The sequence below is a fragment of the Delphinus delphis genome, chromosome X, assembly GCF_949987515.2.
Source record: "Delphinus delphis chromosome X, mDelDel1.2, whole genome shotgun sequence".
NCBI lineage: Eukaryota > Metazoa > Chordata > Mammalia > Artiodactyla > Delphinidae > Delphinus > Delphinus delphis.
Window position 1 is genome coordinate 126,030,171 of NC_082704.1, and position 71,343 is coordinate 126,101,513.

Consider the following 71,343-nt stretch of genomic DNA (forward strand, 5'->3'; position numbering starts at 1 on the left):
GGCCCCGTGTGTCCCGAGCTGTCCCCAGCCCCACCCCCCAGTCCCTTTTGGGAAATCCTTTGCATATTCCCTCCTTGACCTCGGCCACCCTCCGCCTTTCTCTGCCTGCAAGACCCCTGTCCCTCCTCTTGCCCCCAGGGGCACCTCCTGTCCCTGCAAAGGGGACGTTCCACAACCCCCCTGAGTCTAGGTGTCCAGCCTGAAGTCGGGTGTGTTCTCACGCCACTGTCATTTTATTAAAACCACCTTGCGTTGTGCTTTTATGTCCACAAGACCGCCCCTGGGTTCGGTTCCTCTTTTTCTTCTCACAGACACTAAGCTGTCACTGGACCCAAAGGAAGCAGCTGACGTCACACCGCGGGGTCTCAGGTGGCACCAGGTCAGATTCCCCATGCTCCCTGGAGCTGTGAGTTGGAGAACTCATTCACGGCACCTGGACGGCCCGCCGAGGGCAGAGTGAGCACATACGGAGACACCCTCGGAAAGAGGCACACCAGATACAGCCGGATGCTGGGGAGGCCCCAGCCCGGGGAGGGCCCCGCACCACCCTCCTCTCTCCACACAAAGCGTGCCTGGGACCTGGCTCTGGAAAGCTCCATTTTTTTCTTTTAAATCCACCCTTGAAAGGATCCTCTAACCATCTCTGAGCCGTGTTGACAATAAAAAAGGGCCCTCCCCGGTTACGGAGCCAATGGCAGGCTCGACAGAACACAGGGCTCCTTTCAGGGTGGCAATTTGCTCTCCACATGCCTCCTGGGCTGGGAGGGGGCCGGGCGTCCAGAGGCAGGAGGGTGGGTACCACGGCCAGGGCTGCCGCCTTGTGCAAAGCAGGAACGTTGACCTGGATCATCTACACCGAGTGTCAGGAGACCACCTGGAAAAGATCACAGGGGGAGGTGGACACGCAGCAGAGCAGGCAGACCACCTTGTTGGTGAGCGGATTTACCAAGACCAAAGACCCTACGGCAGGTGCCTTATACCATCGCCTCCCTGGAGACATCCTCCCTGACAGCAAAATCCCCTTTCAGACCCTTTTCCAAAATGTCTACAATCTGAACACTTCCTTCTCCCTTCTGTGTTCTATACTCGGGTTCACTCATCACCTTTCTTCCCGAAAACTTGAGCAGGCTTATGGCAAACACACGTAACATGGAATCACTAAATAGGAACGGAGGTCAAGATCGAGGTCCAGACGTTCACGCGATGATGTTCATCAATGCATGATTCTGTCTCCTGGTTTCCTGGCAACCACAGCAAAAAGGGAAAGGTGTCCATCCCATGACCAGATAGAGGCAGCCTATCTACTCCTCGAAGAGATACACTTTCTCCTGGACGTACACTCGAAAAGCTTGCGATGGGTTGAATCGTGTCCCCCTCTCCCGGATTATATGTTGAAGTCCTGAGCTCCCATACTTGTAAATGGGAACTTATTTGGAAATAGGGTCTCTGCAGATGTAATTAGTTAAGATGAGGTCCTACTGGAGGAGGGTGTTCCCTGAATCCAATGGCTGGATAGTAAGTGTCCTTAGAATAAGAGGGAAAGTTGGACACAGAGGCACACCAGGAGAAGACCTTGTGAAGACACAGCAGACATGCCCTTCTCCACCCCCTTCTTATGGCGCTGTCTTCCCTTCCCTACTCACCGTCCTGGTGAAGGTCCAGCGGCCAAGTCCAGCGCAGTGAAACTGGACAGAGTCACAAAGGTCCTAGCCAGAGGCAGCGTGTTGGTAAGAGGATGTCACCGCCACAGGGTGCTCCCCTGTGCTGTCCCAAACCTCCAGCTGTCCCTGGAACGCCGGTTTCTCTTCCTTTGCCCATCATGTCCCCCCAGACAAGTCCCTTCACTTCCTGTGTCCCAGGGTCTTCCTCGCTCCAATGCCTATGTATCCACCTACCCATTTGCTTTTAGGATAAATTATAGAATTACACCTGTGCAGGGAATCTATGTATATCTAAATATGCGAGGAGTATCTACAGACACCTACACGTGTGCACAGGACCTAGAGATAGTTACACGTGTGCAGGGCATCTACAAATATCTACACACGTGTGGAGTACCTACAGATGCCTACAAACATGCAAAGCATCTACCAACATCTACACACACGCGAAGCATCCTCACATAGCTACACATGTGCGGGGATCTACAGACCTACACGTGTGCGACATTTTAGGGACCAGGCACTGCAAAGGTCCGATGATGTGTGGGCATCTCTCATGAAGGTGTGTCCTGGCACCACCCACCCTCGGGAGGCTGGCCCAGGTGTGAGACGTCCAGAACCAGGTGTCCATAAGAGAGCTCCGCGTTCATCGCCCTGGGAGATGAGGCATCCGTCCTCCTGTGCGAACTCAACCGGTGGTCACCCTAATGTTCCCCTGTCCCTGGGCGAGTGATGATCCCATTAGCCACCTTGAACTCTAACCTCCGTTCCAAGAAAGACCCCGGGATGGGTCTTTCCAGATGGGTCCTCGTGAAGACACTATTAACACAATTCATTTTGCCAAGAGCTGTCTACTTCAGTAAGTTGTTCCTAATTAGCTATCAAGGGAAGAAAGAAAAAGAAGGCAGCGCTGGGCCCTGTTATTATGTATTGATTTTCAGTGACCCCCCCACCCTTGCAGCTGGTGGTGTGTGGTCAGAGAGAGAGCAGAGGGGCAGACACTGCTAAGCGCGTGAGCTGTGCCTCTGGTCCTGTGGAGGGAAGCTCGCCTGCCGGCTTCCCCGTGCCTGGCCCTCGTGAGAACAGCTGTGTGCCCGGGAACTCGAGGAGGCATCTTCTATGATCACAGTTGTCCCAGGTGCGGGGGCTGTAAGCCCAGAGACCACAACAAGCTCCTCTCGCTCTCATTATGTGTTGGGGAAACACCACATCCTGCCTATGGTGTATAAGACGTTCATCGAGGTCTTGGGGGAGAAAGAAAGAGGTGAGGTGGGGTCTCTGCTCTCCCATCCACAATTACCGATGACCCCCCCACCCCCTGCTTTGTCACTATCCACAGCATCTCCATCCCTCTGCTTCTGGGAACCCCACAGTCCCCTGCACCCCGGCCTTAAGGCAACCACACTGTCTGGGAACATTCATTGAAGCCCCCTCCCCCTTAGGACCTCCTGGCCCCGTATTCCCCACTGGTCGCTGGGTTCCACACCTCACTGAGCCCGGGAGGAGGGGGCGGAGTGCACCAGCTCTAGCCGCTGGGAACATCCTTCCCCAGAGACACCCGGGGTCACACAGGAAGCTCAGCCCCATGACAGGTTCAAGGGGCTCCACGCAAAAAGTTTTGGGGGGCAAACGGCCATCTTTGCTGTATCCCTTTGGAGCCCTCCCATACACAGGTAGGAGAGGACAGTGTTCCTTTTTACCAGGACACTCCTGGCACAGAGTAGATATACAGGTGGAACTTGAAATGCTGGGCATCCAACCAGACACATATCTCAATGGGATCACATGCCCTGACCTGCCCTGCTACCTGCCTGTCAGACCTTTTCTCACCACACATACACCTGCAAGGTCACCTGCCCACACATGTCCAGACCCTGCATCTCCAGACTTTCTTATGACACTCCCCCTGGTGGTTTCCTAATCTCTTTACCCACTTCCTTCTCCATCTGGGGGAGGGCATCATGGTTGATGTTGATGGTTTTTCACGCACAGATATTCAAATATCCCTTAAACGCTTTTTTCTTTATTTGTGGCAAATAAATTATCAATGCCCGGGAGCCTCAAGTGCCACAAACATACCTACAGCATCTCCTTTAGGGGTGATGGAAACGTTTCGGAAGTAGATAGAAGTGGTGCCCGTACAACATCGTGATGGTGCCAATGCCACTGAATCGTCCACTTTATTTTATTAAAAAAAAAAGTTTTTTTTAAAAAAATATTTGGCCATGCTGCGAGGCTGGCAGGACCTTAGTTCCCCGACCAGGGATCGAACCCATGCCCTTGGCAATGAAAGAGCAGAGTCCTAACCACTGGACCGCCAGGGAATTCCTGAATTGTCCACTTTAAAATGGTGAATGTTAGGGTGTGTGGATTTTGCCTCCAGAGCAATTTTATAAATACACACATGCAAACACGTCACAGCCACCCAAAAGACACATTTAGGATTCAGCTAACCAACTCCCAGAGGCCGGCATACCCCAGCTATGTTTCCCTCGCTCTCTCACTCTCTCTCAGTCTATAGCCACCCCTTAAAACTCACCATGGGGTCTCAGCAGCCCTTTCTCGCAGCACCGAGCTGTTCGACCCTTCATCACTTCCTGCTCAGTAGATGTCAGCCGACTGGTGGCAGGGAAGGCGGGGAAGGGGGCATTCGGAAGATGTACCCGTTCCTGGACAGGCTTGGCCCCGCCGGCCACAAAACTCGAGTCCGTCTGTGCTCTTCCATAACAACGCTGTCCTGTTACCTGGAAGCCAGCATTGTTATAAAGCAGAATGAGGCCGCTTTGAAGTTGTTTTTGTTTCTTTTTTTTTGTAATAGAAGGCAAAATTCACATGGTTGCAAGGAACACGGTTAAAAGGGAGGAAGACTGTCAATATATTACCTTCCTTGTTTTTCTTTTCATGGAAAGGCATTTTATTTTAAATATAACAGTGTGTACATGTCCATCCCAGGCTTTGAATTTTTAAACGTGCACCCCGTCCTCTCCGTGGGGTGGCATAAGGCGGGGACGGAGCTCCATTTGTTTCTATTTTCCATCAAAGCATCAAGCACCTCCCGTCGGGGGACTTTCGAGTCCCGTTAAGGAAACCCAGAAACTGGTGCCGGGACCTCTTTGGTTCCCACCTGCAGGCACAGAATGGGGAAAAGAAAGACAGAAGAAGTTTTGTGTCAAGTTTCCAGGCAAGGCTCGTCTTCATCAGGACCTGCTTCTGGAAAGGGGGGAGCTCCTTCTCACTGGCGGTGGGGGACAGCTCCAGGCTGAGCTGATGTTTGCTTTGTCTTTGGAGGGAAAAGTTCAGAGAAAGTCCCTTGATTGTGTGCTTTTGTTTCCCCCCATACCTCATCCCTTATAACCATTATTTAATGAATTTTTATTAGAAAAGCATGGCTCTGCTTATGAATTTTTTTTCCCTCTGAAACCAGGAGTAGGGGGGTGGATGTGTGTTTTCCCTGGCATCAGCCTCTGTGTTTTTTAATATCGGGTATGCACTGAAGTTCACTCCAGGCTCACTCTGGAATCAAAAGGCAACAAAGGGACTCGAGCAGGAAAGGAAATCACGAAGATAATGCGGCAGAGAGGAGCCCCCGTGTGAAGGGGGGGCAGGAAATCAGCACATGCTCCTTGCCTACCACCAGCTCCCACTTTTCTGCCCTTTGTCCTATGTCACCTCTGGCACCTGGGGAAGCTGGGCAGCGGGACCTGAGGACGACCTGAATTTCCTTTCTTCTGAAATGAAATTGCTTCTACTCTGCCTGTTTTTCTTTTTCTTTTTTCTTTTCCTGCAGGAAAGGTCAAAAGACACAGAGATGAGGTTCATCACAGGTGGGAAAGCTCCCAGGGGAGGACCTCGGGGCAAACACAGACTGGGCTTCTGGGCATGCACACCCCCAGGCTCCTCCAAGATGGGTGAAAGGGGATCCCCATTTCTGGCTTCTGCACATTGCACGTTTCCCCCGAACGAAAGTCCCTTATCTGCATGTGCCTTGGCTTCTTGAGGACAAGTCTTCCTTGGGTAGATGAGCCCCTTTTATGCCCACCCCCAGCACAGACCCATCAATCTCATTGTGCCCCATCTTACATAGACCGTTGACTGCACCCAGGTTTCAGCATCACCTCATTCCCTCTGACTGTCTTTGAACCGCTCCCGTGGGGCCCCGGACATCCCCACCTGTAACACCAGGCACTTGCAATGTCTGTGCACACCTGGAGGGCATGTGTTATTTGCCCGCCATCCCTGGGCCAGAGCGGTCGCTCCACAAACATTGATAAATGGACGGATGAAGGATGCAGGAGAGACATTCCTGATGCTTACGTTCCAAGCTTCCAGATGCGATTCTGTTGCATCTCCCTTGGAAAGACGAAGACGCTCAAATCAGCCTCATACTTGGAACTCATGACTCAGACAGACAGCCCAGGGGTTCTTTTTAAGCTGCAGCATCAGTCCTTAAATGCCACCCGATAATGCTTAATGTGAAGGAATCTCACAGTCCTGCTTGTTTGGATATAGAATCACTGCTGCTAAGTGTGCCCTGTGGAGAACAAAACAGCCAGTCCTGGGGTGCAGAAATCCAGGAATCCGCCCTCAGAGCTTCAACTCGTTTGCACCACTTTCATCAGCAAAATGTTTCCCAAAAGTGGCCATTGTGGGTTGATGTAGGTGAAACTCGGAGGACAAGAACAGTGCCATTTTATTCCATCACGAGAAGTAAACGTAACAGCAAAGGATTCTGTCCCTGCAGCGTTTCATAGGAACCCTAAACTAGCAAAGCATAAACTAGCAAAGCATTCTGTCCCTGCAGTGTTTCATAGGAACCCTAAACTAGGGGAGTGCTCAAAAAAAATAAACATTTGGGAGTGTGTATATGCCCGTGCCACTCTCTCACTTCGTCCCAGCTTACCCTTCCCCCTCCCCGTGTCCTCAAGTCCATTCTCTATGTCTGCGTCTTTATTCCCGTCCTGCCCCTAGGTTCTTCATGACCAATTGTTTTTTTTTTTTTGGATTCCATATATATGTGTTAGCATACGGTATTTGTTGTTCTCTTTCTGACTTACACTACCAACTGTAAAACCGATAGCTAGTGGGAAGCAGCCGCATAGCGCAGGGAGATCAGCTCGGTGCTCTGTGACCACCTGGAGGGGTGGGATAGGGAGGGTGGAGGGAGGGAGACGCAAGAGGGAGGGGATATGGGGATATATGTATATGTATAGCTGATTCACTTTGCTATACAGCAGAAACTAACACACCATTGTAAAGCAATTATACTCCAATAAAGATGTTAAAAAAATATGCAAAAGATCAAAAAAAATAAGCACAACTTTTTACTGTTTCATGAATGCCTCATTTTTACCTCTTGTGTGATGACTTTCTCTATTCGAGTCAAATATGAAATACGTAATTCTTGAAACCTGAAAATGTCTCTCTCTCTCTCTCTCTCTCTCTCTCTCTCTCTCTCTCTCTCTCTCTCTCTCTCTATATATATATATATATATATATATATATATTTTTTTTTTTTTTTTCCGATACGCGGGCCTCTCACTGTTGTGGCCTCTCCTGTTGCAGAGCACAGGCTCCGGACGCGCAGGCTCAGCGGCCATGGCTCACGGGCCCAGCCACTTCGCGGCATGTGGGATCTTCCCGGACCAGGGCACGAACCCGTGTCCCCTGCATCGGCAGGCAGACTCTCAACCACTGCGCCACCAGGGAAGCCCTATATATTTTTAATAGTTTTTGTTTGTTTTTAATTTTATTTATTTATTTTTGGCTGTGTTGGGTCTTCGTTTCTGTGTGAGGGCTTTCTCTAGTTGTGGCGAGCGGGGGCCACTCTTCATCGTGGTGCGTGGACCCCTCACTATTGCGGCCTCTCTTGTTGCGGAGCACAGGCTCCAGATGCGCAGGCTCAGTAATTGTGGCTCACGGGCCTAGTTGCTCCGCGGCATGTGGGGTCTTCCCAAACCAGGGCTTGAACCTATGTCCCCTGCATTGGCAGGCAGATTCTCAACCACTGCGCCACCAGGAAAGCCGTGTCTATATATTTTAAACATGGAATAAATGGGTCATGATTTACTCATTCGTCTAGAAGACACACGTCACATATGAACTCTGTAAAATGATATATACCAGACACAGCCATACGTGGTCCAAGTAGTCAGACAGGACAACGGTTTTCGCTGCTGAGATTTGCTCATCCAATCACACCGATTTGGGGTACTTTTACAAAGAACCTCATGTTCTGACACCCTGGGGAACCACCAAAGGGATAACCGACATCCCAGATTTTCTGGGGCTGGTGAGATTCTGGGATGCCAGACTCTGTGAGTTCAAACCGGGAGAATTCTGGGCAAAGCAGGGCCCTGAGAATGGACCCTCGCATACAGTGGGTCCCATCTCCTATGACAGCTCTCTCTGGTTCCAAAAGAAGGGATCATTATCTCAATGTGGAGGGGCCCTGCTGCCCCCAGACTCACATTTTCTTTTTCGTTTGTGTGCCTTTGCCTTTAAAGGCAGCTAAACTTTTCATCGATAGCAGTCCATACAGAATTGGGAGAAGGATGGTGTCCAGACCCCTTGTCCTAGTGTCTCTTAAAAATTCTTCCCAGAAAATGATTGGGTGATCATTTACACATTCTGAATTTAACTGGAGGTAATTCTGTTTTCAAGGTATCTTCTTTCAGCTTCCCTGGTGGCGCAGTGGTTAAGAATCTGCCTGCCAATGCAGGGGACACGGGTTCGAGCCCTGGTCCGGGAAGATCCCACATGCCGCGGAGCAACTAAGCCCGTGCGCCACAACTACTGAGCCTGTGCTCTAGATCCCGCGAGCCACAACTACTGAGGTCACATGCCACAACTACTGAAGCCCGCGTGCCTAGAGCCCATCCTCCGCAACAAGAGAAGCCACCGCAATGAGAAGCCCGCGTACTGCAACGAAGAGTGGCCCCCGCTCGCCGCAACTAGAGAAAGCCCCCACGCAGCAACAAAGACCCAACACAGCCAAAAATAAATAAATTAAATTAAAAAAGAAAAGCAGAATGGAAAAATAGCAAAATTATTTTTTTAAAAAAAGATATCTTCTTTCACTCTTGTCAAGATTTTACCCACACAGATTCCTGTTTGATTAAACGAGGGAAAATCCACCAGGTGTAGAAACACCTATTGCATTGGGCCACAGCCTTGCAAACCAGCCCAGATTAGAGATGAAATTTTTCCCGCATTCAGAGGCAATTGCCACACGTGAAGGGACAAAATATGGAAAAAATATTTCTATAAAGTCACCACCTAATAGTGAGGAGAAGCAGCAAAGTGAGAAAAAAAATTGTGAGTACACGTCTCTTAGAAACCACATCCACACTGTTTTGGGAAAAAAAAGAAAAAGAAAACACTGCACTATTCAGGACAGAGAAAGTGAAAATTATCAGACTTGTAATAACTCAAGGAGTAGGAAAAGCTGCTTTCGCCTTAATTATCGTCCCCAAGGGACAAGTGCAAACATGATCTGGGAACGTTAACCTTCTTCATACCAGAGCTAAAAAAAATTAATTAATTAGATGCAAGATCTTCCCCCGAACAATATTATCAGTCCATAGATTACCTATTCAAGATTTGTGTTATTATTATAGCGCATTCTATGTGTCATATATTAATTACGTATATGTATTAGTTTGCTAGGACTGCTATAACAAACACCCCAGATGCTATATCCCAGATGGAGTATTTGTTAAACATTAGACATTTATTTCTCCCAGCCCTGGAGGCTGGAGTCTGAGATCCAGGTGTGGGCAGGGCTGGTTCCTCCCGAGGCCTCAGTCCTGGACGTGTAGACGGCTGTCTCCTCCCTGTGTCCTCAGAGAGTCGTCCCTCTGTGTGTGACTGTGTCCTGATCTCCTCTTCTTAGAAGGACACTTATCCTATGGAATCAGGGCCCACCCTAGTGACCTCGTTTTACCCTACTCACCTTTTTAAAGACCCCATCTCCAAATACAGCCCCATCCTGAGGTCCTGGGGGTCAGGACTTCAACATATGGATTTGGTCAGGGGAAACAATTCAGCCTGTAACACAATATTACTAGATACTTTCACCATCAAAAATCAAGAGGAGTATTTAACAGAAAAGACTTCAATGTCTTCTCCATTTTCAGGCTTAAAAAAAAAAAAGCAAGGAGAACTTGAAAGCACTTCCTTTTTTAAAATGATGCTAAAAGCACATAACAAGAGATCCACCCTCTTCACAAACTCTCAGCCTCACAACGCAGCACCGTTTGCTGACAGGAACAACCACAGCCCAGTGGTGGTCCCCACCTGCCAGGTGGACGTTGTCAGCAGCTCCCACCCGTCACCTGTGCATCCAGAGGCAGAAGCTTCTAGACCTGCTCTTGGTGAGCAAGGGAGGCCCTGTCCCCACCCGGCCCGGCTGACTAGGGCACATCCTCCCCTTGCACCACCACGTCATTTTCCTCATGGAGTCCATACCTGCTCTCCGTCACAGTGCCTGGGGGCTGAGATCTTTGCAAGTTGAATTACTGGCCCCAAGTTCCCATGGAGAGCTAGAGGCTGGGTGCTGAGTGCTAGGTGCTGGGTACTGAGTGCTGGGTACTGAGTGCTGGGTGCTGAGGGCTGGGTTCTGGGTCCTCTCCAAGGCCCAGCATCACCCATGCTTGAGCCAAGCCCAGACCCCGGTAGTCTAGGTGGCTCAGGTGGAGACCTGGCTGATGGATCCTCGGGTGACCCTTTGTGGAGACCCCTGATCCACCCTGCCTGTGATGGGGGAGTCCGGGCCAGGACACATGCCCAATGTAGCCTGGGTCCCTCTGTGAGTCACCGTGAGGCCAGGATTAGACCCGAGCTCTCCTGCACGTCAGGGGCCAGGGTTTACTATAACGGACCCTGTGCGGGTAAGGGTTAATTTTGCCCCAACAGAAGGCTGACCTTTGCCCTTGGCTCCCAGGTGGTCCCCTCTGAGCCCTTGGGATGTTCTGTTTCATTAGAGTCTTTTTACCGGGGGCCACACCACATCCTCTGTGAGACAATGTGATTTAGGATGGAGGGCTTGGACCTTGAAGTCTCAGCTCGACCTCTGCCGGGTCTGGAGTCTAAAGTCAGCCATGTGGACGGCCAGCCATCCTACCAGACCTGGATCCCAAGTGTCACCCACCCCCAAGGCACAGTCTACCAAAAACGAAAGAAACAAACCACTCTCTGTGCTGAGCGTGGCATTTTCATATAAGGTTGAAAATTTTAATGATTGAAACGTACTTTTTATTGACTATTCGTGGATTAGTCCAGATAAACATAGCCAATAGGCTGTGTAGAGGTGTATATATGCCGGGGTCTGTTACAGGAACTGACTCAGTGCATTCTGGGGGCTTAGACATCATTCTATCTGCCGTCCGCAAGCTGCAAACCCAGAGCTGCTGGTGGATTAAGTCTGAAGTCCCAAGAGCCAGGGTCTCTGATGTCTGAGCACAGGAAAGGGTGGTCCCCCCTAGCTCAAGGAGAGAGAGAGAAAATTCGCCCTTTCTCTGCTTTTTGCTCTATTCATGCCCTCAATGCATGGGCTGGTACCACCCACACTGAGCCCTGATTCAAGTGCTATTTCCTCCTGGAAAAACCCTCGCAGACAGGCCAGCTGCATGTTGGATCAGCTACCTGGGCCTCGCTGAGCGCTCTCAAGTTGACCCATAAAATTACCCATCAGAGTCACTGAACAATAATAAGGAATCGGTGCAGGAAACCATTTGGATGACTCTCCAAAGAACTACGCTGAGGGGGAGGAAAACATTCCCAAAAGGTGGCATAGATACGGTTCCATCCATATAACATTTTTGAAATGACACAATTCTAGGAATGAAGGACAGATTAGTGCTTCCCAGGGGGTAAGGCTGCGTGGGGATGCTGACCGGAGGTGAGCTTGATGGTCAAAGGGGAATCTGAGGGATCCTGGCGGTGACGGAAACATTCAGGATGCTGACTGTGGCGATGGGAACGCAGACCCACACAGGTTATAAGATTGCACAGTGCACAGAACACACACACATACACAAAGTGTCAGCATCCCGGTACTGGTGATACCACACTCTAGTCCTGCAAGATGACACCATTGGTGAGAAACTGCATGCCAGGCACTGGGGGTCTCTTTGTATAATTTCCTACAACTGCAGTGAATCTCGAATTATCTCAAAATAATATTTAATTAATTTTATTTCATTTTTTATTTTTTATTTCATATTGCAGTCTAGCTGATTTACAATGTTGCGTCAGTTTCAGGCATACAGCAAACTGATTCAGTTGTACATATTCATATATCTATGCTTTTTCAGATTCTTTTCCCTTATAGGTTATTACAGAGTACTGAGTTCCCTGTGCTATATGGTAGGTCCTCATTGAATATCTGTTTTATATATAGTAGTGTGTATCTGTTAATCCCAACCTCCTAATAAAACATTTTTTAATTAATCTTAAAAGAGCTGCAAAAAAGTGTTCTTAGCCAAGCATGAAAGAGTGAGAGAAAGGAAAGAAAAAGGAAGAGAAGGAAGCAGGGAAGAAAATAACGAAAGGGTGGACGTAGCGCCTGGTTGGAGTCTGTACAAAGCGGAGGAGAGAGAGGGAAACCAGAGGGAAGAGGCTCTCGGAGATCCTCGTGCACACCTGTCGGATTCTCTCTGCCCTCCTCGTGGACCGAGTGTTCCCTCCACTAGGGGGGCTGCAGACAGAGGCAGCCGGTGGGGAAGCTGGAACAACCCCAGGCTCTGCAGAGGAAAACCCAGAGAGCACCCGCTGCATGAAACTGCAGCCTCGGCACAACTGCCCCAACACTCTGAGCCTCAGCGCCCTACCCTTTCCTCGTAGACTCCCGAGGCTGTTACGAGAGGGGGGCCATCCTCATCCCTCCCCAAAGCCCGTGCTGTGGAAATCCGAGGAGGTCTCTCATGATCATTCCCTGCACAGCCTTTAGTCTACGACTCTGCTTCAGAGCCAGCAGCCTTGCAGAGATGATAACACACAGTAAGTCAGGGCCGGCAGAGTATCAGGCAGACCGGCCTCAATTCCCAGCTGTCACACAGAACACTTCTTCTGTGCATGTTATCATGTTAGTTCTTCCCTCTGAGCCAAGCGGCGAGGTCCACCTTTTCACAATGCACCCTGGAGGCTGGACGCCCAGCAGCGAGGGTTCATTTATTCCCCTAATATGAATACACGAATGCAAATAACCAGGAAGGATGGATTGGTACACAGCCCGTGCGCCCAGTGGGGCACCGTGTCGCTGAGAAATCCGTCTCTGATCCTGCATGTTCACCAGCTCCAACCTCTTCTTAGGTGTAATGTCTAGATCTGCATCTAGATAGAGATTCTGGAGTGGGGCCGGCGTGTCATCGGCACCCAGAAAACATAACTCTTCACTTTTGTAAAATAAAAATGAGCCCCAAAGAGAAATGTTAGCCTGGTCCTATTAAACCCCTTGGAGACAGAAGATTATAGAATCAGAATTCACAACTGTGTGTTCAGTCCGTGCTCAGAAGACCACACACTGGTCATCCCAATTCTTTATAATTTTGGAAGACGGGAACTTGCATTTTTATTCTGTGCCTGGCCACCGGGACACGAATATGACTCATCACTTTTTCTGAGAAGGCTGGGATCAGGAAAGTGCCCTGTCAGAGCCGGCTACTGGGTGTTTAAGAAGAAACAGATGTAAGTAGATGCGCCTCTGAGCACAGACTTTGACAAGAGTCAGGGGACGTGGCTTCCTCCAGGAAGGGCTGCGTTATGTCTGGGAGAAGGGGGTCAGGAGGCAGAACTACCTCCCACCCTCCACCCTTTTCTACCTGGCGAATGCGATGCCTTCTGCGTGCAATCCCTGAGAAAATGTTTGTTGGTCATCCTTGCTGTGTCCCCAACAGCAGATCTCGAAGAAGGGTGCACGGCTTATTTGGGACAGGTCCCCAAACAATTCAACAGGGCAGTGAGATGAGGTGCAGGGTGTGTGAGGGGAGGGGAGTGGTAAGCAAACAGCCTGTTGGAACATTTAAACCCCAATTTCTAGCCATATAGGGAGGGCTGCTGATGGGGGTAGCAGTGTCCCAGGTGACTGTGAGAAATGAACACAGACTGGGGGATGAAAGCTACAGGACTTTATTCCCTCTCAGTCCTGGAGACCAGACGTCTGAGGTCAAGGTGTCATCAGGGTTGGTTTTAGCCAGAAGCTCCAGGGGAGGGTCCCTCCTGCCTCTTCCAGCTTCTGGGGGCTCCAGGCGTCCCTGGGCTTGTGGCCGCGTCCCTCCCGTCTCTGCCTTCCATCTTCACGGAGCTTCTCCTCTGTGTCTGTGTCTTTCCTCTTCTGTGTCTTAGAAGGACCCTGTCATTGGACGTAGGGCCACCCTCATCCAGGAGGACCTCATCTCAGACCCTTCACTTCATCTCATCTGCAAAGACCCTCTTTCCACATAATCTCAGACCCTTCACTTCGTCTCATCTGCAAAGACCCTCTTTCCACATAAGGTCATACGTATCCCCAGGTACTGGGAATTAGGACCTGGACATACCTTTTCGGGGGGTGGGGATCACAATTCCACCAGCAATAGTCAGGAACCTCATCATCTTTGGCAGGTTACTCCTGTAGAATCTGGCTCGATGTTTCCCACATACGACAATGTTTCCCACATACGACAACAGATTGATGCATTTGACACAGGTTCAGGGGAAGATCCAGAAGCATAGGGCTCACTTTGGAAAACGAATGTGTCAGGGATGAAATGAAGACCAGGCTGCAGCTACAGAATGTCGAGGTGCAGGTCGGCTCTGAGCTTGGGCTGATCCTGAAACACCCCATGACATGTCCTTAGGCGGGAAGCCCCCTGAGAGAGCAGAGCATGCCATTAAGAAGCAGCCCACTTGGATGAAGTCTAGATGCAAAAGAATGACCAGCGGTGCTCCCCTGCAGAGAACACGGGCAAAGCCTTTCTCCATTGGTTGCAATGACTTTTATCCAACCTCATCATAAATTCCCAGTTGTCCAGAAAACATCAATCATTTGGAAAAAATAATAATTTTGTTAATAATACATTTCCTGTGGCCACTACAGAGGTGGCCCTGTGAATCGCCGTCATGGTTCTGTGGCCTCAGCCTGGGTGGGATCACGCAACATAACTCAATTTTCCACTTGTGTTAAGTGATCTTTTGAAATTGATTTTTTTTTTTTGCCCAATAGGCGTAAAAGAACGAATGTTTGTGTTGGCTGTCACACGGCTCTGGGTCAGTTTGGCAGTCATATTTCTTCATATAAATTAACGTGCCCTACCTCACGCGTATGTGCTGGGTGGGAAAAGTCCAAAATTTCATAAAGTATTATTATAACTATGTAAAAACTATACTCAAAGCCTGGAAAAAAATATAGGAATGTGGAAACAGATGGTTCACTGAAGGGTAAGATGCAGGGGGGTTGTTTTTCCATCATTGTCGATACAGTCAGAACCCTAAAATATCACAAGTTTGGCTCCAAACCACCTCAGGAAAGCAAATATCGTGATAAAGTGAGTCACACAAATTTTCTGGCTTCCCAGGGCTTCTAAAACTTATGTTCACGGTAGACAGTAGTCTCTTAAGTGTGCAATAGCATTGTGTCTAAAAACAACAGTCACATATTAAAAAGTATCATTTATTTAAAAATAGCGCTCTTGGAAAAACAGTGGCGATAGACTTGCTGGATGCAGGGTTGCCGTAAACCTTCAATGTGTTAAAAAATAAAAAAAAGAATATCTGAGAAATATCATAAAGAGGTGTGCCTGTATTTTTTAACATTCAAGTCTTATGAAATCTGTGTGTGTGTCCAATTGGAACACCACCTCAAATACAGACGAGAGGTCTGAGGTACACTCCCCCCCACACAGAGGTGCTTGTGATGTAGGTTTCAATACTTTTTACTCCAATTTGTGTCTCTGAGAGAAAGAAAAGAAAGACATCCATCCACACAGTGCAGTGTGACTCAGCCAGGACAAGGAGTGAAGCTCTGACGCAGGCTGCCACATGGATGGACCTTGAACACACGATGCTCAGTGAGAGAAGCAGACACAGAAGGACACACAGTGTGTGATTCCGTTGATAGGAAACGTCCAGAACAGGCAAATAGAGACATAAAGGAGATTTGTGGTTGCCTAGGAATAAAGGAATAAAGAGGATGGGGGAGGAGCTTAGGAAGTGAGTCCTTGATGGGTACAGACTTTTCTTTGTAGGACGATGAAAATGTCCTGGAATTTGGTAGTCGTGGTGATGATCGCACAACATCGTGAATGTGTAAAAACAAAAACAAAAAACACTGAATTTCACACTTTAAAAGGGTGAAGGGTGAACTTTAGGGAATGTGACTTATGTTTCAATGAAGAAATAAAAAATAGATTTTGCAAAAAAAGATTTAAAAGATGATGCAGGCCTTTCTGCCACAGAGCATAACTAATTAGGTCATTAGCTCACATTAGTGCTGGAACAACTCAAGGAACCCAGAAGACACCTCTTACGTTTCTCAATCCATATCCAGAAACAGGATACCCTATCAAACAAGAGCAGCACCATGAGGTCTGAGGACAGACGCAGATGAAACGCCCACCCAGACAGACCCAAGCCATGCGTCAGCACCGTGTGTTGGGAAGATTTCAAATCAAGGGCCCCCGTGTCATGGGGTCAGCCCCAAGCTGTTAGCAGCCGTGGGCCCCTCTCAGGATCTCACTGCCTGGACATTGAAAATAAACGTCCAGTACATGCCATTTCCACCTATGGTCATGTGTTTGGAGAATCTATATTTAGGGCTCCAAGACACAAAAAGTGCTGTACCTCCTGAGAGCATTTTAACTGTGTTTTTTGAAAATCCTTCTCCAAATATATATGGATATGTGTGTGTATTATATATATGTATATATTATTAAGTATTAAGCAGAATACGTATATAATTAATATAATATTATATAATAATATAGTTACGTATTAAGCAGAAGTGAGCCCTTGTGTTCTAAGCTGAGATGTCGTAAGTCTCTGTGGGGACCATCTGGTGATTCTGTCTGTCTCTTCTCTTTAATGAGAAGATCAGAATTTTAGCAAGTTTCCCAGACAATTAAGGTCCGAGAGCCCATTCCCCTGCAGCTCAGAACCTTTCCTGCGACTCATATCTCTCAGCCTCATCCCCGCTGCTGTGTGTTTGGTCCAGGAATTCGTGTGTTTAATATCTCAGGAATAAGTGACTGGTCACTTCCCCCTTCAACCTCCCTGAGGCTTCGCCCAGGTCAGAAGGAAGAGGCCCGGAGGTATAACCGCAACCTTCGTGACCCAGGATCAACTACACATGTCCAAGACAGGAACCCCAGGAAATGCGAGGGCTGCGCCAGCCTGCACAGTGGTCCTCAAGGGCACCGGGTTCTGATGCCTGGAACCTGGAAATGGGACCTTATGTGGAAGCAGGGTCTCTGCAGATGTAATGAAGTGAAGGGTCTGAGATGAGGTCCTCCTGGAGGAGGGTGGCCCTACACCCAACGACAGGGTCCTTCTAAGACACAGAAGAGGAGAGACCCAGACACAGAGGAGAAGCCCCGTGAAGACAGAGGCAGAGACGGGAGGGACGCGGCCACAAGCCCAGGGACGCCTGGAGCCCCCAGAAGCTGGAAGAGGCGGGAATGATCCTCCCCTGGAGCCTCCGGAGGGAGCACAACTGTGGGACACCTTGACATCAGACGTCCAGTCTCCAGGATGGGGGAGGATGAATGTCTGTGGTTTTAAGATTCTGGTTTGCGATCCTTGGTCATGGTAAACCTGCACAGCGTCCCAGTGAAAAGCAAGCCTGGTTCTGATGCAAGTCAGTGGTGGAGCCCAGCCTCACCTTCATTTCGGTTGTGTTTTGCCGGCATCTCTGTCAGAAGAGAAGAAGGAATTAGGAGCCTAATTGCTGGGCACAAATGCATCAGTTGGCGTTGTTGGTACAAACTTGGCCAGTACTAGGTCTCAACTCACGGTCAAATTGTATTGTTCCTAGTGGTTTCCTGAGACGTAAGCTTAAACATCCAGTGATTGCTTATGTACCACTTCATCTTGGAGGACGCTTGTCAAGAACCTTGGAGAAGCCTGGGTGTCTACAATGTGTCAGTGTTAGCAATGACTTCTATGTCCTGTTTGCAGCACCACAAAGCTTCCCCGACAGGGTATTGTGAGTTGGAGAAAATTAAGGACATGCCCTGTGGTCCTACATGGGCTGACATGGCGGTGGTTGCCTGACGTCTCACATACGCCACCCTACTTACCTGAGCGAGGGAGGGAAGGAAGGATTTGTTTCCTCCAGACACTGGTTTCTCTCTCTTGTGCTCCTCTATGGAATTCTTCCTTCACCTTCCGTCAAGGTGCAGAAACTACACACTTTCTAGTTCCCTAGGAAATGACCCAAACCATCAAACATTCTCTGAAACGCATTGAGAAGGAAGCACATGTGTGCCCAACCCGTTACAACCTTGGGTACCTTCATAGCTCTAGTCGTGTACGGAAATCTCATCCTTCAGTCGCAACCTTCAGCATTCAGTGCTATGCTCTGATACCTGGTCACCTGGAGCCCCGGGTATGCAGAAACTTTGCAAGTAGCTGGTGTGGTCGGTGCATGCGTGGTTTTCCAAAGTCATCACTGTCTGCCAACTCTATGAGTCAAACAAATCCACCAGAACTTGTGGTCATACTTCACTGAACTTCCTGAATACACAACATAATTCGAATGGGCTACATGTTTCTACTCTGTGTGTGTGTGTGTGTGTGTGTGTGTGTGTGTGCGTGTGTGTGTGTGCGCTTGATATTCTATTTTTTTCCCCAATAATCATTAAAGCCTTACTTGTGTATTATCTCTTTGGAAGGATTTCATATATCAGTATATGGTCTCTTTGGAAGGATTACACATATGAGTACATTGTCTCTTTGGAAGGATTTCACATGTGAGTGTATTGTCTCTTTGGAAGGATTTCACATGTGAGTATATTGTCCCTTTGGAAGGATTTCACATGTGAGTATATTGTCTCTTTGGAAGGATTTCACATATGAGTCAATTACCTCTTTGGAAGGATTTCATACATGAGTATATTGCCTCTTTGGAAGGATTTCACATACAAGTATATTGTTTCTTTGGAAGGATTTCACATGTGAGTATATTGTCCCTTTGGAAGGATTTCACATGTGAGTATATTGTCTCTTTGGAAGGATTTCACATATGAGTCAATTACCTCTTTGGAAGGATTTCATACATGAGTATATTGCCTCTTTGGAAGGATTTCACATACAAGTATATTGTTTCTTTGGAAGGATTTCACATGTGAGTATATTGTCCCTTTGGAAGGATTTCACATGTGAGTGTATTGTCCCTTTGGAAGGATTTCACATGTGAGTATATTGTCTCTTTGGAAGGATTGTACATATGACTACATTATAATTGGGGAGGATTCATTGGGAGAAAGAGCCTGTTTGGGGTATCTTTGTATTGTAGCACTGCAGTGCAGAGCCTCTAGATCATATGTATTGCATAAATAATTGTGAAGATAAAACATACCATACCCTTTAATTGACCAGTTTGGAAAACTTACAGTCCCTCCTGAAGGCATATTGGCTCCTAGGTCACACACGTCCCTCCTGGTCCGGTAGGATGGGGGGCAACCTGCTCACCACACTCTCTATAAAAGCATATTCTGCTCCTTGTGGGGCCTCCTGATCTTAAGAATATGGGACAAAAGTAAGACCATGTGCTGGGTCTGGAGACCCCAGCGTTGCCAGGACTGGTTGGCCTTGACATCAGTCAGAAGCATACTTGTACCGCCAGGGAGAAAACACATTCCCTGTCTGATCGCGTCCGATCAGTGCATCCTTCTACTGCCCTCTGTTTGACTTGCTTCCTTGTGTCTGATCCACAATTCCTCTTCCCGCTCCAGCCCATTCTCAACACATCTTTCTGCGCTGGTGCATTTTTATTAAATATGGCAAACACATTGTGGCTCTTTAAATATCGATAGATTGAGTCAGTGGGCTTTCTCATTTTATAGGCAGAACCTAGGAGGATGGCTTCAATCGGCTTCCTTGGGTCTCTTGGGCACACGGTAACACACATCTCCAAGGACACATGCCAAGAAATAAGACGGCCCCGGAGGGAACTGTACACCACTGATGGCATCTGTATTCCCTCCCCCGTGTCTGCTGAAAGAACTGTGCATCTTATCCCAAAATGCTGAAGTAGCTGAAGCTAGACCATTTTAGAATTTTAAGGTAATTCTCCATGATTTTAGGTAAACAACATAAACAAAGGTACTAAGAAGGAAAGCCTTATCATTTCAACCAAGTGCAACAAAACAAAACAAAACAAAACAAATCTGTAATATTGATGTGCAAACGAGTAAGATTTGGCAACACTCTATGTTTCGCTTTATTCTAAGAATGTCAACGTTTCAACAAAAAGGAATCGAGTCATTTTTTTCAAATCCCATAAAACTGGGAAAGGCCGTGGGATTGGACGCAGATGACCCCCTTCTCTTGTCTGGGCTCCATCTCGCTGGGAAGACAGACACGCTGGCGAAATTGAAAACGACTTTATTTTTTTCCAACAACGGCTCCATGAGCCCTTTGGCGGGCTCCATCCGTGTGTGTGTGGGGGACATGTGTGCCGGCCAGTCCGTGGTTTTCCCGTCTATCCCCATGCTTCCTGTGACTGACTCTGAGAGGCAGACGCCCCAGCAGAAGCCTCAGGAACCTGGATACAGAAAACACACGTCTGCAGGAGGCAAAGTAAACGTGCTTTCATGTTCAATTTAGGGATCTGAGAACCGGTCATGAGAAACGGCTCTCCGAAAACCCCCAGGCCCATGCTTCCCCAAGCTGCATCCGCGGGTGCAAGTTAAAATAATTTAAAAAGAGAAATGAAACTGAGTTTGAGTCCAAGGATCGTCCGCAGCACAATGCATGGGAAAAACAAACAAACGAAACAGAAAGAAATTCTGGGCAGGCGACTGACATTTCAGGTTAAAATACTCTAAGAACGTCTTAAAGGCAGAGTCTACTAGACCTGCTCTTATTGGAAACAGATGAGTTACGTTTGGCAACAAAGTGAGTGTCTGCTTAGACGGGAAAAGATCTCAGACGATGTTAAACAGCATGAGCGGATCTGCTGAGCAAAGCTGGGCGTCCGTGGCTGTGTGAACTGAACAATAACCGTGCCGATCACGTGTTGTGGGGATGACCGGTGTGGGCTGCATTGGCCCCAAAAGGACAGAGCTTTCTGGAGGCCCGGGACTGAGTGCCTGAGGTGGCCACCAGAAACCCCCCCAAGGCTGTACCCTGGGGCTGCCCACTGGTCACTCGGACCTTGAGGACATCCCTGTTTTGAGTGACCCGGGCCCCCCGAATCCTACATCCAGGACACAAACAGGCTTGGGGAAGAGAGCTCTGGGCGTAGACCACTTTTGTGGCATCTGAGTCAGAAAAGAAAAGGAAATCTCAAGTTGGATGCTCAGCGTCAAACAGCAAAGGTCCTCAAAACTCCTTCCCTGTCTGACAAGGTTTCTAGGACCAGAGTCACCAGAACCCACAGGAGAGAATCCACCTGCCCTCGGCACACCGGGGCAGTGATGGATGCCCCCTAGCGAAGAGGCCCCCCAGCTGCAGACACAGCCTCCCTGGCCCTCAGGTGGCTTCCCCCCCACCCCCCGCCAAGTCTGCCTGCCTTTTTCCCCTCCCATATGTGGTTTTTATCGAAGCTGGAAAGCCATCAGAGAATGGCGACATCAGGTCATTGACTTTCCTTTCCTGAAGGAGATAAAAAGCACAGGCCAAAAAAGGTCTCGTTTATAAAAGTTGATTTTTTTTTCCATTTATTCTTTTTTTTTTTTTCCCCAAAAGGTCTCCACCATCACTGCAACACCCCTTTGGAGAACCCACACATGGTTCCAAAAGAAATCAAACAAAAGGTAAAATTTTAAACTGGAAACCAAAGCAGGTGGGCTTTTCACAAATGCCCTTGCTGCCCACCCCCAAATTCAGACTTGCTTCGAAGTGGAGATTTTTTTTTTCTCTTTTCTTTCCCCACCTTCAGGGGGAACGTACCCTTCCTCAAGGGGAGGGTTATAGGAGCAGAAGTGGATGCCAGACGCCCACCAGAAACGCGCGCGCGCGCACACACACACACACACACACACACACACACGGGCATCGCCCCGCAGACAAAACTACTTCCAGCCACCGTGGACTTGGGATTTGGGATTTTTTTCCCCATCTGTCTCCTCTGGGGAGAGGTGAGAATTTTCTTTAACACGTGAATACAAATATTTATAAGTTTATTTATATCTCCGTTTTACAAGATGTACATTCATACCATATGGTTTGACAAAATACACTTTGTAACTAGAACTAAACTTGAGGGCGTTTTGTGTCGGGGGCCTGCGAGCACGGCCAAAAAACCTTCGGCGTGTTTTTCCTCCCCACAATAGCAGAGGGTTGTGTGATTTCTTTTCATTTTGAGCGATCCCTGAAAAGGTCTGTAGGTCCAGACACACCTTGTACGCATAACCCAAACACAGGTGCTGTATCCTGCTTATAAAGTCGGGGGAGAAGAAAACAACGGGATTAAAACACATAAAAATAAAGGCGAGGCAACGTCAAAGTTACACTCAACATAATTAAAATAGCACACATTTATGAACTTTCAACCAAAGGAACAGAAATAAATAACACATCCACATCCAGCCACTCGCAGGAAGCAGAGAACCTGCCACTCTCGGATGGGAGCTCTACGTACAACGGGGCTGGCTTTGTGAAACCATCGCCTTTCAATAAATAGCGCATTTAATAGCTTTGAAACTTGATATTATTCTACATTCCTCAACTGATTTCTCATTAAATATCAAATTTCAATAAAACATTTATAAATTGCATCGTGTTCACGTGTATTGAAAAATCCGCATATTCCTAAGCTAATTTTTAATAAATTAGGCACCAGTTTTTTTTTTCTTTTTAAATGTCGAGCGTGTCCATGGAGAAGCCCTCTGCCATCCCAACCTCCCAAACTTGGGGCGGAAGAGGAGCAAAGTGCCTCAAATATGTTTGTCATTGAAGTCAGCTTATTGGCTATCCTAGGACTCAGTGACAACGCCGTGTAGGAGCGGGCTGGGGGTGACCCCCTTGTACTTGAGGAAACGTTAAAAGGTTTAAGTGAAACCCACCAGTGGGAGCAGAGGGCTAGGGTAGTAACCAGCAGGAGAGGGGTGGTCATGAGCTCAGACACAGCCGCTTCCCGCTGCAACGTCCAGATGTCCCCACACCGTACAGACCTCGTAGCCAAGGACACGAGTGCCTGCAGGCAGAGGGGGCAGCTGGGGTACCCAGCTCGGATAGGAGCAAGATGGGCCGGGGGGGTGTCCCTACACCCCGGGGACATGTGAGGCTCTGAGGACCGGCTTCCCAGGCTGGGGACGCCAACCACCCTGCATGACCAACTTAGCAAGTTTGAAAACACGTGAGTGTGGTTCATTTTGTCTGCAGCTACTTTACGCAGGAACCTCAGCCGGCCCACACTTTGCCTCCGTGAAGAAAGCCACCCTATCAAAACCGACCAAACAATGACACCCCTGTTCCCTCTGGAAGGCGTCTCCTTCTAGGTCTTAGCGATGCTAAGCTGCAGAGCTTCTCTAAGTGCACGAGAGCCAGATGCTTCATCACTGAAACTACATCCGATGCTCAGACCCAATCAATGCAATATCTTCCCCTGTGAGATGAACTTGCAAAGCTTCCCAGGCTGATGACAGAAGGAAGAAAAGGGTGAATTTGTAAAGAATGAGATAGAACAGCAACAACCAAGCTGAGGAAGATCACCGTTTTTGCTAAACCCGGTGGCTCCTACCCTAAAAGTCCTCTCTGGCCAAGGTCTCAGAAAAGGAAACCCGTTCCGTGGCCGAGCCCATCTTGGAGAACACAGCCCCACGTCGAGTGGGCAAGACACAGCCTGCAGCTCAGCCAGCCTCTCACGTGGGTTTCACAACCGAAAACCCCGCATCCAGTGGCCCTCTGACGAGACCCGTCCAGTTTGCTTTCCAGGTGATACTCCCCACTTGGTCTGCACCCTCGAAAACGTGCTATTTGGAAGTGCCGCGAACGGCTCTGAAAGGGGGTCTTGTCTTACGCAGAAAGCACCAAAAACAGCCAAAATGCGTCCAGCCCATAAATTTAATGCCTTGTGGCCGCTGGGAAAGAGTGAGATCCAGATGCCCTCCCCGGGAGACCAGGACCCACACACAGCACGCTCTCCAACCCACACCCTCCCGGCAGCCGAACAGAGAGAAAGCAGATACGGATCTGGGCTGGGAAGGACTGACCACAACTGGGGCTGACAGCTCGCTTCTGTCCTGAAATTTCCGGGAGAAAGGATGCCGAGAGATGGCCTCCACCCTGGACACCCTGCAGCGCGTCCTCTGGACTTTGTTCCAGGGACAGAAGCCACGCCAGCTGCTCTGCCAGCACTGAGCCTCACACAGCTCAGAGTCTGTTCTGTTCTGGGGGGCTCATCCACCTGGCTCACCTTCTGAATCAAGCCAAACAGAAACAGGGACAGGATGAACACCAACCGGCCTCCCAGCGCTGGCTGCCGTCGGGCAGCTCTACTTTCAAACTTCAGCTTCTCCCAGGAGCAGATCTCATGCCTTTTGGCTCACGTGGAGAGAGTCTGCTCTTGCGGAGGGGTTGGTGACAGAGGGCTATGTTTAGATAAAATGGAAAGTAAACCTTAAAAATAAAATAGGGATGTATACCTCTCACCTCCAACGTCTGCCCAGCATTAAATTTCAGGATGAAAGCGGCTCATTTGAAGTGGATCTGAAATGCATTTTTTTTAAAGTTTAAAGCAAAGTTTCAGCTTATATAGGGGACCTTTTAAAATTCACAGCTGTTTAGAAGCAGAACTGCACATATGAGGCAAATTCCATAATGCCATTCATGCCGGGGTGGGGGGGCGTGGGGGGGAGGGGGCGGAGTCGCAAATGAATTTAAAATACTGACTGTGTTTTTCTTATCTCTCTCTCCATCATTTCAGAGCTTTGCAAAAATTTCAAAATTAGAAAAAAAAATGTTGAAGGGGCCTTTTGATTCAAAGAGTTTCAGATGATAAAATGAATCTACATTTCAGGTCAGTGCAAAGGTAGAATGTATTCCCTTACACGGAAGGAAAATATTTTTTTTCTTCTTAGAGATATGTACCCAAATCAGGGGTAAGGGAAAACAGTCAGCAATACCGAATCTGGAAAGAGGAAAAGCTGTTTTGGAAATAGAGTGAACCGTTGGACTTCGGAGAACTAGATGGCCACTTCCATCTGGGCACGCCTGGGTTCACTAAGGCAAAAAAAAAAACACCAAAAAAACACAAAAACCCAGAGATGCTCATTTTCGAGGTAGACAAGCCCAGCAAGGGTGCACTGCCCCCCAAATCTCACACAGCACATGCAAAGCACATTGCCTTAAACTCAGGTGCACGATTTGGGACCCTGAACGCTTTGGTTATATCATGTCAAGAGACTTTGCCCATTCTGTGCCAGCTGCTCAGACAAGTCGCTATTTGGTGTTTACACGATGGGGGAGGAGAGGGGACCAATGCACAGGAAAAAAAAAAAGATGAAAGAAAAGCTAGAACTGGCTACCCTCAGAAAACATTACCTTAAAACTCACTGCCTGGAGGAGGTATCCCAGGCTCTTCTTTCCCCAGAAACAGCTCAGCCCCACCCTCCCAGCCTGGCACCCCTCCCCACGTCCTGCTCCATCCCAAGCCACACACTTCACTTCCGTGAATCCAAAGCACTCCCCACCCCGGTCATTTTGGCACTGGCCCCGCAGCATGCAGGGGGAGGTAATGCCCTTCGAAGTCCGAAGCTGACGGGTCAAGAGTGCACAGCTAAGTTTTTTAAATCTATAATATTTACAATATTGCACTTTACTGCACTTAATTGCATGTCACTAGCGTGGATGCTGCATCAGTATTATACCTTCAAACCACGTGCCCTGTGTCCCCAGTGCAAGTCCTTTGCATCTGAATTCTGGGAAACAGCCACAAATGTCCATTCGGGAATCGAAAACGGGAAAAGCTCTAAAGCTGCCTGTCCTACGGCACAAGGAGTCCTGAACCTGGTGCTCTGGGGCCAAACGTGTGCATGAAGATGGGGAGTCAGCAAGGTCACAACGTGAAACACTGAGGTCCCCACGACCACCACCACCTCCGCGAGTTTCGTTATTGCTACCTTTCAGGCGGAGGGGAGGGGGGCGGGCGCGCTCACAGAGCACGGGCCCCTGCCTCAGATGCAAAAGTCCATATTGAAATCCACACGGGTCCTGCAGCTCCTCGGATGAAATTGAGTTCACGGCAGTGAATAAAATTGTTGGCATCCAAGCACTGGCAACTTCAGCGGAGACCAGCCCCAGATCTTTCTGTGTAACAGACTCTTCAGATCTTGGAAAGGCGTGTAGGAGGCCGCATGCACAGGGTGGGAACTCCGGCAGCAGAGAAGAACGCAGCGCCACGGGGCTCCACGTGGCCCCGGGGTCCCAGGACGCACAGACGGCGTGGTCGAGGGCTGACCTGGGTGGTCTGACGGTCACCTCCTCTCTCTTCCGCACAGTCTCTGCGAGGCTTTGGCGGGGTCTTGCGGTCCTGGGATGCCCCCTCCCGAGGCCTGCCAGGGGCCCCGGGGCTGCCCCAGGCGGGGAAGGCGCTGCGCCCTCGCTCCGGGGTGTCCGCGCGGCCGTCGGGGGGCGCGGAGGGGTCGAGTGCAGGACGCAGCGCGGACAGGGTGGCGGGGCCAGGGCGGGCGTGGGTCCGGGGCAGGCGCGGGGCCTGGCGGCGGGTCAGAGCCCCAAGGCCTCGGCGTGCTTGCGCGCCTTCAGCCGCAGGTCGGCGATACTGGAGTTTTTGCTGTTGCTCTTGGCGGCGGCGGCCACGACGGCGGCGGCCGAGGCCGAGTCGGCCAGGGATGCGATGGGCAGCCCGAAGGGCGGCGGCGGGAACATCAGGTAGGGCGCGTGCGCCGCCAGGTGGGGGTGCAGGTGCGGGTGGGCGTGCGCCACACCTTCCAGCTGCAGCTGTGCCTGGACCTGCGAAGGCAGAACCCGCACGGTGAGGACGCGACTTCTAGGGGGCTTTCCCCCCTCGAGGACCCCCCCCCCCGAGGGCGTCTCCTCTCCCAGGGTGCCACGACCGGGTCACTGGCCGCTTTGGACAGGACCAGAGCCGGGGAGTCGGCACAGATCCCCGATGCTGTAGCATCCGAGCGTCTACAGCTGGTACCTCCTCCTCTCCAGACCCCCGGCTGATTCTTTGACGCATCCCCGACTCAGGGTCCGGCCTTCGGCTCTGGCTTCCCCCCCCCGCCGCCTTCCCAGGGACCCGGAGTCCCCGAATCTTCCAGAAGCACAGCCAACTCTGCAGGCTCCAAACGCCTAATTTCACCAGGACCCAATGGCTGACCCCACGTCGTCGGGGCAGCTGTTCCTGTGATGCTGAGGGGCCACCCCGCCCTGGGGAAGGGGTGCTGAGGGGTGGAAGATGGGCCCAGCCGCGGAGGTGCGGGTCCAAGGGAACAGGGCTCGGACCTCTGCCCTGCGCACGGCAGCCCTGGACGCCCTCCCAGCCTTGGGCGCCGTGACTTTGAGGGCGCGTGGCCAACACCCCACCCTCACCCCATCTCCATGTTGTCATCCGTAGCCGACCCTCCGGGCCGGGCCAGGCCCACTGGACCTCGTGCCCCTCAGCAAACCCGGGTCCAGCTACAAACCCAGGCCTCTGCCCCTAGGAGCAAAAGTGCTGAAAGAGGAGGCCACGCCTTCGCTCTGGCCAGGGCACAGCCAACCCACCAGCGCGGGCACGCCTACCCCCCATGCTGGGGTCCACAGCCCAGCCCTGCAGGCGAGTGGGCGTTGCGCTCTAGCGCCGCGGCTCCCTCCTCCCACCCGACGCTGGTCCAGAGCAGGGGCGAGGACTTCGGGGCACCCCGTCTCCACGAGGCGGTCTTCCGACCCCCTGGCCGCCCCCTCCTCCGCGCAGCGCACCCAGCGCCCTGGACCCTCCCTGCTCTGCTAGGAGCTGGGCGGGACGCCCCCCACTGTGAGGTGCGCGGGGGAGGGGAGGGGGCATGGAGGCCCAGGTCCAGGAGGGGCACTGACACCCCCAGCGAGGCCCTGGGCAAGCTAAAGCCGGGGGTTGGGTGTTGACACGGGTCCTCAGGCCTTAGCGGTGGTAAACCCCTCCCTCCCGCCAGGCGGTGAGCGAGTGGGTTGTTCCGGGTGGGTGGGGATATTTTCCCTCCGAGTTTTGTGAAACTGTGCTGGGGTTTCTGTCCTAGCCCTCCCAAAGGTAACTCTTGGAGATTTTCAGCGTGGTGTTAATACGTGCCAATGGGTTTATAAATGTCCCCCTTGTGAAAGCGGCCTCTTTGCTTCAGCGGGGGTGGGAGGCGCCGGGGCGGCGCCGGGACTGTTCTGTTCGAAAGGAAGGAAGAAAAACAACAACAACAACAACAAAACGAGCTACCTGTTGGAAAGGCATCCTCAGGGCGCCCATGTTCACGTAGGGTGCCACCCTGCAGGCGTCCAGGTGACTGGCGGTACCCAGAATAACGCCTGCGAGGAAATACAGGAGGCGTGAACCCCGCCCGCTGCTCCCAGCGCCTGGCGGGTCTTCCCACCGCCCCTGCCTCCACGCCCGGCCCCTCGCACCCACCTTTATGCATCTGGTTCTCTTGCTTGCGGCACTTGGCTCTCCGGTTCTGGAACCAAACCTGGGAATGAGCGGACAGACGTGCACCCCCGTGAGCCGGCCAGGCCTTGGCGAGCGTCAGCGAGGCTTTCTTTCCCGACACGCCGGACGGCGCGCAAGGCGCTTGGGGTTCCTGTCCCCAGAAGGCTGCCTGCCGCCCCTCCGACCTTCGTCCCCGCCCCCTCCCACCCCAGCACCGCGTAACTGGCTACCTGGAGCTGGGAACAGTCCTCACCTAAGTGAGACCAGAGTTTCAGCATCCAAACATTGAAAGTGAGGAAGTGGGTCCTCGGATGGCGTGGAGAACTTTCCATCGTTCTGTGTGGACATTCCCCCCTCCACCCTGCCACGCACCGGTCCAACCTGACCTTCCACCCCGACGTTCCACCTTAGCTCCCACCCACCCACCAGGAATGTGGGGGGGCGCACAGGTGGATACACATCTCCAAATCCAGCCCCCTCCCCAATCACGCTCAGACACCCTGAGTCCAGAAACTTGCACGACCTCCATGCCCTCCTTGGAAGCCTGGGGGATCCCAGTTAATATTACAGAGTCATGAACGTCCTTGATCTCTAAAAACCGGATGCACCCCAAAAGTGCAGGCTCTGCACTGCAGGCACTCGGCATCTCTAAGGACATCTGATTCTTGCGGCGCCCTATCCAGAGGTGAGGCAGCGAGCGAAAGGTGTTGGCACCCGCCCGGCCTGGCTAGCTTCAAGGCCTGGCATCCCCGAAATACGCCCTCCCGCGCTCCCCATTCTCATCCTCCCCCCTCCTCCAAACAGCCCTGGTCCTGGCCCTTGGTCTGTCACTCATGGAATCTGGAGTCCCCTCCCTCTGTGTTCTTAGGCACTTAATTTTTCCTACCTGGCTTTCTCCAAAACTTTCCCTTCACACTCACTCACCCTATTGCCACAATGGCGGTCACTGACGGTGCAGGATAATTAGCACAAAGAAAGCCTTCCCCTCGGCCACACTACACTACGCCTGGTAGCTCAGGGACCCTGCGTTGTTCCAACCCCAGGGCCTGGGGACACTCCCTGCTCCCACGCTGCCCGGAAACCTCAGCTCCCGCGGAGGTTGCAAGCACCCGGGAGTCGAGGAAAAGCTGAACTTTTCCATCTCAGCCTCTTCAGGGCAGTTTTCTATCCAAGGCTGAGCCATGGGCCCGCCTGTTGGAATTGGCTTTCCACGACGTTGGAAACCTCACCCAGCCAGGCTCTAGGGAAGCTGGCAAACTTTGGTGTTGTTCCCCGGAAAGTATTTCCAAAACAGAAATGCTGAGATTCACACGTCTTTACTCCATTTCCAAAGCCTGCACTCACTTTCCTGCTCCCACGTCCCGCCGCAACTCTCCCCCCCACCCCATCCGGCTGGGACGAGACTCCTTTCCCTTTCGGACCCTTCCTCGGTGCCTCTTTCTCCTTGGGGTCCCATACCCGTCCTCAGGAGAGCGGAGCCAGACGCGCAAACCCCGATCCCCCTGGAAGGGCATTTTGCAAAAACAGAATCCTATTTAAATCTAGAAAGCAAGCTCACTTTCCCATCAGCGGGGGAAAGAAAAAAAAAAGATTATGGAGAATAAAAGTGATGAATTAGCTGCGCGTTTGGCGATAATAAATCAGTCTTGGGGTGATTCACGATCAATTCCAATTAGTCCTGAATATGCTAAGTAAAGCGCAGTACAGTGGTTTAGACAGTTATTTCTTCATTAAGAACCAGTCACTGATTTCTCTCACAAATGCTGTAATCTGATTTCCTTTTGATTTCCATTACAGACAGTGAATAATGACATTTAATTTAGCTCTGCGCCATAAACCCAAAGATATTTGTTGTAATTAAATTACCACCACTCCTCACTGTGGTCTCATAACTTTCGATTATAACCCTGACAGCTGGGTGATGTGAGTTTCCAGTACAACACTAAAAATAAAAGGTTAATAAGCACCAACTTCCAAAGGACCCTCAATTTATTTACAGCAAATTTCCACTCTAAATTGAAACTCTATCCTCTAACAACACAGGACAGGCTGTACCGAAAAGGATTACCAAACAGGTCACAGACAGGATTAAAATATCGTGCATTTTCGTCTCTTCCTTTTGGTGTCTCCCCAGCAACCCCCACTTCTGCACAGCGGGGTACGTGTTTTAACTAATTGGTTTTTATGAGCACTTTCTGCCTTCTCTTTATTATACGATTCTTTTCCCTGTGGCCAAAATGAAATTATTTCTTTTTTCTCTTCCCATGTTTATTTTTATTATTATTTACAATCGTTAAATTTTAATTCACCTTTGGATCAATAGGCTTTCGTTTTCTACTACCACCCTCCCCCCCCCCCTTTATTTTAGGGCTTTTCTCAAGATCTGCAGCCACCCAAGAACCAATTTTCTCCCAACTCGTTCTCTCCTGCTAAGGCGCTATTCAGTAATAGACTACTGAAAGAAATAGTGTGGAATTAAATTACAAGTAATTTATTTTTATAGAAACAGTACATCAAGGCCTGGGAGATATTACAGATCTCAGGCAGAAAGGCTGTGAAATGACATAAAAGTTGATGTCCCCTTCAGCAAAAGTTTAATCTTTTCATTAATTTATATGGTGCAGCCCCATCCATCTTTCCAGAGAAAGGTGGCCAGTCTCCCCCGCCCTCCCCCCGCACTTGCTGAGGCCACAGATGCCCGGAAAGATTCGTCTGGGGAGAGGGCCCCCAGAGCTACTCTGCCCGTGGTCCCAGCAATGCAGAATGGTCCTGGGAACCCCTGCAGCTGCACGGAAATCTGGACAGACTCGGGGACTGTTGCATTTCACCTTAAGCAGCCCCTTTCACCGCACCGACGGGGAAAGATGGAAGGCATGAGGGTGCAAACACCCATTTTTTTTTTTTTTACAAATTAAAGATTTTTGTGAAACACTCTATAAACGCTTTCTGTGTTTTCGTTTCTTCAATACAATCCGGGTGAAGTTGTGTTTGTAATGCTGACCCTATACCAATAAGAAACCCGTTCTTTCAAAGCCCTGGCTTTACATGGTTCCCTCCCCTCGTTGGCAATATTAATTCCATTTATTTAAATAACCAGTCCCCAGAGCCCAGGGACCCTGACCCCTTTTCCTTCTCTCCCCAGCGCTGCTGTCCTGCCCAGAACCGTCAAAGCCGATGGAAAGCCCTTCCGGTGGCGGGGACGGGGGGCGCGGGGGGGGGGGGCGAGTCTGCGGTACCCGGACGAGGCGATTTGGAAGAGAATCTTTGCTCTCCACCCCCCAATAAATAAATGAATGCATTTCACGCAAACGTTTACAAAGCCCGAGAAAAACGAACCGGGAGCGTCTCCCCCCGCCACCCCCCCCCCGCGCGCACGTGCGGCGAACACACAGGGCCCCCTTAGACGGCGGCTCGCCAGATGAGGCATCACGACTTCATGCGTCCGGTCCCCGCCCCCGCGCCCCCCCTGCCCCGCGCCCGGGCTAATTCGACACCGCGCGGGCAGGACCCGCAATCCTCAAGACGTCCACCCGCCTCTTCTTCCCATCTCTCTGTTCCCTGCAGTGGAGCGAGCGGGCTGCAGAGGAGCGGGTAAGACTTTGGCGGCGACGGCGGAGCGGGGGGGGGGGGGGGGGCGGGCGGGGGGAGGAGAGGCGAACCAGTGGGAAGAGAACAACATTCCTGATGAGCTGGAGGTGCAGGGCGAGCCAGCCAGGCAGGGCGCAGGAGACCTGACCCGCGAGGCCCCGGGGCGCCTCCCAAAGCCCGGCTCCAGCCCCCCCCACACGGGGTCCCCGCGCTCCTGGAAGGGCCCGGCGCCCCGGCCGAGGTGGCGCGTTCCGGCCGCCCGAAGAGCGGGCGTCGGGGCCGGGCCCTCGCTCTCACCTGCACGCGCGCCTCGGAGAGCCCCAGGCGCTGGCTGAGCTCCTCCCGCATGAAGGCGTCGGGGTAGTGAGTCTCGTCGAAGAGTCGCTCCAGCTCGTTGAGCTGCTCCAGCGTGAAGTTGGTGCGGCTGCGCCGCTGCTTCAGCTTCGTCTGCCCGTCCTCGTCCTCCGACTTCACGTCCTCGCGCTTCTCCTTGCAATCGTAAATACCTACGGGCGGGCCGAGGGCACAGCGCTGAGCCCACCCCCCGGCCCCGCGTCCCCGGCCCGGGCCGCCACGAGCCCCTCCGCCGGCTCCCGCCCAGCCAACCCCCCGCCCCCCGCCACGGCCCGGCCTGCGGATCCTGCGCGCCAGGGAGAGGCCCCGCGCGGGGACGCTTGGGCGCGACGTGCTGAAAGCCTGTGTGTGCTCGCGGTGCAGGGACCTCGGTGGCAAACGCGCCCTGACGCAAAGCGGCGTCAAGTCGATAAAGCAAACTCCAGGGCAGGACGCGCTGTTTTGTAATAACTCGAGCCCCGGCGCCGCGGTGTTTCTTGGCCTAATCTCTGAATAGTTTCCTCAATTATCCTCTTCGCCTCTGTTGACATATGGACATAGCCTAACCTTCTCTCCCTTCCTTTTCTTTTTTTCTGAATGGGAGTGGAGTGTTAAATATTAAGTCAAAGAAGCTTAGGCAGAATCGCCCAAGTGTCGGGTCCCGGGCGGGGCGCCCGCAAAGAGCGCAGGGAGAGCCCAGGCCAGGCTGGGGTCCAGGCCCCCCGAGAGCCGCCGCTCCCGCCTGCAGCGCAGCAGGACAGGGGCCGTGCCAGCCGCCAGCCGGGCCAGAGCCTCCCTCAGGACGCCGTGGAGGCGGGCGCTCGCCCGAGCTCACCTCCTTCTGACCAAGAAGCGCAGCCGTATCTTAAGGCGGGCACCCTGAGGTGCTTGGGTTGCACCCGAGAGCGTGGTCCCTTGACTTCCGCTTTTGTCCCTCGGTCTCTTGGACACACATTCTCACTCCCCATCAGGACGCCAAGAGTGACACTTTCTTAGGTCCAAACATTATGAGAGCAGCTATATTTGCTGGGGGAGCGGGCAGGGTATCAGGCAGACAGCTCAGGATTTAGGAGATTCTAACCCAGACACCTCTCCTTCCCACCGCTAGGAAATGCAGCCCCTCACCAAGCTCAGGGATTTAAAATAAAAGTTGGCCCCCGGTCGCACAGTTGGTGGAAGCTGCATTTCAGCTCCCCTTGCGTTTTCTTGTGCTTTTTCTCCGATCATAGGACCTGCTGGGTGCAGGCAAAGAGGACCCCCATGCCCTCATTAGATGTCCCCTCTGTGTCAAGGAGAAGAGGGCGGCTTTCAGAATGCTCTACCCAAGGAGTCTGGGGTTACACCCGTTCTGAGAAGCCTCTTAGCAGTAAGCCCAGAAACTTGCAAAGGGTGAACACCCAGATCCTCTGCGGGGCCAGGGAAAAATCCGGGCACCCAGTTCCCACACACGCCCCCCCACCCCCACCGGGGTCCCTGAGCTGGACACCAGAACCCAAGTCCTGAGTCTGTCCGAAAGCCTCTCCTCACGGCTTCTGAGCCCTGGACACTCAATCCCACCTCGGGGCTTAAAGCCTCCCTCACCTCCTGAAAGGGATGCATTTCCAAGAACACCTTATTTCTCCCCAACGGGAAATCCTTTCCCGGAGGCGGCCCCAACGCCGCTTCCTCCTTCAGGTCTCTTAACGTCGGAACCCCAGGGATTGACCCCAGATGACGCGCTGGCCTTCAAAGTCCTCCAGAACCCGCAGCAGGCTGTGCAGAACCCACAGGCTGCCGTGCCTGGCTCAGCGGGGTCCGCTGCTCAGGCGCCCAAGACCTCTGGGATTCTCCCAAGCCCAAGCAGCTCCCTCCTCTCCATTTTGCTCCCGTTCTGCAAATTCGGCCTGGGGCTCAGCCCTGCCAGGGGTCTGCACACCCAGGCAGAAGGGAGAAGGTGCATCTGGGGTTTTCCTAACCCCTTCCTGCTGCCTGTACTGCTAGCCCTGTCTTATTTTCCTCTCTCCTTCGAAAAAGGCCTCGATTGTACTCTGCTCTCCTTACACGGGCCTTTTTGCAGGGTCCCCCTGCCTTGGCTGTCCAGGGTGAGAGGAAGCAGACAGAAGAGGGGACTCAGCCTCTAAGGCGGATGGGGGAATCCGTCAGGAGCCCGGGAGGTCAGCCGCCCGCCGGGTGCTGTAAATTAAATGTCAGCTCTGACAAGTGCACAGCCGACAGACAGCCGTGTCTCCATCAGAGCAAACTCTCTTTGTAGGAACCATAAAGCCGGGTGCGTGACGCCTCGCCAAGGGGTGAGCCCCGAGATACGGCAGGCCAGGCTCAGGCTGCCTGGGCTCTCAGAAGCCAGGGGCTTACTCCTAAGCCTCTGCCAGCTTTCTGCTTCCACAAGGTCAAGGTCTCCGAAAGCTGTCTGGGTCATCCACTGGGCTCCAAGGCCAGCACACCTGGACTCTGCCACCAAAGTGCAAGGGCCACAAGAGTAGGAGACATGGGGTCCCCACTCTCCGGCCGTGACCTCTCTCAACACGGACAGAGAATGAAACAGGACCCAGGAGCCACATGGCAAGCTTCTGTGTTTCCTCTCTTTGTAGTGAGAAATAGACCTTCATATACTTTCAAATGCTGCCCCCTGAGAAATAGAGCCAATTTTATTCCTCTGATTTACAGCTGCTGGTTGCCCTGTTTGTACGGAGATTCCCCCGGGTTGGGACCACCGCTGTCCAGCTGGGAGAACCCTTGTAAACATGTTTTTTCCCACCCCCCGCGTTCAACTACAGCGCAAAACGCCGCGGAGATTTCGGGGGAAAGCAGCGGGAAGGAGGCCCAGGACGCAGCCGGCCTGCAGCAGGGCCAGCTGCGCCCTGACAGTCTGGGGTAGGGCGGCCGCGTGCGCGGGGCCACGAGCCTCCCCGGGCCCTTCTGCCCCTTGTAGACCCTGACCACCGGCGGGCACGTGGCTGGTTTTAATGTACAGGCCCGCGTCAGCCGAGATCCAGCCCCAAGGTTCAAGGGGAAAGTTTTCCCTGAGAGGAAACCACGCGGAGGGGCGCAAGAGGGCGAAGAGGCGACGGAGCGCGTGGCCTCCCCGACTGCCGGCCAGCGCAGCCCTCAACGCGGCCCATTTCGAGCTCGGGAAGGCGCTTGGAGAGAGGCGTGTGGATCTCTCTGCGGGCGTGGAGGCGGACGTGAGACAGACCGGCAGGCAGACAGGCAAGCGGCCGGTAGCCCTCCAGCCGACCTGGGTTTACAAGCCCATGCACCCGATTCCCCCCCAACGCGGGAAAGTTCCCCCTGAGGAGCCCACTGCCAACGCCCAGGGAAGCCATCCTCCGGCAGCGCGCGGCCCCGGCCGCTGCCCATCCTCGGCGCCTCTGCCTCTCTCCTTCCCTGCTTCCTCGCTTCTCCAGCCGAATCCTCCCCTCCCCCGTTTGGTTTCCTTCTTACGAAAAAGACTGGCGATGGATTGCCGGGGCCTTTGCGTCCGAGCCGTGGCTGTACATTCAGCGTTTGGGGTCGAGCGGAGAGCGAACCGCGGCCCCCGGGGCCTCTGCGCGCGCGGAGCGAGGGGCAGGCGGCCAGGCTGGGCGGCGAGGAGACGCCGTCCCCGGGAGGGGCCCGGAGCCGGCGTCCGGAGAGCTTACCTTCGGCAGCCCTCCCCGAACCGAACTCTTTCAGTTTGTCCTTGTCGTTGTCCACGTGGTCCTTAAAGAGATGCACCGGACAGTGGCCGCTGCCCTCCGTTATGTCCTGGAGGCTGGATTCCGAGACCCCCAGCTCCCGGGAGCGCGCTAGTCCGCTCTCCAAAACTTCCCTGTAAGTGATCGAATCCTTCTTGCCTCCGCCGCCGCCGCCGCCGCTGCTCTCTTTGCTCTTCTGGTCAAAAGATTTGGATACAAAAGCCGTGAGCTCCTCCATGGTGGCCGGGGACTGCGGGGGTCCGCGGGGTTCGGCGGGGCTGGCTGGGAGCCGGGCTGTGGTCCGCACGCCTCCCGCGCGGACACGACTGTCCGTGTGAGGGTGGACCTCTCCTGCTGTTATTTATGCCTTTCAATTTGCGATCTCACTATTTATACACGGCTACGTCCGCCCAACCCCCAACGCTCCCTGTCTGCAGCAATTACAGCTCCCGGCTCGGCGGCGGGCGCACGCAGAGACGCTGTCTCTCCCCCACCTCCAGTCCGGCAATTGGCTTTCTTTTCATTTCATCACTGTTTGGCGTCTGTGCACCTTGGTGTGGAGAGGTAAAGATCAAGTTTTTGAAGGCAGAGAGAGAGAGAGCGAGAGAGAGCGCGCGCGCGCGCGAACGGGCGCAGGCGCCAGTTCCCCGAACAGGTATCCGCATTCTCTCCGTGGCTGGCGGAAACGAACCTCGAGGAGGAGTTTAGGGCTTGTGAGGACGTCCTTGCCTGCCGGCCCCGGGAGGAGCGCAGCCTCGCGCCTCGAATGGTATCGTCGCAGGACGTGTCCGGGCGTGGTCGTGCGGGGACTCCAGCGAGGGGACCCGGGCGGCGGGGACGCGCCATCACAGACGGGAATGAGTCCCAAGTTGGAGATGCGCTGGGACTGCCGGCTGGACCCGCCGGCGAGGCCCGCGGAGCCAGCGGGTGGAGCGGGTGCGCGCGGCGTGCTGGGGGGAACTGCTCTAGGACCCCGAAACTGAGAGAAAGGGTCCAGGTCTAGCCGAACGTGGGCGCCCGCGCCTCGGCGGCGTTGGTGCAAAGCCGCTCGCAGACCTCGGAGGGGCCGGGGACACGGACGCTGCGGGCCACGAGCGCCCGGAGCGCGCTGGTCCAGACGCGGAGAAGCCGGAGGGTCTCTGGGAGAACTGGTTCGTATAGAGCGGTCCGTGGGGCGCGCGTCAGATCCCGTCCGGCCGGACCGACGCAGCCTTCCTTAGAGCCGTGCTGTCAGCCCGGTGTCTGGGAGATTTATTGGGGGGGGGGGTATATGTATTTTTGGTTGTGCCACAGTGCTCCTGAGCAGATCCTGACTCCTTCGGAACTTTATAATGTACCTAAAAGGAGCCACTTTTTCTCACCTGCAATACGAAATTCATTCGGCAATCCCGGCAGCTGAAGAAGTCCTCTTATCTGCAAAATGCCGTCTGCAAATAAAGTGACTTTTCTGTTCTCCCCTCTTTTTTTCTGCAACCTCCCCCTCGTCTCCCCTTCCACCTGCTGCCCCCGCCCCGCTGGAGTTGGGACAAGGCTTTCGGCAAGGGGTGCGGGGGTGGAGGGGAGTGTTAGGGGTTTTGGAGGAGTCGTTTTGCGTTTTCTGAAGTCAGTTCCTCCTCCGAAGCGCCGGTTAGTCAGAACCCAGGATCGGGGCCACGCTCGGCGGTTCCCAGTGTTCTGTCCAGCGTCCGGAGCCGGCCAGTAGTTTCCTTCAGCGGGAAGGAACGTGAACGATTTCTCCCGAATCCCCGGGGCCAGGGTCGGGTTCACACGGGGGTGCCTTGATCCGGGGGGAGGGGGTGTGAAGCCAGAGAGGCGGTGGAAGAGGGGGGACGGGAGTAGAAACAGACCAGCTCTTCCTTCCCCCCTTCCTTTCTCCCTCCCTCCCCTTCCTTCCTTCCTTCCTTCCTTCCTTCCTTCCTTCTCTTCCCTTGCTCCCTCCTTCTCTCTCCCGGTGTTTTCTCTTCTCCTCGCCGCCCTCCATCCATCCTCCGGGAGCGCTGCGCCCGTGCTTCTCCGCGCGGCCCCGGCTGCTCTGCCCCGCATACAGCGGACGGAGCTGGGGGATTTGGGGGCCGCTGCCTCCCCCGGACTTCAAAAGCGAAAGGCGAAGACGTGCTCGCAACTTGACAAACAGGTCTTTGTCACCGCGGCCCTCTAATCAAAGCGAAGGCGCGCAGATATCACACAGAATTACAAATAGCCCCTCATGTATTATGCATGCAGCCGCCTTGCGGGTCTGCGGGGGAAACGCCGAGGGCCGCTCCCGTAGCCGGGTAGCGCAGGGCGCGCGGGGCGCGGGGCGAGGGGCGGCCCAGGAGCTCATAGTCCTTGCCAGGGCCCCCCACGCCGTCATTCACTCCTTGGGGCGCATCTTCCAGCCCTACCCAGTCTAGGGACCACCCCTCCCCCGCCGCCCACAAGTGAACCTTCTCTTTGCAAAAACAGTAGATCACAGGAGGGGCGGGAGAGGGAAGGGGGCATTCGCACAGATCTGGGGGGAGAGGGCTCTGGGCCAGAGCAGCTTTCCGCGGTCCTCAGAGGTAGGGTAACTTTTCCTCTCCTCACTTCCTCCCATCTTGCCACTCCTCCAGCTTCAGGTGAAGAGGCCAAGTCCCCAGGGACCTAGTGGTGAACCCCCGACCTGCAGCCTGCCCAGCCCTCCCTGGTCCTCCCCTACAGTCTCAGCGACCCAGCCTTCCCTGGGGGAGGGGTCACATAGGGCCTGGCCCTTACATGGCCTGAGGTTCCTTCTCAGGGAACGGGGGTGAGAGGCCCCAGGCGCCCAAGCAGGGCTACCCGCCTTGGGCCCTATATCCAGGAGACAACATTGGGCCAGGGTTTTGCAGCCTCCAGGGATCTCCCCAAGGGACACCAGCTGGGGACCCTGGATGTTCGAAACCCTCAAGCCTGAGAGAGAATTAAAGCCACCCCCATCCACAGCAGCCCCATCTTTGATTCCCAGTGCAGACGAATGGTTTCGAAATAACTCATCCTAAGAGGAATGGGGCCGTGCCTCTTCTAAGAGTTGTTGGTCAGGAAGGAATCCCCTTTTTACAAAATCACACTTTCTCTCGATGTGCAAAGTGATGGCCTCTTCCTCTAACTTTGGGGGACGGTGGAGCGGAGATCCCCTGGACACCCCCAACTCCCGGCCCCCCAGCCAGGGGCCCTCAAGGCTCCTTGACCTTCTCTCCTTTAAACCAGAGGCAGCAACGCCCCGCATCAGCCGTTATTGCTCATATTTTAGCCTGGGTGAGGACATTTTCAACCACATATTCTCGCCAATCCAAGCCGGTGCCCAAGGCCGCAGGGTGGGTACAGTTATGAAATGGTACATTTACATTTCCGCTGGGCTGAAGGCAGGCGAGGGGCGGGGGACGCAGAGCTCAGACTCTCCCAGGAATAAGGGGCTCTTGTTTTGAGTTTCTGTAGCTGCTTCCCCCAGAGAGGATCCCTCACCCCAAGATGAGAGGTGAGGAAAACTTCTTAAAATCTCAGCTTGTCTTGGGAGAACGCAGATGCTTTAACATCTCAAATGCATTCTGCCAACTCCGAAAGAGGCAGCGGCGTCATGAAAGTTTGTGGACAGAAACAAAAGCATAGCTCCTTCCTTTAGAACGAAACTGAACCAAACCAAACCAAAAAAACATCAACAGAAAAGAAAGAAGTCCTGGACTGGGCTGGGGTGCAAAGCAGGGGGACCTGGTTTCTGGAAGAACACGGAAGTTCCAACGTGGATTTCACCAGAAGCTCTGCACACACCCTGGAGCTCGCCTGGGTCACTGATCCACGGCGGCGGCCGGGCGTCACCTCGCACCCCGCTGCCCAGAAACCGGAGCGGACGGGAGCCGCCTGAGTCCTGAATGCCTGACTCGCTCCTACGCGCGCCCGCACCATCAGGTTTATGATCCACCTGGGAAGAGACACGTAGACAAAATGCAATTAAACGAGATAGAAATGCCAGGACACCCTGTGCTCGGGAGGAGGGAAGGGTCTCTGTCAAGGCGAAGGAGGTTGGAGGCTCTTTCTAACACAACTGGTGGTTCCTGCAGCTTGGAGGTACCCTGGTGTCTGGGTTGGCCCACGTGCCCATGGACCTGGCGGGTTCCAGCCAGGCCCCCAGTTGATGGCGTGGGGGAAATGAGTGAGTACCCCACCAGGAGGATGGTTCACAGCCAGCCCGCCGGCGGGGTGGGTGGGGTCCACCCCAGGAGGCCAGAGCTGCCCCAACGCTGACGCCCTCCTCTTTGGCAAGCTGCTCTCCCGGGAGCGTGGGTCCTCTCGTTCCAGATTTGGTTTCCTGAACTCCGACCACCTTCACCCAGGCCGAGGCCAGACTGGCCGCGTCCAGAGCCGGACATTCTGCACCCCTTACTCGCCTGAGTTTACCCCAACTAGAGTCTCTCTGGCCAGCCCTGCAGGCTCGCAGCTTCCTGTCTGGTCCCAGGCTGAGCTGGAAAGCTCAGACGCGCTGGTCCCCAGTGGCAGAGAGGGCTAGAACCGGCCACCCGTGGTGTGTTCTGCTGGCTTGGGACCATTAGAGCAGGCAGGGTGAGGAGGTGGGGGTAGGGTGGGAGGGGTGATGGGGTTTTGTGCCCTTCTCTGTGCTTTCCCACCTGCAGACAGGAGCCAGGAGACTTCTTAGCAGTGCTGTCCACTCTGGGACCTCCATCTGGAAGGCACACTAGTTAAACTTGGATGTCCAGGCACTGCCGTCCAGCCCGGAGCCCTCACGAAACCTGAGAGAAGAAGAGGTTGCGGACACATCCGACCGCCTCCCACTCCCACAACCGCGGTCCCGAGCAGCTTAGTGCGGGACCGACTCCGGGGGCAAACTGCAGACAGCATGAGGAAATGGACACCGGTGGTGTTCGATTTTATAAAATAATCTGACGTTCTGTATGTATGTATGTGAATTGGGTAAATTTTAATGAACTACAGCTGCTGCTAATGGCCTCCCTTTCCTGGTATTTACAAGGCCAAGGGACAGGCGGTAATGAACATTCCAATATTTAATATTTGGTTTATTTAATGCTTAAAAGGTAGGGCTCTGAGTTTTCACGTTTAGCCCAGTAAAACGATGCTCCTCTGATCCAAGCCGATTTACGTTAAATCAAATCTCATGCCCTGAGCTTCTGAAGAGCAGAGTGGCTTTGGCGACCGTCTGGGGTGTCCAGCCCTTCTGGGAGGTTGGGAGTCACCGCCCCACTCCGTTTTCCCCACTGCCCACCCCCAGGGTCCTCCTGGCTTCCTATGAAACAGAGGAAGAAGTTCCAAGGAATGCCCCTTCCATCTGGCCTACTTTCTCAGCACCTAATTCCGGAGACGATGTCTGTTAATAATAATAACGGAGGGAGGGTTGATGGTTCTCGCGCAAGAGCGAGCCTTTGTAAGAGCAAGCACCCCCTCCCTACACATTAAGTATTTATGAGTATCGATCAGAAGGGCAGGATTTTACAGAGGTCTTAACACTTTTCTTGGACGGGCTCCTTTCTCCCCCTCCCCCTTCGAAATTTAGAAACCTGCCTTTGTATTCCCTCCTACACTGTTTATTGATTTACGCAAACATCAGTGCTTCCAGTGTGAGGCTAATAGATTTTCATCACGCTGGGGCTCTGTTAATCCAGCTCTTGAATGGATAAGATTGATCCTGTCGACAAATTCGACACATCTACACGATTAATAAAGGGCGAGACGGGGCGGGATAGGTTCTGTCTCCTCTTTGGAGGGTGGGCCTCCGCTGTGCTGCAAGGACCCACCCCCAAGATGCAGGTTTTTGGTTTTTTGTTTCTTTTCATTTAGCCTCACTTTTGCTACAAATCCCAGCTCGGGCGCCGGGGTCGGGGAGGGTGTTCTAAAATAACCCTCAATGCAAAAATGCAATTTTAACAATACATTTCGTAGTAGGAAGTGCTGTTCGCTTTCTGTGGAATTTCTCTCTCTTTTCCTTGCCCTGTACTTTGCAACATATGGTGGACATTAAAACTCTTTCCTTTCAGATTTAATCACAGGGCCGTTACTTTACGTTTTATTGAAGAAAAACATTATTTTTTCGGGGAGCAAAGCAGTTTACCACAGAGGACCTCTAAAGAGGGCCGTTTTTGTTTTGTTTTGTTTTCTGGAGACCACCGCGAAACAAACAATGGGCGGCTCTCCTTCGCGAAGAATACATTGCGCGCTCGCTGGGAGCCGTTTCTGCGGTAATTAATGTTCCGAGGAGCCAGCTCAGGGGTGGATTCTGGGTTTCGTTCTCGGTTCTGGCACCGGGCCTCAGCACAAGGACACGGAAAGAGCCAGTCCTATCTCCTTCCTGCCGGCGCCCCCTCACCCCGGATTGGCTTCTCCCCGTTACGCACGGGGCGCCGAGAGCTTTGGAAACAGCTCGCTCCAAAACTGGCTCAGAACCTAGGGCTTTCTCTCTCCATTTTCAAAATGCAGACAAAAGGAAGGAACACGTCCCACGCCCACAGCCTGCGAGAGGAGACTCTGCTTCGGAAGACCTGGGCCCCCCGGCCGGAAGCTGGAGGAAAGCGTCCTGCACCCACCGGGCGTCGCTGGGACAGTGGGTCCCAGCCCCCCGGGGCGCAAGCGACGCACACAGGGCGCTGTCCCCGCGGGCCGTGCTGGACCGTTGCCCGTGCGCTGCCTTCCTTCCCGGCTCAGGCTCCGGCCAGCGTCCCCAGGCGCCCGCGAACGTGACGCAACGATCTGTACCGTCAGTGCCGGCAGAAAAGGCCGCGCGGGGCTCCAGGACCTCGCGACCACCTGCGCAGAGTTTGCAAGGGGTTCAACAAACTGCGATCTCCCCTCACCCCCAAGGAAAGCTAACGGTTACGCTGGTGGGACCGAAACTCGGGCAGCCTCGGGTGCTCCCCACGCGCCATCGACTTCCAGATACCACGTCTTTAGAAACATAATCCAGGGAAGGAACTTTCACCCTCTAGCAGGCAGGCATTAATTAAGTGGCCAATCTGTGCAGAAGACACGCCCCCTCCTCCCCGTCTTCTGCGTCCTGAGGCTGCCTTGGAACCAAACATCCCCTGGGGAAGCAGGCCGACGTTCTGTGCCGACGGCCCCTTCCGGAAGGACAACTCATAGGCCCGTGAGCACCTGGGCACTGGAGTCCCCCCAAGACGGCTTGGGCCCAACAGTACTTATCATGCAAGGTCCCGCATGGGGACCCTGGGGTCCCCAAGCCTCCCTGACACCCCAGAATTGGAGCCAACCGGGGTCACCCAGCTTGCTCCCGCCCAGTTCACTGTCAGACAACTGGGCTGGCTCTCCAGGTTGTGGGTCACCCCCGCAAGCGTCGCCCATCCCAGACGGGTGATTCCTATCACTCGTCAGGGCCTTGTTGAGGAGGGGACTTGTGCTGCCTCTCTCCAGGGCCCCCCTCGTGCTACCCCACTAATGAGGAGTCTGCGCTGACCGCCCAGGGTTGCCTCTGGGAGGCCAGGGGCGTGCCCTTGCCCTGCACCGACTGGGGAACCTGCCAGCCATCGCGGGGGAAGGCGAGGGGAGAGCAGGGAATGGGGCAAAGCCAGGAGTGGGAGGGTCAGAGATCTGGGGGGCTTGCGGGTCCGGGCGCGGCTCGGCTAATTGGGGAGCAGAGGCGCAGGCCGGGGCCAGAAGGTGGGGAAGGGGCCCCGGGACGAGCGGGGAGAGAGGCTGCCCGTGTCGCTGCCGCCGGCCTTTCCACCGCAACTCAGCCTCCTGGCCTGAGGCGAAGCTCGGGGCTAGAGGGCTGAGCTCGACCCGCTGGACCCCAGCCAGGAGCCCACCTCGGCGCTCAGCACCAACCCCCCGCTCCTCCCCTCCAGCGCTGTCTGTGCATGGGGGAGGGGGGCCGAGGTGGGGGGAAGGGAGCCGGAGCCCGCCGGGGAGGGGTCCACGGGGCGGAGGCGGGGAGGCGGGGGTCGTTATCCTGGCCGGGATCAGGACAGACACGGGACTGGCTCCCTGGGCAGAAAAAGACGCCTTGCAGGCCTGGGCACCAGCCAACAAGCTGGGGAGCCTGGAGGCTGGGTGGAGGGGCTGCTGTACCCTTAACTGGCCCCCCACCGGGCTCCTCCCAGCCAGGAAGGCATAGGGTGGTGTGTGGAGAGCTGGGTTTTCCCTCTCTTGAAGGCAAGGGCCTGCCCTGGGTTCGTTCATTCATTCGTTCATTCATGTATTCACTCCTGTGTCCCCCTCTGTGCCCGGTCTCTGACTCCTGCACCACTGACATGGCCCTGGAGCTGGCCTGTGCGGCCCGGGTCTCTGCTCCCTCTAGCCCTCACGCTGACGGTGGGAGAGAAGGAGATTTCAGATGGGCTGGAGGAATCTGGTCTGGGAAAACCCTCCACCTGCTCACATTCTGAAATGCTCTGTGCCTCCCAAGAGGTCTGGGCCCTGTGTGAGGACCAGAAAGGCAGCTTTCAGGTTTGGGAATGAAGAGGGACTCCCCAGGGCAGAGCAGACATGGGGGTGGTTTGGGGCACGTGTCCAGACCTGTGGGTCCCCGTGGCTTCAGGGCACAGCCGGGCTGGATGGGATCCTCTGCGGTTCCTCCTGCCGGCAACAGCACCTGGATTCTGTCTTCCTGACACGGAGGGGTCGTCGTTTGTGTGCACAGGTCCGAAGAGGAGGGGGAGATAGAGCACCCCCAAGGCTACAAGCACAGCCGGTGAAAGACAGGAGGGCGTCCAGAGGCCAGGGCTGTCCCCGCCCTCTGGGGGAGTTCCAGGGCTGCCCGCGTGGACCCACGGCAGGCTCTTCCTGCAGCAGCAACATGGGGGTCTGGATGGAGAATCCTTTATTTTGACAATACTTCCTCTTCCATCTGCTCATTGCTACTCTGTTCAGATTGGCACCCATAAGACATCTTGCTCTCCAACTGGGCTCATGTGGGTTGAAATAATCAGATTCCCCGCAGGCTGGGGTAGAAACCCATCTGGAGAGAGGAGAAGGCAGCTTCCAACTGGCCCCTACCCTCAAGTGGCCTCAGGGCTGTCCACAGGACCAAGCCTTCAAAGAAACAACGCTTTTTAATGGCTTCTTTGAGTTGTCAACCAGTACTTTCTGAGCACAGTGGTGGCAGAGCTGAGGGCCTGCAAAGACATCCACACCCTCACCTCTGGAACCCGTGACTATGTCTCCTTATGTGGCAAAAAGAGTTCGCAGGTGTGATTAAGGTTACCAGCCTCCACATTGGGAGATGGTCCTAGAGTATCCAGGCGGGCTCTGTCTAATCAGAAAAAGCAGAAAATTGCTCCAGCTGGGATCAGAGAGATGAAGCAGTAGGAGACAGAGAGATTCCAAGCATGTTGCTGGAAGGGCCTCATGGAATGTGGGACAAAGAATGTGGGTGGTCCCTATGAGCAAAACCAGCCCTGGCCGATAACCAGCCAGGAGGAGATGTCAGTCCTACAACCCCAAGGAACTAACCATGGCCAACAGCCTGAACGAGCTTGGAAGTAAACACTCCCCCAGAGCCCCTGATTAGAGCCCATCATGGTGGACACCTTGATTTTAGACTTGGGATGACCTGAGCAGAAGGCACAGCTCAGCCACCCGCATTGTCCCTGGACTTCAGACCCAAGACAGTTAATAAATGAGTGCTGTTTCAAGGCATTGAGTTTGTGATTATCCATTACAGCAGGAATAGGAAACTCACACATACACTCATGCAAGCACAGGACAAGGGCCAGGTGCCAGGGACACAGAGGTCCACTAGGAACCTTCCCTGTTCTCACGGAGCTCACAGTTTGTTGGGGGACACAGACAATAAACAGATACGTGAATTTAGAAATTGGGTGTAATTTCAGGTGCAGAGAATCAGAGAGTGATGGGCTTGGGGAGATGTTTAGAAAGGGGGCTAGGGAAGGTGACTTTTGGAGCAGAACGTAGAAGGCGAGAGGGAGCAGGTGATGATACCATGTGGGAAGAGGGCTTTCCAAGCACATAACACGAGGCCAAAGACAGGACATACATCTGTCGCGTTGAGAAATAGCAGGAGAGATGAGCAGAATGGTCAAGGGAGAGAGTCCCAGGGGGTGGGCTGACAAAGGTCTTGTAAGGCGAGTGTTTTGGACTCAGCTGAGTTGCCTGTGGTGGGCTTGTTTAGTCTGTGACACCCACTGGACCTCTGAGATGTTGAGTAGTCCGGTGGCCTGGTGAGTCTGAGCTTGGGAAGAGCACAGCTACAGATACTGGATGCATGTGGAGGAGGAAACCAGTGGACTGGGTGAGGTCACCTGAGGCACAGATGTGTGTAGAGGAGAGGAGAGGTCCATTACCTGACCCTGAGTCTCTCTAACCACAGGTTGGGAAGAGGGTCAGGATGTAGCAAAGCAAAGGAAACCAAGAGGGGGTAGCCTTTGAGGTGGGAGAGAAATGGAGAGGAACGTTCTGGAAGAAACTGTGTCAGGAAGGAGGAATGTTCCAGAGCAATGTTAAAAGGATCACAAGGGAACACTATCAACAAGTTTGTGCTAATGAACTCAATCACTAACGTGAAATACATTCATTGAAAGATGTAAATTACCAAAGCTAACACAAGAAAAAATAGAAAATGTGAATAGTCCTGTATACCCATCACAAAGACGTCAGGGTTGTAATTAACAGTGTGGTCACCAAGAAATCTCCAGGACCAGACTGACTTGTGAATTCTACCACACGTGGGAAAATAAATCACCTTCACAAACTCTTTCAGTGATAATGCAGGCAGGAAAATTCCTAACTCATCTCTGAATCCAAAACCAGACAGAGGTGTTACAAGAGAACAGAGTTACAGACCAATATCAGCCATAAACACATAGAAATCCTTAACAGAATATTAGCAAATCAAATTCAAAAGTATACACACCAAAGGGATAACACACCATGAACAAAAGTGGTTTATCCCAGAAATGCAAGGTTGGATTGATATTGGAAAGTCAACCAATGCAATCCACATGTTAATAGGAAAAAAAAAAAAAAAAAAAGTAGGGAAAATATATGAATATCTAAGTAGATGTGGGAAAATGGGTCCAATCCTTCTTACATGCCCAGAATTTATTCTGCAAGCTTTAGAGAAGTTTGTAGAGGCATGTGGGAGAAATAGGTTTTAGCCACACATCTTCCCAACTCTTTTTTCCCCTCCCATACCCAACACTTTGAAGACCTTTTACCAGTTCCATATTTATCTTTTCCTGTGTCCCAAACACCAAAAGACTATTTTATTTATTTATTTATTTAGGCCTTACGGCTTGTGGGATATTTGTTCCCCAACCAGGGATTGAACCTGAGCCCTCAGCAGTGAAAGCGTGGAGTCCTAACCACTGGACCGCCAGAGAATTCCCCAAACTATTCTGAAAATCCCCTTCTGACACCCACTGCAAACTCATCTGCCCCAGTTGCAGGCAGAAGTCCCTTAGCTCAAAAGCGTTCTCTCTCCATGCAAATTAAATACCAAATCCTGCAAGAAGAAAAGTGGTGCCCATTGCCTGTACTTTAGACAAGAGAGACAGGAATGATTTTTCTTTCCTTATTCGGAGAAGGGAAGGCTGGCCCCGAGGCCACATGTGACCTTGGCAGGGTCATGATTTGAGAGAAGCTGGTGGTGAGCACACAGCCCTAACTGTGGACAAGGGAAGTGAAGGTCAGTGTTTCTGGTGTGTGGCAAACTCCACGACTCAGCAGAACTTGAGATTACACGAGGTGGAAATGGCTGCAGGGCTGGGGGTCTGCGTGACAAAGGCAAGACGCAGGGAACAGCAATCAGTGCCTCCTTGGGAAAGTTTTAAGTGACTCTCAAAACTACACTTTGTGAATCATAACTCTGTATTCACAAAAGGCTCCTTACCCTTGCTTTGGACTACTGTGTCTTCCCAGCCATCCTGCTGTTTGCCCCTTGACCAATGATGCAGTTAAGTCAAAAGAGGCGCGTGCTGCAAGCAGCAGGTGCTTTGGACGCACAGGACGGGAGCTGAGCCGCTTCCTATTTTTAAGTCCACCAGCAAATCACCCTGAAGGTCCTAATCTGTGATCAGCAGAGTGGCTGCAGCAGCTGAGGGACAATAGGGTCTCAGGTTTCCTGGTGAATCAGGGGCATTTGAGAACCTCTGAGTTTCAGGGACCTCTTTCGATTTACTGCGTTCACATAACCATCCCCCCAAATCAAATCTCACCATGTTCTGGAAGACCCTCCTGTGCTTTTCCTGAGCCATTTCCAAATTCCTTCCAACGGCTTTTGTTTTTAATTGAGGTGAAACCTTCCAGGATCTTCGACAAGCCCCGTCCCACAGGGACAAGACACACCCCCTGGGCACTCCCAACAGCCACATTCCTTGCTGAGTGAAATTCCACCTGGACTTCTTTCTTCCACACCAGCCTTCGGTCAGGGGGCCCTTTCCTGACAAAGAACCACGGCACAATAGCGGTCCTGCTTAAGCTTTCAGTGTTTCAACTAAAGCCATCACTAGGCTCAATGGAGTTTCTCCACCTCTGCGCTACTGACATTCAAGGTCACATGACTCTGGAGGGAAGGGGGCGTCCTGCGCCTCATGGGATGTTTGCAGCTTCCCTGGTCTCCGTCCCCCAGGTGTCTGGAGCACCCATTCCCTCTCTTTAATTGGGACAACCGAAAATGTCTGCAGACACTGTCAATTGTCCCCTGAGGATGGGCAGAATCACCCCTGGTTCTGGACCACTTGCAGAAATAGAAAAATAGATAGATAAAAAATGGACAGACTGATGGATGGGTAAGCAGGCAGATGGATTCATGAAGATTAGATAGATAGGCAGACAGATAGATCGACAGATAGACAGATAGATAAAACAAGACATGCACTGAATTATTTCCCCCTCCAAACAAATTCACATGTTGTAGCCCTAAGCCTCAGGGTCATAGTACTAGGAGGTGCGGCTTTTAGGAGATAATCAGGTTTAGATGAGGTCATGAGGGTGGGGGGCCTCCACAATGTGAGGACACAGTGAGAAGGCTGCATTCTGTAAGCCAGGAAGAGAGCTTCGTCAGGAGGTAATCTGCCCACACTGTGATCTTAGGCTTCCAGCCTCAAGGACTGTGAGACGTAAACGTCTGTTTGTTAAAGCAGAGCCCAAGTTGACTTAGATAGATGATAGATGAATGTGATAGAGGGATGGATAAGTGATAGGTAGAGAGATAGATAGCTGATAGATGACTGTGATAGAGGGATGGATAAATGATAGGTAGAGAGAGAGATAGCTGATAGACAGATAGCTAGATAACTAGACAGAGTCTCTTGTGCTGGGTCAGGGTTTCTCAACCTCAGCACTACCGGCATCTGGGGCTGGATCACCCTCTGATGCGGGGCGTCCTGGGCACTGCGGGCTGTGGAGCAGCTTCCCTGGTCTCCACCCACCAGGTGCCAGGAGCTCTCCCCACAGTAGTGACAACCAACAAAGTCTCCAGATGTCACTACATGTCCCCTGGGAGGGGCTCATCTGCCCCCACCGCCCCCATCCAGAGTCATTCTTGCACACAGCCTGCCCCCAGGCACAAGGCAGGCTCATCGCTAGAATCAGAAGTAACAGTATCAATACTTTCTTGAGCACTTCCTGCCTCTCGGGCACTCTCCTTGGAGCTTTTTGTACATTAGCTCAGTTCCTCAGAACAACCTCAGAGGGTACGTATCATTATTCTCACTTTACAGAAGAGAAACATGAAGCTCATGCTAGCTTAGTACCTTGAGTTAGAGAGACACACCCAGGAGAGACAGGACCAGCTTGGAATACAGATCGGCCTTCTCCCTTCCTCCGTGGCTCCGGGGCGTACCTGCTGCCAACCTGCCGGCCGGGGGGGTGGGGTGGGGGTGGTGGGGGTGGTGCGGAGGGGTGAGAGTGGGTGTGGAAATAAGAAAAATGCTATGGGAGGCCCACATCAGAGCAGGCACCACGGAAGAGCACTGAGTTGTGTGTGTCTGTTGAAGGTACGACCTTCTGCTTGTCAGAAAACAACCCTGTGTTTCCCTGAATACTCTCCAAGCCCAGGATTCTCCTGGGTGGTGTGCAGACGCGTGTGGCTGAGGCCACGCAGGGCAGTCCCCACTGGCCCTCTGCAAGAAGCACAGCTTTCCACAGATAAACAGCTTCTGACGGGGCTGGGAAAACAAGGGAGCACAGAGACAGTTGAAGCGACGCCCATCTTCTCCCTCCACCTCTTTTCTGAAGCCTCCCACACTGAAAACTTCCCAAACAAGCCTTTTCATTGGGATCTATTTTTGTTTGGCTGTGAAATTCTGTTTAAGAAAATGCCACAGGCAGAAAATCCAGGCTGCATATTTTGTACTTCGTGAATGACAACACAAGTGATGGGGTCTCGTTAAGATGGATAATTGCTCTAATTTTCTCTCTTCATTTCATGAGTCTTTGGCAGACGTGCTTCCAACGGACCTGATTCCCAGGCACCTTGGCAACATCCTAAGTGACAGTTCAGGGTGAAGAAACCGGTGACGCCTTCACGACATAAATGTTCGCCCTCCGGGGCATCATCCACTCTGGAGATAAGGGACTCCTGAACTGTGTGGGGTGTGGATGGCTGCCCTCGGACAGCAATCGAACTACCCAGGTCACCAACGCCGTCTGGCTTTTCGGACGCCTGACAAGGGGGCGGCCACCGGGAAAAGAGTCACCCGAAAGAAACTTCTGAGGGTATTTTCCCAAAGCCGGACACAACCCTCAGCCGTCCCAGGACCCATACAGAGCCACAGTCACAGTGCATAATATACTGCAGCCCAGAGGACAGTTCTCTTAGGGCATCCTGACTATGGAGGTGTCTGTAAAGATACTTCACTTGGGCATTGCCGGACGGTCTCCCTCAGTCCTGAGCTGCTCACAGCTTCTCCGAGGGTTTGCTTTTCTAGCTCTTGAAGCGGCGTGAATATTCTGTACACGGTACACACTGGAATCTTCTACACCTTTCCCCTTAAGAGAAAAATATTAAAACTCATAATGAGTGAAATCAGAAAGGATCGTGACACTTCGAGCGCGTGTTTGAAAATTCTTTTCAAAGGGACATACTGTGCGTCCCAGCGGAAGCAAGGAGCAGCCCCAGAGTTTATAAACACTGAGGGGTTTATACTTAATTCATCCAGACTGACAGTGGTGGCGTGTCTCCCGGAGAAAACAAGGATGCCGTCAGGAAAAGAACATCCAGCCCATCTTGAGGGCTGTTCAAAGTAGATGTGAACTCAAAGAAGAGAGATTGTCATCTAAGTGAGGTGCACGAGCTTGAAATAAGGTTAACCGTGCTCGTTTTTAAAGCATGCTTGCACGCCTGACTTTTGAAAGTGGTAGATAAAAACGTGTATGAGTATTTGGGAAACAGGCTTCCTTTGTGGATTTGAAAATCTGTGCACACATGAGCACCCAAACTAACGCCCGTCAGATAGATGCATGCTTTTCTCTGAAGGTGGCTCTTCGGTCCTGGATGCGGGGAGGGGCGAGCTATGGACAAGGCCGTTTTATCCATTAAGGAGGGGCCCCCGGGGCCAGGCCGACATAACTGGTCCACAGCTGCCCTTCTGGGTGTGTCCACCCAACCGGCTGTTTTCAGAGAATTCCCCAGCACGGAGGGCAAAGGTCCCCCTGAAAACATGCAAAGACCCCGCCTCGAGCTCCAGCAGCAGACACTGTGTTGACCCCCCTGGCAGAGCCTCTAGACGCAGCTGACATTTAAAACACTAGTGCAATTTAACCAGCCCACAACCTTCTGGGAGAAAACACTGTAAATGAGGCAAAAATAGAACAGGTCGTTAATTTGTCATTTTTTATCCCCCTCGGTTCCATGCCCAGCTCCTTTCAGCGCTGGGAACATCTGTAACATTTAAAATCCATTTGCACAAAGCCAAGCTCCTAGGCTCCCTCCGTGAGACACCCCCAAACGTTTGAGGGGTGATGCGTGGGAAGGAAAGACACAGCATCAGACGGGACTCCTAACTCCGCCTGTCGTCTTTGGTGTTTGAACCATTCCACCTGACAGTTGGAGAATTTAACTAATGATCCCAGGGAAATCATGTGAAACATTATTTAAATAACTGGAAAATCTATGCTGACCCTCAGCCAATACCCATTTACCCAAATTAAAGGAAATACAGAGTCAGAGGCCGCGGGTGACAGAAGGGGCTGCGAGTCTGGAAACCGAGCTGTAATCTCTTCTCGGAGGATGTGGCTTGAACAAAGGAAGGGCAGGGGTGTGTCTGAAGGGTGGGCACCTTGTGGGCTGCATGGCGTGGGCTGCTGGGTGGACACCCTTCTCCTCTCCTCCGTGAGTATCCCGTGAACTTCTCGTGAGGACCCAGGGAAGTGTGTGCCACTGAGGCAAAAGGATGGTGACCTTCCTTTCCGAACAAGGAACCCATTTTCGATGAGGTTCTTCGTTGCCTGGTTGTAAGAAAGAAGATGCTGCCAGGCTCACAACTCTGTGAGAGCTCTGAAGGACCCTGGCGGACTGTGTAGCTAGAGGGGCACCATTAGGAAAGGGGGACGGGGACCTTCCCCGCATGGTGCGGGCTACTTGCTGCCTAGTGGGACAGAGCATTGGGCTGCAAAGGACAACTTCTGGGCAAATGATTAAACAGGAATTTTCAGAAAGAAAGAGGATGTGTCTCCTCTGAAGCAGGGTGCATCTCTCTGTCAGTGATGTGATATAGCTTAACTAGAGATGTTTTTCTTTATTAATGGTACATAACATAATGGTATTGCTTGCATCTGGTAGTATCTTAAATTTGAGGAAATTTAGTATCTTTTCAGTGGTAAATGACAACAGTTCACAGAAGTCCTAAAGGAAGAAAGAAACATAATTTACCACTTGATTACACATTAGGCTAATGCGTAGGTCTCTAGTTTTTAAACATTACATTTTCTTTCATAATTAAAAAAAAAAGAGGGCGTCTGTCTTCTTATGGGATGGAGCACACAGCAAGGTCACGTGAGCTTGAAGGTGGAGGTCTGGGTGATGTGTGCAAACCAAGGCACACCAGGAATTGCCAGAAAAACACCAAAAGCCAAGGGACAGACACAGAACAGACCTTCCCCTAGACCCCCCAGGAGGAGCCGATCCTGCCAACATTTTGACAGACTTCTGGCCTCCAGGACAGCGAGAAGATACATTTCTGGGGGTGTCACCCTGTCAGTGGCACTTTGCTACAGGAGCCCTGAAAGGTACAGGCTTCGATATTCACCCAGCCTGAGTACTTGTCTTAGTCAGCTCAGCTGCCATAACAAAATATCCCAAGACCCGGGGGCTTAAACATCAGACAGTGGTTTCCCACAATCCTGGAGGCTGGAGTCTGAGATCCTCATGTGGGCAGGGCTGGTCCCTCCTGAGGCCTCTCTCCTGGGCACGTAGACGGCCGTCTCCTCCCTGTGTCCCCACGTGGTCGTCCCTCTGTGTGTGTCTGTGTCCTGATCTCCTCGTCTTATAAGGACACCAGTCCTATGGGATCAGGACGCACCCTAGTGACCTCATTTCACCGTCATCCCCTCTTTAAAGATCCCGTCTCCAAATGCAGCCCCGTCTTGAGGTTCTGGGGGTCAGGGCTTCAACATGCGAATTTTGTGCGGACACAATTCAGCCCGTCACAGACGGTGAGGTCATTCCTGGTTTATATTTTTACTTGGTGTCACACCATTAACCTCCTCTGACTATGTGTAAGTTTTACGTATTTTACCTGAGGCTGCCACCAACTTTTCCATCCCAGTCTCAGAATCCTTCCTGATTACGAAGCCAAGGAAGTTTTGGGGAATCAACATTGAAAACGCCATCTAAAGATGAGAAAACTGTTCCATTAGGCATCTCCCTTTGGTTTTTTTTTTTTTTTTTTTTTTTTTTTTTTTGCGTTACTTGGGCCTCTCACTGCTGTGGCCTCTCCCGTTGCGGAGCACAGGCTCCGGACGCGCAGGCTCAGCGGCCATGGCTCACGGGCCCAGCCACTCAGCGGCAAGTGGGATCTTCCCAGACCGGGGCACGAACCCGTGTCCCCTGCATCGGCAGGCGGACTCTCAACCACTGCGCCACCAGGGAAGCCCGCCCTTTGGTTTTTGTAACAAGGATTTCTGGGACTGGCACTGTCAGTAAGAAGCCACAGAACTGCTGGTCCACCTGCAGTCCCTATATTTTTTTTTTCCATGAGGGAGAATGTGTTTCTATTATTATTTTTTTTAATTGAAGTATAGTTGATTTACAGTGTTGTGTTAATTTCTGCTGTACAGCAAAGTGATTCAGTTATACACATATCTCCAGTCTTTTATTATATTCTTTTCCATGATGGTTTATCACAGGGTATTGAATAGACTTCCCTGTGCTCTACAGTAGGTCCTTGTTGTTTGTCCATCTTTTATATAATAGTTTGCATCTACTAACCCCAAACTCCCAATCTGTTCCTCTCCCTCCCCCTTCCCCTTGGCAACCACAAGTCTGTTCTCTCTGTCTGTGACTCTGTTTCTGCAGTCCCTTTAGAAGTGTTCTTTCAAGAGGGTTCGGGGCTTTCCCTCCTAAGCCACCCTCTGCTGTTACACACCTCTCATTATCTTTAGGCTGATAATCTGAAAAAAATTTAAAGTAAAACAAGAACATAAAGACACGTTTATTGAAGGACAAATTCACAGTGAGAATTAGTTATCAGGACTGAAGTATACAAGGATTACCAGTGACTTTGGTGGTAATATTGAAACCCCAAACCAGATTTTTTTAAAGCCCAGATAACAGAGTGTCTTAATCACATCTACACAAAGCCATTCCAATACCTCCCAACGTGGATTGTGTGTGCCCACCTTTGCCCATAAGCCACAAAATCATTACAAATACCAAAGGGCACTAAAGTCAGGAAAAGGTACTCTTTTCTTAGATTCCACACATTTTTCCCCTAAATCAAAATTTTTACTTTCTTCATTTTGTCTAAACAGCAACATTTTTATTTTTAGGCTGTTTCTTGGAAAGCACGTGAGGGAAACGGTACATGTGTAATTCAGATCTTCCAGGTTCCGGATGCGTCCACCGCAGGTGTGTCTTTGAGTGGGTGAGGTTGGTATAATGGTTCCACACACCCTACATCTTTAGGACTTTATTCTAGGAAACTTTTGTGACTTTTCCCAACCATATCATAGCAAAGCATTTTCGGTAGAATGGCTCTGTCCACTCTTCTATGTTTCTTACTTTTGAAGGCAAATTGTACTTTCCCATGGGTTTCACCAACAGAAAAAAAAAAAAATAACGGGGATCAGAATTTCTCATTAGCACCTGGCTTTGAGTCCATAGGGGTTGGGGGTGGGTAGCTAACAGTTATAATTAGTTTTTTAAAAAAACACCAGCAACAGCAATATCTGGATATGATGTCCACCCATGAGTCATTCTGACAGCAGTTAAAATTTCATGCCAGGTGAATAAGAAAACGGGATTGGACACGGTATGGGGGTGAGAGAAGCACATTTTGAGGAAGGCAATCCTCAGAGATCCCCTTTCTTGGTCACAAGTATCCAGCAAAATAACCCAAGAGCTTTGAAAACCACTGGGGACACCTGCACGCCCGCCATATTGAGCATGGCGTACCCCACATGAAATGTGACACGTGGATGTAGGTACTTGAAGAAAGACAGCGGCTGGAGATTTCCTGTTTATTCTTTCACAACCTTGTCCTCATCGTTTGAACCTCACCTCTCTTAAAATTTTTGTAAATGGCTTAGAGTTTTGATTTGCATTCCATGGTCTCTCTCTCTTTATAAAATAGCTTTATTGGGGGGTCATTCATGTGACGTACAATTCACCCATTTGAAAGGACAATTCTATGGATTTTAGGACATTTACAGACCTGTACAACAGTCATCACACTCCGTTTTATTTTATTTCTAATTTTTATTGGAGTACAGTTGCTTCACAATATTGTGTTAGTTTCCACTGTATGGCAAAGCGAATCAGCCATACATACATCCCCTCTTTTTTGGATTTCCTTCCCATTTAGGTCGCTACAGAGGACTGCGTAGAGTTCCCGGTGCTACACAGTAGGTTCTCATCAGGTATCTATTTTATACGTAGTATCAATAGTGTATGCATGTCCATCCCAATCTCCCAATTCATCCCACCTCCCCTTTCCCCCTTGGTATCCATACGTCTGTTCTGTACGTTAGTGTCTCTTTTTCCGCTTTGTAAATAAGATCGTCTATACCTGTACTCGATGTTAGAACATTCGCATCACCCCAAAAGAAGCCCCATGCTTTCAGCAGTCACCGCTGATTCCCCTGTTCCTGCCCACCCTTCCCCAACTCCCCCACCCCCGGTCCTATTCAACCACGATTCCATCTCTGTCCCTGCAGATTTGCCTCTTCTGGAAATTCCATACGAATGGCATCATATCCTATGTAGTCTTACTTTCCCCTCTTAATTTAGGAGAACACAGAGAAATCCCCAGCGTTCAGACAAGCACTACAGTGAATCACATTTGGCCTTATTCTATCATCTGCAACAAAGTTCCATCTATCAATTAAAAAGGTAGAGTTGCAGAAATTTGGCTTACCCTCTGCCCTGGAGGGAATTGAACCGAGTCTCTGTCAGATCCGCAGAGCATATGCAGAGTCCACGGAAGGGGCACCCACTGCCTCTAGCATTTCGGGTTTCATGGCCCTCTTCTGCACGCCTTCTTCTTTATTTCATCATTTAACTCTTTCTGAGTATTTTCTACAGCACACTTTACAGAGTCAAATGCCCGCCACTCTGCACAAAGCTAAGGTGTGTCAGGGACTCCTTGGAAACGAGCCGCTCTGTGCTTGTACAATGGGGAAATGACAGCACAGTTTTTCTGTCCTGCGTGTATTTTTCTTGACCTGTGGTCTCTGGGGAGTCACCTCTTCGGCCATCCAGACGGGTTTACAATTCTGATGAAATCCCAATGAGCCGTAATTCCCTGTGAGCCTCCAGTCCACTGGGGGACGATTAACTAGTTCTCACTCCGGCATGTGAGTCACAGGAGAAATTTCAAATGGACTTCCCGGGTGGGGCTGGTGAGGGAGAGACACATGCTCCACAGGGACCGGTCTTCCCCAAAAAGCTCCTGTGTTTTAGCTTGGAGAGCATGAGGGTCATTTTCTCAGGAGAAAATGAAGCAACTTAATCTTTACCTCCTGGGACCAGGATTCTGATAGAAGGCAAAAGAACAGCAGGCATCTTTCAGGAAAATCATCAGTATCGCTCTGTCCACTGCGAAATGCATCTCTGGCACTCCCAGAAATAGGGCCCAGGTTTCTCCATCTTTAGAAAGCAATTGTGGGGACACTGTTCTGGGTGAAAGAAGAAAGAGAGTCTCCCTATTTCGCAGTTTATCGGCCCTGAAGAGGGGCTGAAACTAGGAAGACCCAGAATACAAATAGAACTTAAAGAACAAAGGGATTCGGATCTTACAAGGAAAGCCAGGATCTTTCCACCAAGGCGTGTCCAGGGGAGGAAAAAGAAAGGGCCAGTTCTGAAACTGGCCTCCAAGAATTGGTTTACACTGGGACTTCCCTGGCGGTCCAGTGGTTAAGATTCCACACTTCCACTGCAGGGGGCACGGGTTTGATCCCTGGTTGGGGAACTAAGATGCTACGTGGCACAGGCAAAAAGAAAAAAAAAAAAGAATTGGTTTACAATCCAAGAACTCTTTATCTTTATAATCCCAGCATCTTTTCAAATTTATTTACATATAATAATTTATAAGTATAGTAAAATATAATGACATATAATAATTTTTTAAAATTGGGATCAAAATGTCTTTGTTTGGAGTTTTCACCATTATGGTCATTTCTGCATAGGATTGCTATGGGAACTTGCAAAAACTACAAGCTTTAATTTCCTAGTACTTTTCTGCATCTGTTCATTGGGGATTTTGCCAAAGGCATCTTTAAACTATGAACCAGAGAAGCAATCTGAGAGCTCGATGGATTCATAGAAAAAATACAATCCCCCACACTTTTCCAAGGAAACTGAGCCCCAGATATTTCTGAGGCCCTGAATCTAGTGAAAAAGCACAATCTTGTGTACGACGGATGGGTCATTGAACTTGTCAGTATGGACAGTCTCCAGGGTTTAGGACAGTGCTAATGTTGGGGAGATCTCACAGGACACACTTGTCTTGGACTAATGACCCAAACCTCGGTTCTGGGGAGCCGGAGGGACAACAGCATTGCACACATGGCCATGTATGGAACCACGCAACAGAGGACTGGCTTTCTCCCCAAAAAGGCTTTACAGAAGGTCTTCTGCTAAGAAAATAAAACATACAGCAAGTGCATTTTACCTTCAGAGCGAAGGTTATCTACCTCTGAAAACACAGATATTACAGCAACTGTATGAATTTTTGCTAAAGAGCAGATGAAAAAAGAAGGAAAATGGGAAGTTATTCTGACACAGGATAAACCACATGCAGGGGAGACAGCCACCCAGGCAATGGGTGGCTTTGTAGCTGTTATTACATGACTGAGTTCTGGGCTTCCCCAACTTGGCTACTTAGCAGAGTAGGTGCTCAAAAAATATTTGTGAAATAAATGAACGACCTCCTTTGCCCACTTCTGCATGGAGTCATTTGGCTTCTTCTTATTGCTTTGCACACGCTCTTTATATATGATGGTTATTAACCCATGCTCTTTTATGTAATGCTAATGTTTACTGTCTGTGTGTTGCTTGTTTTATCTTGTTTATCCTGTTTATACTGGGGTTTGTGTGATATTTTTAACCATTTTCTGTACTCAAATCTGTCATTCTTCTTGGTCACTAAGAAAGGGTTTTTCAACTCTAAAATTATGAAGACGTTTTCCAGGACGCCCATAGAGTAGTTATGTGGATTTGTCTACATTTAGATTTGTACTCCAGTGGAAATTTTGTGTGTGATTTAAAATAAGGCTCTGGGGGGCTTCCCTGGTGGTGCAGTGGTTGAGAGTCCACCTGCCGATGCAGGGGACACGGGTTTGTGCCCCAGTCTGGGAAGATCCCACATGCTGCAGAGCGGCTGGGCCCGTGAGCCATGGCCGCTGAGCCTGCGCGTCTGGAGCCTGTGCTCTGCAACGGGAGAGGCCACAACAGTGAGAGGCCCGCTTACCACAAAAAAAAAAAAAAAAAAAGGCTCTGGGGACTTCCCTGGTGGTGCAGTGGTTAAGAATCGTCTGGCCAATGCAGGGGATACGGGTTCGAGCCTGGTCCGGGAAGATCCCACGTGCCGCGGAGCAACTAAGCCCGTGCACCACAGCTACTGAGCCTGCGTCCACAACTACTGAGCCTGTGCTCTAGAGCCTGTGAGCCACAACTACTGAGCCCGCACACTGCAACCAATGAAGCCCGTGAGGCTAGAGCCCATGCTCTGCAACAAGAGAAGCCACCACAGTGAGAAGCCCACGCACCGCAACGGAATGTAGCCCCTTTCGCCGCAACTAGAGAAAGCCCGCGTGCAGCAATGAAGACCCAACACAGCCAAAAATAAATTTAAAAATTTTTTAAAAAGAGAAAAAAAATAAAGCAAGGGTCTGACTTGATTTGATCCCAGTCCTCCACCCCACAAATAATCGGACAAAAGAACAGCACCATGAATTGAATAGTCCACACTTTCCCCAACGATTACTAATGCTATGCTTGCTTACCACTGAGTAGATTTCCACATGGGTCTTTTTCTGAATTCTCTGTTCCCTGCTCCAGATTTTTCTTTAGGACAGAGTCCTAGATATGAAATTATTGTATCGAATGTAGAACCTTTTTAAGAGCGTTTGTTGACACTGCCAAAAGACTTTCTCCAAATTTGTACAAATTCATGTTCTCCTTAGTGGCGGTTCAGCCAGCATCTGCACGCCCCCATCATCCGTAGAACTATTTAAACCATCTGCAACTGTGCAATAGCCAGGGTTTTTAAGGGTAGCCACGGGGGGGGGTGGCTAAGGATGAGGGGGGCAAGTTGTTCCTTCAGTGGAAAGAGACTCAGTCTATACTTCATGCATCCGTGAAGGCGTGCATCCATTCCAAGGTGCATCCGTTACAGGAACTCAGGGTTCGGTGTCCCAGGCCACCCTCTGAACCTCCCTCCCAGCCCCCAGATCATTGCAATCCCCTGGGATTTGAGAGCCATCTCCTTCCCGATCCCATTCTCAACGGCACAGGGCAGTTTGCTGAGGCGTGACCATTTTCAAAATATCTCCAGTTTGGTACAAATGGGGAGGCACCGACAGGACCCTTGGCAGAGGGGTTGGGAAGGAAAAAAATTAAGGCTCAAAATTGCCTGTCACCACCGGTCCTGTTACAGGTGATCGGCATCGCTAATGAATTCCATGCGCATGTCAGACAGGTGTTTTTTTCTTTTTTTTTCCTCCCCCCAGCAAGCAAGCTCTCAGCAAGAGAGGCGATGAATGATCACGACAGGCCAGCCCTGGTTTCCTCACTCAAACCCTGACGGGTCTTTGTCCTATTTCCAGAGCATGGTGGACAGGCAGGGAGGGGGCAGAGGGCTGAAGATCCTAGGCACCAGGCACCTGCCGAGTTCTCTCTATCCGGTGGGGAAATAGGAGGAAGAGGGTCTGCAGCTTTTAGGGCAAAAACCCACCCTGTCTTCAAATCTTCCCCTGTGATCTACTTGACCCTGAAAGGAGCTGTAACCCTCTTCCTGCCAATCCCGGCTTCATGCTCAACAAGGCCAGCTTTTCACGCAGCAGTTTGGGCTTTATCTCCATACAGAAATTACATCTACACACATACTTACATATATATATACATATTCCATTTAGAGAGGACTCTATGAAAAACTCACACGATTGAGTTCAGAAACAAAAAGGTCCGGGGGAAAAAAAAAACTTCATTGAAATAATCATAAAACTATTTTTCCTAGTCTAACTACAGCTGTGGGGCACGTTGCCATGGAAACCGTTTTCCTGGCGTGCTTCTCGGTAGCCAGAGGTCTCCGGTGGACCACCGCCGGCCGGCGCGTTGCCTGTGTACAGCCAGCCCCGCGCACATAATGCTCGCACATCAGCCACGTCTCCTGAAATGTGTCAGAAAACATTATCAGGAGGGGAAGGCCAGTTCCTGCGGATCCCCATAAATTTATAGATAATCAGGTCCTTAGCGGCTGCCAAAGGGTGGGATGGGTGGAGGGGCCCTGATTAGAGGTCAGCGACCCACGGTGCGGGGAGACAAGGACGCTGAGGATCCCAGGCCCCGCCGGCTACATCTCGGCGTCTTTGCGGCGACCCATTTACACCCTATTAGAACGTATCGATTCTGCCGTATTTGTTACATTGTATCGGATCCACAGACGGTTCCACATTTGGTTACAGCAACTAAAAATATTGCACATGCTTCCTGGAACCTGTCTGTCTCAATCTTTCACTCGGTGCCGGGCGGACCCGGGATATATAAGACTTTTAGGAATGCTTGTAGATTAAAATGCATATATGCAATCCGCAGAGGAAGACGGGTTACTGCATGAAGGACTGTGGCGAGGCATTGAAAAGAGAAAAGAAGAATTCTTTTTAGATGATCTTTCCCCCGTATAAATGATGTCCTAAAATAAGGGCATCCTCACGTATTTTCGAGTTTTGAATGAGTCTGTTCCCCTGATGTGCATTTTTTACTAATTCCCGTGGAGCTGATCATTTTATTATTAAAACAAACACACACACACGTGTAACTAGAACATTATCTGTAGAGCGCAGTGTCCTGGCTCTTCATCACAACCGAACGATGAAAGTCCCAGGAATGTTTCCAGCAGAAGACAGTTGCCGAGAGTTTGCGCCACGAAGGATCTGGGCTTGCAAAGCCGGGGTGGCTTGGGGTCTCGGTTTACGATTTTCATTTTAGCAAGGCTGCGAAGGAAACCCCAGCGGCCTCTTCCGCTTATGCTGATGGCTGTGCATGCTTGTCGTATGCTGGTTTAGGCTTTGTGGACCTGCCCCTTTGGTGGCTGATTCAGGCTGTCTTCCCTGTAAACTTAGGAGAACCTGGATGTACTGGGTGGGATACATTGTATGCGATCCTCTGTTCAAAATTCCTGTCGGGAGCAAACCACTGAAAGCAGCAGTTTCAAGGTGTGTGACGTCTCCAGGTGGGGTAAGCCCGCAGCTCGCAGGCTGCGGTGACCAGGTCGGTGGGAACCTGTGTGAAATAGGACCACCGGGACTTTAACCAACAGATGCACCCCAGCCCACAACAACCTTCCTCTGCAGACTGCAGCCCGGCCTGGGCATTTCTAGTTTGCAGATGGTTCCCACACACAGAAAAGCAAAAAGACATGGAAAGAGGGGTCGCCTCCCTGGATAAAAAAAGACACTATCTAGTTTCCCTAACACAATTTAGAAACACAATGAGAGCGCCAGGAAAATTAAATCTTTTTGAGGTGGAAAAAGTGATTCAAAAGGTCTTCTGCAGAATCAAGCATGCACGCACGCCTAGCCGGGACCCTCCTGACAAAATAAGAGAAATAAATGACTAGCCCATCATCGGTGAGGAAAATATGAAGGAACAGGGCTGGGTTAATGAAAGCACTAGGGCTGGGTGCAAAAACAGAGAAAAGGGCCCAGATAGGCATAAGAATATAGTACTTTATATGATAAATGAATAAATCAGGGCTCCATAGGAAGACGGATTATTTAATAAATGGATGTGCCTAGAAATTTAGAGGGGGGAAAAGGCTGGATTGCTCTCTCAGCTGTTACCCCAAAATAATTCCAGATGAAAGAATTAACCATAAAAGACGAAACCAGGGAAGTACCAGGAAAAACAAAGGAACTTTTTTGTTTGTTTGTTTTTACAAAGGAACATTTTTATTATCTTTGAGCTGGAAAGGCTTTCTCAAGATGGTCCAAAAGCCAGGAACCATTAGGGGAAGTGTTGGTGTGATTAACTACGTAAAAATGCAAATAAACTTATTTACAAAACAGAAGTAGAGTTTCTGATGTAGAAAACAAACTTATGGTTACCAGGGGATGGGGGTGGGGGCGTGGTGAGGGATAAGCTGGGAGACTGGGACTGACATACACACACCACTATGTATAAAATAGATAACTAATAAGGACCTACTGTATAGCACAGGGAACTCGACTCAATACTCTGTAATGACCTATATAGGAAAAGAAGCTAAAAAAGAGTGGATTTATGTATATGTATAACAGATTCACTTTGCTGTACAGCAGAAACTAACAACATTGTAAATCAACTCTACTCCAATAAAAAAATTGTTTTAAAAGAATACTTCTCAATTAAAAAAATAATTTTGCCCACAGAAAATATGGTATTGTGTATTCATTAATGATATTTTATACCTTACTAGGGTAAACTGTAGAGGATTTGAAGGGTATTAATATGTGACTTAGTAAAATAAGTACTTGTATAATTAACTGAATAAAAATTCAAAAAAAATTTCAAATATGAAAAAATGCTTCTGTAGGCAAAAGCCTCCACAACAAAACGAAAAGACCATCAGTCATGGGGGAAGACTGTTCGTAAGACATGCAAGCCAATGGTTAATTTTCTAAATATACAAAGACTCCCTGCATTTTAAGACAGAGATAATCAGGTCCAAAAAGGCAGCAGAAGATGAGACACGCAATTGTTGGTTAGAACCGTGACAAAGAAGCTGGATCACCGTCCAAGTCAGGAACGCAATTTGGGAAATAAGAAGAGGAGAGACTGATTCTGACACCAGATTGTCAGGGACAGTGCAGGTGCCGGTGGGGTCTGGGGAACCGACCTTCAACACTCTGTTGATAAGAGCGGGAACCTGCACAGCCTCCCCGGAAGGCCAATCTGTCAAGAGTTAAAGCACTTCTGCCCTTGCATCCGGGGGTCCCTGTGCTTTTCCTTCTGCAGATGCACCCCCAGTCCTGGAAGCACTTCATACGCCCTGTGGACGAGGGTGTCTGTGGCTCACCAGTGACCCTGCTGGAAAATCAGAAGTAACTTTGTTTCCATGGAGGATTGGGCTAACCTTTGTGGTGTGCTCCTGGAGTGGAATTCTACACAGCTATCAAAAAAGACACGGTATTTCTGTTTTGTAAATAAGTTCATTTGTGTCATATTTTAGATTCCACATATAAGTGATATCATATGGTATTTGTCTTTCTCTGTCTGACTTACTTCACTTAGTATGATAATCTCTAGGTCCATCCACGTTGCTGCAGATGGCATTGTTTCATTCTTTTTTTATGACTGAGTAATACCCCATTGTATACATGTACCACATCTTCTTTGTCTGTTCTTCTGTCAATGGACACTTAGGTGGCTTCCATGTCTTGGCTATTGTGAACAATGGTGCTGTGAACATGGTGGGGCACATATCTTTTCAAATGAGAGTCTTCGTCTTTTCTGGCTATATGCACTGACAGAAAACTAACTTACAGTTACCAAAGGGGAAAGGGGAGGGAGGGATAAATTAGGAGATTGGGGTTAACAGAGACACACTACTATATATAAAAGAGATAAACAACAAGGACCAACTGTATAGCAGAGGGAACTATATTCAATATCTTGTAATAACCTATAATGGAAAAGAATCTGAAAAGGGATATATACGTGTATATGTATGACTGAATCACTTTACTGTACAGATGAAACACTGAACTACGTGTCATTTTAAAAATTAATTAATTTTTTTTTTTTGCGGTACACGGGCCTCTCACTGTTGTGGCCTCTCCCGTTGTGGAGCACAGGCTCCGGATGAGCAGGCTCAGCGGCCATGGCTCACGGGCCCAGCTGCTCTGCAGCATGTGGGATCCTCCCGGACCGGGGCACGAACCCGTGTCCCCTGCATCGGCAGGCGGACTCTCGACCACTGCGCCACCAGGGAAGCCCGAAAAATTAATTGATTTTTTAAAAAAGGGTACAGTAGACCCCTCGGCAGTGGGAGGCAAGATGTCTGCAGAATAGCCTGGTGGCAAAGTTAATTTGAAGGACTGTGGGTTTCATACGATCCCCGTCAGGGAAATTGCACTCACAGGTGTGTCTACACGTTACAAACTCCCTTTATCTCTCCCAACTCCTTCTCCTCTTCTGAACTGAACCACCAATCAACTCCCAGTGCAGCGGGGCGTTTGACTCATCCCTCCACGGCCCCGATGGTGACCTGGGGGCTCTGTCTGTACAGAGCCCAAGCACCTGAGCCTCCATCATCAGCTGAGTCGTCCAGCTCACCTGGGGCATCGTGGGGGGAGAGGCTGAAGGCGCCAGGTGTGAACCCCTAAGACCAGGAGAAGAAAAGCAGTGATTCAGCCAAAGACCCGGCCCAGCACAGCAAACTGACATCTGCAAAAGCACGCGGCTGCGTCCCTCTTGGCTGTGGCTCGGGCGTGGAGGCTAAGTTTCTGTGACTCTCTAATTTTGCAAGTATGCATTTTCAGGGCTGAAAGTGTACGTTTGGTTGGCCTGTGTGCCTCTGTTTGAGTTTCCTGGGGCTAAAAATCACCAATGACCACAAAGTGTCTGAAAACAATACGAATCCACCCTCCCCCAACCTGGAGACCAGACGCCTGAGGTCAGGGGTCCCAGGGCCGCGCTCCCTCCAGAGGCTCCGGGGGAGGGTCCTTCCCGCCTCTTCCAGCTTCTGGGGGCTCCAGGCATCCCTGGGCTCGTGGCCGCATCCCTCCCGTCTCTGCCTCTGTCTTCCCGGGGCTTCTCCTCTGTGTCTGGGTTTCTCCTCTTCTGTCTCTTAGAAGGACCCTGTCATTGGATGCAGGGCCACCCTCATCCAGGAGGACCTCATCTCAGACCCTTCACTGCATCGCATCTGCAAAGACCCTGTTTCCATACAAGGTTCTGTTCTGAATTTCCAGGGGTCATGATGTAAACATGTCTTTTTCTATGGAGGGGACACAATTCAGCCACTAGAGCGACCTTCCCAGGGATTCAAACAGGCTTCCTTATCCCCCCGTGGCCCTTAACTGACAGGCAACCCAAATCCACGTTCCCTGAGCTTGCGTTGACTCTCACACGGGTTCAGTTGTAAGAAATGCATGAGGGCTGCGAGACACTCAGTAGACGCCTTCCTGATGCAATCCCTTCTACTTTACACTAAGAACATGAATAATGCCAAAGTTTCTCCCTTCACACAGACCTCCCACCCACCTACCGATGCATCGATTTTACATCAAACACCCCCGTAAATTCATCTCCATGTGTCCTCAGCCTTCTTCTTAATTATTTTTTTCGACTTTTTATTTTATATTGGAGTACACAATGAAATCATGCCCTTGCAGCACCATGGATGGACCTAGAGATGGTCATAGTAAGAGAAGTAAGTCAGACAGGGAAAGACATATATGATGTCAATTATATGTGGAATCTTATAAAAAAGAAATGGTACAAATGAACTTTACAAAACAGAAACAGACTCACAGACACAGAAAACAAACTCGTGGTTACCAAAGGGGAAGGTGGGGAGGGATAAACTAGGAGTTTGGGATTAACAGATACACACTACTATACATAAAGCAGATGACCAACAAGGACCTGCTGTAGAGCACAGGGAACTCTGCTCAGTATTGTGTCCTCTGCTTTTATATCGTTTTTCTCCGTTGAAATCAGCACAGTACAGAGAAAGCAACACAGCCGCTGAACTACCGTTTAGGTCCATGAACGTCTGTGTCAGTCTCTGCTTTTGCAAAATGACTTTAGGCTTTTCCCTCAAAGCTCTTAATTCTAGGGGCCCAGGAGCCACAAACTCATCCACGAACGGATGGCTACTGTCTTCTTCCGGCTCTGGTGCTCAGGAATATTCCCGCACCGGGAAGGACATCCCTCCTCAGCTGGAAATGGCTGGACACCCCTGAAGTGTCCGGCTGGCGGGGGCACTGCCAGGCCATCCATGGGGCCGAGTCCCCTCTGAGCCACGGAGAGTAAAACACGCCACCCGGCGTGGACACCTGGCCACTCAAGGTCCAGAAATGCACACACGTCTGGCGTCTGTCCTGTTGTTGTACCCGGCATGATTTTCCTCGCTTGTAATATGACGTTTCCTAACGGAGTCTGTGAGGGCGGAGCCAGGGTCCCCAGAATCCTCAGAAAGGCGACTGTACCCTCTCACCGCACATCTGGACATCATGAGGACACCGATTGTCCTAAACCCGGTCACAGAACTGGGAAGGATGCCGGCCCTGCTGTGTCCGTCCCTGACCAGCTGCAGACTTGTGGCTCGGCCGGCCCCACGGTCAGGCCTGTACCTCCAAGTCCAGGGGTGCGGAATTGTGCAGGGGGCAGAGAGGACCCTGTGAATGGATGTCCTGTAGCACCTGCTCGCCCGGAAGGTGGCGGCCCACGGAAACCACAGATAACACACAGGGTATCTCGGACAGGCATGGCCTCAAGAAGGGTTCCCTGGGATGTATTCCCGGCAGAGAGGGGGCAGGTCCTGCTGTTCCTGCGAGGACCCCACTGGGGGCTCCCAAATGCAGCAAAAGCCACGGGCCACGCAGACTCGGAGTTATTTTCAAGGCGCCTTCCTGCTGCCCCAGGAACCAAAGTGCCTCCATTCAGGGACCAAAGCCCGGACTCCCAAACCTGACCCCCCAACAATGAGGGACAGAAACGCAAGTCACGGGATTCGAGGCTAAGTTAGCATTCTTTCCCCCGCCCCCCCCCCCCCATAATTCCACGGGTCGGTTGAAGAGATCTGAACAAAGGTGCTGGTGACCTTGAATGGAATTGTTCGTTTTTGTTTTTAAAAAACACACTTTTTAGTCTATTTGTGTCCAATAGTTGTGAAACATCTCAGAGGCCACATAAAAGAAGCGAATCACACATCCGAGGAACAGTGAAAGAAAACAAAAGTTGGAACCCATACAAAGGAAGACGCTGTAACCCACCTGAATCCTGCAGCATCTTCTGGATGACACATTTCTGCATCGATTTTTGAGCAGAGCCGGGAGTGTGGGAGCTGGTAGATTCTTTTCACTCTGACTTTTGCTGGAGATTCTGTTTCTTTTGGTCGAGGGGGGGAGTTTAATGTTTAAAAGCATAGAGTTCTGTTTTCATCTTACTGGAAAACTACAAATGAAAAGACATCCTAGGGAATGAAAGTGGTAGGAGGACAGAGTTTTCTGTCTTTTTTCCTTCTTCTTAACCTCCACCGATGCCTGAAGCTGCCGCAAAGCCCAGGGCTGGCTGAACACCTGCGTCTGTGTCAAAATACACCAGGTTTATATTTCTGCTCTAAGTCCCTGGGCCAATTTACACTCAATCAATGAAAACCCCCCGCCCCCATAAACTAAGACCGGGTCCGAGCTCAGAGATTTTGCTCTTAATGTTCTGGGGTGACCAGCACTCACCTTAAAATAAACGTGAAAGACGTTGGCTTCTTGGGTGTAACTTCATGTTTATATTTGCCCGTGTGTCACATTTGCAAATCATGATTGTTGACTTGTCAATGCAAGGAGAAAAAAAAAAAGGCTGATGCTTCACCTGGAGTAAGTGAGCAAGGGGCCAAGTCAGGACAAATAGAGAGGAAGCATTTCTAAAGGGCGAACAGGAATGCAACCATGGGGTACCATCTGTGTACAAAGGTCCGGCTCCCGGACATATGCGTGCTGCAGCCAACTGGGCACCTCTTCTGTCCAGGGTCCGGCCAGGATTACTGCCCACAGGGACCACTGCTCGGAATGGCCTTGGGGCTGTGGGCCGTTCCTCTCTCCTGACAGGCCCCTCCTCAGCAAACATTATGGAAACTCCCTCACCCTCAGAGGGGTCCCCGACCACCACCCCTTCCTGGGCTTCAGAATTTATTAAGAGCAGAGATTCCTGTTGGGTTTTGCATAAGAAGATGTTATAGGAAATCACACTGTCCCTCCTTTTCTCCCTCCGTGGCCTTTTCCGCACACACGTTCATGATGAAAACACTGTGTGAACCCAGAACAGCTAAACTCTGGTTGACAGAGGCTGGGGGACGGGAAACCCGAAGGGACAACTCATGGGGACGGGGTGTCCGTTTGGGGGAATGAGAACGTTGTAGAACTTGATAGAGGTGGTGGCTGTCCCATACCGTGAGTGTCGTGAATCCTCCACTTTATTTATTTTTTATTTTTTGGCCCTGCTGCCCAGCAGCTTTCAGGATCTTGGCTCCCCGGCCAGGGATCGTACCCGGAGCCCCTGCATTAACGGCAGTCTTTTTTTTTTTTTGCGGTACGCGGGCCTCTCATTGCTGTGGCCTCTCCCGTTGCAGAGCACAGGCTCCGGACGCGCAGGCTCAGCGGCCATGGCTCACGGGCCCAGCCGCTCCGCGGCATGTGGGATCCTCCCGGACCGGGGCATGAACCCGCGTCCCCTGCATTGGCAGGCGGACTCTCAACCACTGTGCCACCAGGGAAGCCCTAACAGCAGGGTCTTAACCACTGGACCGCCAGGGATTTCCCTGGATTGTCCACTTTAGAATCATTAATTTTAGGGTCTGTGAATGTCATCTCAATTTAGAAAAACAAACGATTCTCCAAAAATTAAAAATTGTGGGAGACAGGAGAAAGATCTGTGGTTGGCACAGGTTGGGGGGGAGGGATAGATGGAAGGAAGGAACACAGAGGGTTATTAGGTCAGGGAAACTACTCTGTATGATACTATAATGCTGGATACAAGTCATCATACGTGCGTCCAAACCCACAGGAGGTACATCACCAAGATGAAGCCTAGTGGAAACTGTAGACTTCAGTCAATGATAGTGTATCAGTATGGGCTCATCTTTGCAACAGCTGTGACCCCCTCGTGCAGGATGCTTGAGGGCAGGGGTGGTCAAACAGATACCTGGGAACTTTCTGTACTTTCTTCTCTGTGTTTCCACAAATGTAAAACAACTGAAAAAAATACAATAGAGTCTATTTAAAAAAAAGAAACAGAACAGCCACTTTTGGAAGTACAGGTATGGCCAGGCTTACCTTCACACTGAGGGCAACCTGGGACCGCCCCCCTCCGTTCAATTTTGGCCCTGAAAGTTCTAGACCCATGAGGCCCCTCAGACCCGGGCAGACTGGGAGGTTGGTTCCCCTCTGAGTAACATTCTTCTTAAATATTTTGCCCACAAAGTGCAAAAAAACCCCAAACCCCCAATATGTGTAGATAAAAGAGGTACCAGGTGCATGGTGCCAAGGCCACGTGTTTGGGGTGATTTTACTGTGAACGGCTAAGGGATCTGCCACCTTGTGCCCCCTGCATTTGGCGTGTTCCAGAAGAGGTGATGGTCTCTCTTAAAGACACGGATCTTATTAAGTATACTTTAAAAAAAGAAAGTATTTGCTTCTCAATGTATTCTTCATGTCAGTGGAAATTGTATCTGGGGCAGAGCCACCTGCAAAATCCGAAAATCAGCATTCCAAAAGAGGGTCACGTCCTGAGCTGGAAGCAGAACAGAAATTGGAACGGACGCCGTCCACCTCTGCACATCAGGCGCCCTGCCCAGTTACAGGCCCCGAGAGCAGCTCCTTCTGTCCAGGAAGCATTAATGGCAGGAGACAGGGGTCCGGGGTGGGGGGCCGGCACACGCCAGGTGTCTGTCCTCCAGTGATACAGGCTTGGCCGGCTTGGGGGCAAACCCACGGACCACGGATGGGGCTCTGTTACGAGTCTCCCCCAGAGATAGGCATGGCCTCCCTATTGTCCCAGAGATCTGACCCCACAGCTCAGAGTCGACCCCAGCTGCGATTCTGCAGACCCTCTGACCAGGACCAAGATGGGGTGGGCGTCTGGAGGGAGTGGGAAGGCTCCCCGGGGAACAAAGGAGGAATGAAGACTTGGGAAGGTCTCAGGGTGGGACTGGAGCTCATTAGGACCCTGAGCTGAGTATTCCCTTAAGGGGCCAGGGGTTGCCCAGGTGGAGGCCACGAGGGCAGGAGAGAGGCCCCTGAAACATCTGGCCAGCGGTGGGCTGCAGCCTCTCACGAATGTGGCTGCAGAGTGTCTCGGGGGAAAGGGAAATGTATTTTCACATTTTCTCAGCCTCAAAACTCATGATGTCCTAATTATCATGAGACAGGCTGTACGAAGAGCTGGTTTCTGTCCTCAGGCTCCCCCGACACCCAGCCCCTCCGTCCTCTTCCTCCTTTAAAATGCGGACAAGGACACAGAACCCACGTGTTCCTCCTCTTCTCTTCCTCCCCCCCTCGCTTACATTTGTGGACACAGGAGCAACTTTGATTCACCATCTCCGTACACGCACCTCGCAAGACACGAGGTATGTGTCCATGATGGATAGGACGCATCCCTAGACGCTGCAGACGGGAACCCTGGCTCCACACACACAATACTCAGCTCTTCAAGCTCCTGTCCTGGGCTGGGAAAAGCCCAGGAACCATCCGGCATGTGTGTAGGAACTTACCTTCTAGATGCATAAAGGTACGTCCTCCCAAAGGTGGGAAATGGAAACAC

The 71,343-nt window shown here is 51.3% G+C and overlaps 1 protein-coding gene across 1 annotated transcript; it reads right to left on the reverse strand.

The window, feature by feature from the left end:
• Positions 1-26,525: 26,525 nt before the first annotated feature.
• SHOX (SHOX homeobox) lies at positions 26,526-36,246 on the reverse strand. The gene is made up of 5 exons (XM_060002132.1): positions 35,973-36,246; positions 32,299-32,507; positions 28,396-28,453; positions 28,207-28,295; positions 26,526-26,771 (listed from the first exon to the last, which is right to left on the reverse strand). The coding sequence occupies exons 1-5, from the start codon at positions 36,244-36,246 to the stop codon at positions 26,526-26,528; spliced, it is 876 nt and encodes a 291-aa protein (XP_059858115.1).
• Between the last annotated feature and the right edge of the window lie 35,097 nt (positions 36,247-71,343).

Excerpts from the sequence above, each read along its gene's own strand:
- SHOX (XM_060002132.1), bottom strand. The coding sequence starts at position 36,246 with ATGGAGGAGCTCACGGCTTTTGTATCCAAATCTTTTGACCAGAAGAGC. Across the intron at positions 32,508-35,972 it reads TTCGGGGAGGGCTGCCGAAG|GTATTTACGATTGCAAGGAG; the intron begins GTAAGCTCTCCG and ends GCCCGCCCGTAG. Across the intron at positions 28,296-28,395 it reads AGAGAACCAGATGCATAAAG|GCGTTATTCTGGGTACCGCC; the intron begins GTGGGTGCGAGG and ends ATTTCCTCGCAG.